The following is a 72089-nucleotide window of genomic DNA, read 5'->3' as shown; positions in this document are numbered from 1 at the left end:
CTGGCACACATCAAACAGCCTTGATCGCTAACATATACGCTGGTATGGAGAGAACAACAGGCCCCTCCACTCACGACTATATGTCCAAGTGGGCGGCGGAATTAAATATAGACATAGATAAAGAAGACTGGGAGGATATATGGGACCCTGCTTCAGGAACTTCCATCTGTACCACGACAAAGGAGAATATCTACAAAATCTTGTTCCATTTGTATCTTACCCCAGTTAGATTGAAGCAAATCTATCCCCTGGCCTCAGATCTATGTTGGAGAGGCTGTTGACAGAGAGGAGACATGGCCCACATTTGGTGGTCATGCCCCAAAATCCAAAAATTTTGGCTTTCTATTCAAACTTTAATCCGAGAGGTAACTAGCCTCACATTAGACCCAGATCCACTGACCTTCCTCCTGGGCAGGCCAATAGAGGAAATTGACCGCCCGGTAGGAAAATTAATCTCCTCCATCCTTACCGCGGCTAGGTGTGCTGTGGCACTCTCCTGGAAAAATATCTCTCCCCCCTCCATTCAGGCGGTTAAGAGAAGAATAGAGTATGTTATGCTTATGGAACGTCTGACGGCGTTTCTCAAATGCAAGACTGCAAGTCATTACAAAATATGGGAACCCTGGGAGGTTCACTGACACCTAAGTGATCCCGATAGGAGACACCATGAGCACCCAGACCACAGCCTGAAGGATTTTAGGGTCAGCGGGGTGGGGAAGGCTCACCCTCTCACCCCCCCCATCTCCACAACCCCTTCCCCCCATACCCTCCCCACCCTCCCTCTCTTTTTCAGACCTCTCGCCCCCCTGGTCACCCGGTGTCCCAGAGGTCGTGCCACCCTTGGCGGTACACCCCCCCCCCCACTCTCCCAACACGGAAAATCAGAAAACCAAAGTGTATTAGGAAAGTGTGATGTGATATATGCCTGTAAATTTGCCTGTTTCCTAATAAAAAAGTTATAAAAAAAAAATACATTCATGCTGCTTCGTTACCGTAGCAGATAGCCGCAAAGGTAAGGAATGATTGTTTATTGATATGGGTGTTTTACTGGTAGTGTAGATGTGCAGGGGGTCTCCGGAGCTGGACCATTGTGGTTTTAGGTCCGGGGACCCCCTGCTTCCCGAGATACAGGCCCCTTTATGAGGTGCCGGTATCCCTCTGCTTTGTTTACATTCCGCGGTCATGTGATCGGGACCTTTAATGCAGAGGGATACCGGCACCTCATAAAGGGGTCTGTATCTCGGGAAGCAGGGGGTCCCCGGATTTGAAACCAATGCGGTTTAGCTCCGGAGACCCCCTGCACATGTACACTAGGAGTAAAAATGTATTTTAAATAATTTTTAATGTGCCGATGTTTGCGCAGAGAGAGCAGCGTATCTCTCTCTGCGGCAAACACATCTCGCCAGGGGATGGCTTCTCGGCAGTTTCTCGCCAGGCAGCCATCTCGCCACCGATTAATAGCCATTTTATCAAATTGTGGTGGCGCATTCATTCGCCAGGATTCGGCCCTTCCTGCAAACAGCGAGGTTAACACGCCAAAAACCTGGCGAATTGTAAACCCTGGCGAATGCAATTTTTCGGACCTTTCTGCATAGGCCCCTTAGTATCATCAGCAAAGATGGAGACTTTGTTCTCGATCCAAACCTCAAGGTCATTAATAAACAAGTTAAAAAGCAGGGGTCCCAGTACCGATCCCTGAGCTACTCCACTCACGACTTTAGCCCAACCTGAAAAAGTTCCATTTATGACAACCCTCTGTTGTCTGTCCTTTTACCAGTTTTCAATCCAGGTGCATATATTATTACTGAGTCCAATTTTCTTTATTTTGTACACCAACCTCTTGTGTGAAACCGTATCAAAAGCCTTTGCTAAATCTAAGTAGACCACATCAACTGCATTAACCTGGTCTAAATGCCTACTTACCTCCTCAAAGAAACAAATAAGGTTAGTTTGGAAAGATCTATCCTTCATAAATCCATGCTGACAATTACTAATAATTTTGTTTTCCATTAGGTATTCCTGAGTATTATCCCGTATTAAACCTTCAAGTAGTTTCCCTACTATTGAAGTCAGGCTTACAGGTCTGTAATTTCCCGGTTGTGATCTAGCTCCCTTTTTAAATATAGGCACCACATCTGCTTAACGCCAATCTTGTGGAAATGGAGTCCTTGAAAATTAAATATAATGGTTTGGCTATTACTGAGCTTAACTCCTTGAGAACTCTTGGATGAATGCAATCGGGGCCAGGGGCCTTATTTACTTTAATGTTTTCAAGTTGCTTATGAACTTCTTCCTCAGTTAACCAATTGTTCATTAATATGGAGGTTGTGGCTTCCTCCTGTGGCACTATTATTGAACTTGATTCTTCCCTGGTAAACACAGAGGCATGAATTTTTTTAACACCTCAGCTTTTTCCTTATCTCCAATAATCTGCCTACACATCTCACACTGAAAGGGTCCTATATTTTCTTTTCTCCTTTTTTTGTTATTAAGGTACCTAAAGAACTTTTTAGGGTTGACCTTACTTTCTATTGCAATCCTTTTTTCAGTATCCTTTTTTGCTAATTTGATTGCCCTTTTGCAATTTTGGTTACATTCCTTATAATTCTGATATGATGTCTCCGCCCCTTCTGACTTAAATAATCTAAACGCCTTCCTCTTCTTGTCCATTTCCTCCCCTACCTGTTTATTTAGCCACATTGGATTTGACTTGTTTCTTTTATACTTATTACCCAAGGGTATACACTGATAAGTGTGCTTTTCTAACAATGTTTTAAAGACTGCCCATTTATCTTCTACATCTTCCCCTGCAAAAACATCATCCTATTGTATTACTACTAGATTATACCTCATTTTATTAAAATCTGCCTTTCTAAAGTTTAAGGTCTTTGTTGAACCCAATAAATCTATTTTTTGATAATTTGTTTCAAATGAGACCATGTTATGATTACTGTTACCCAAATGTTCCAAAACTTGAATATTTGTTATTACTTCTGCATTGTTTGGTATGACAAAATCCAGTATTGCCCCTCTCCTGGTTGGTTCCTCAATAATTTGGGTCATGTAATTGTCTTTAAGCACCCATAAAAACCTGTTTCCTTTTGTTGTAACGCTGATCTCATTGCCCCAGTCTGTCTGGATAATTAAAATCCCCCATTATGCAAACATGACACAGTTTTGATGCCTTCTCCATTTGCAAAAGTTTTTCAGCTTCCTCAATCTCACAGATATTTGGTGGTTTATAGCATATTCCCACAAACATTTTCTTTATATTTTTACCTCCACTGCTAATTTCTATCCACAAAGTCTCTACATTTTCATCATTCTCTTCATAAACATCATCCCTTATAATTGGTTTTAGATCCGGTTTAATATATAAACATACTCCACCTCCCCTTCTATTTGTTCGATCCTTCAGAAAAAGACAATAACTCTAAATTAACTGTCCAGTCATGAGTTTCATCCCACCATGTTTCAGTAATGCCAATGATATCATACTGCTCCCTTGCAGCTATTAATTCAAGCTCCCCCATTTTATCTGTCACGCTTCTTGCATTAGCAAGCATGCATTTAAGCTTTTTTTCAGCCTGTACTATTATCTTATCTGTTCCTTGCTTTCTGCGCCCACTTGGTTTAGTCTTTAGAAGTTTTCTAGTATTATCTGTATCCATTCTACCTCCATACTAGCTTGTTTCCAACTCTATTCCATTTAGTTCATTATCTGTTTCATTCCCCTCCCCCCTCCATCCTAGTTTAAAATATTCTCCAACCTTTTTAGCATTCTCCCCCCTAGCACAGAAGATCCCTCGTCATTGAGGTGCAATCTGTCCCTAGAAAAGGAGTCCCAGTGCTCTAAAAACCCAAACCCCTCCTTCCTGCACCACTTTCTTAGACATGCATTAACCTCCCTGATCTCTGACTGTCTCCCTGAGGTAGCGCATGGCGCTGGTAATATTTCAGAAAATACTACCTTGGAGGTCCTTGCCTTATGCTTTTGGCCTATATCAATTACGGTGTTTGTACCTTTGCAGTGTATGCAGCAACAACATACACTGGGATCCAGGTGGGAGGGAAAGGGTTAATGGTTATTTTGTGTTTATGGCCCTTTGTCCCTTTTCCCGCCTTTGCAGGCTCCATCTTGCAGTTTCTCCATAGGTCGCCATTGGGGCTCCAAATAACCCTATGGAGATTCCGACGATTTGGGCCTGATATCGTAGAAGACCTGCCGGTTGCGCCCGAGAGGGGGAGCGGCGGTTCCCCATTGTAAGTCAATGGAGCCATTCATTTCAATGGAGATTCCTCGAAGCCGACCTCCAAGAACGGGTTGGCAGCCATCCAAACCGCAGACCGCAAAAGCGGAAACATTGTCTTGAAGAGATCTTTGATCACTCCCCGGTCAAGTTCAAATTCAATTGGCGTGGGAAACTTAGGTTCTAGGGCACCCAGGAATAAAATTATTTTGTCCCTAGACCATAGGAACCCCCTCACACGACCCCAACTGGGTCAGAGAGTTAATGACCCCGGTAAAGGGTCACCCTCCTTATAAGGGTCGCACCATAGACTCTAATGGCGGAGGTAAAAGCCGTGAGTAAAAACGGCTAAGTCAAAGTGAGCAGAAACCTGGAACCCATACTGCTGCGGCAGCTTTTATTCTAACAAATCACCGGTTTGTCCCTGGATGGTTCCTGTTATGCGACGCAGTTCACCTGGCGCATGCCGCGTTCACCTTGCGTTCCCAGCCACGGGTCATGCCCGGCTGATGCGTTTATTGATAATGGTTCGGATTTTAATAGGCTGCAATGCTTCGCGTGTCCGCCAGATGGCAGATATTCATGAATTGTAATGCGCCGAACCAGTAATGTGTCGGCTTGCAGGTGTTTCGTTTAAAAAAGATACTGTACCACAGTGTGCCATTGTAACTTGGCCTTGGCCTTGAGACTGAAGGAAGAGGTTGCAAAAATGTATCAATTTAGGCTTTTCATATTAAAGAAAGACAAAGACCAGTTTCAGTTACACTATTCTCCAGAGACCCACCCGCCATGAGTGTTCAAGTGCAGCCCGTTTTCCAAAAACCCGACAGAAGTTACGCGTATTTGATATGGGCCGCGATTAATGCAACAGATGATAAGATGGCAACAGTTGCTCAAATTTATCAGTATTTTATCGAAAACTATGACTTTTACAAATTTTTGCCAACTCCTCATACGTGGAAGCGTGCAGTAAGGAAAAGGTTATGTAGCGATCCCTGTTTTCACCGTATTGAGCCCCAATTTGTTGGAGGGTATTGGTGTGTGTCACCGGATTTTTCTCGTATCTATGATCATGGAGGCGGCAAAAGGCGAAGGGTCGTGTTAAAACCAACTAAGAAGCGACAGTCGCTGCCAAGCAATGCATCAGCACCAGCACCGGCTTCCAATGACGGTCCCACCGTCAGTGACAACCCTGAGCCTGAGTCGGATTTCGCGTGCAGTTTTGATGAAGCTTGCATGTACCTAAGCGATTTCCAGCCTCACCAGCTGACTACAGGTGTACTAGTCCCGCTGCAAACTATCGATGATGAAGAAAGTTGGACTGGCAGTGGACCGGCGCCGGCGCCAGCTGAATGGGGAATTCTATGGTGAGTACTGTATTGTTGCCGTATTATTTTGGTGGGCTGGCTGGGTACTTGTTTAGGGAGCTGACCATTACTGTACATTAAAACTTTTCTTTTTGTTTTTCCTCAGAAAAGAAAACAGCTAATGGGGGGATTTCGATGGATAATATTGTACTGTATGCTGATGTTTTCTGGCCGTACAGTATACTGTGTAATAAACCCGAATAAATAAAACTATGCATTTATTCTACATGTTCATTATCGTATAATTATGTGTCTTCTACAGTATACTGTACAGTGGTATACAGTGAATAACATCTATGGGCAAAACATTTATTTCTAGGTGCCCTAGAACAGAAGTTCCCATGCCAATTGGCCGTTAACTTGACCGAGGCCCTAAGTTGTTCCCACGCCAATTTCGCGAATATAATTTAAAATAACCCGTTCTTTGGGTCTGAGTGGGTTGAAATTCGCCTGGTCCTCATGCGGAAGGACCCTTGCCATAGTAGCAAAATATCAGCCTTGCACGACTCCCGGAACCGAAGATACCAAAAGACAGATTAAAAGCACATTACCAAAGTGGCTTTTTTTTCTGCTCTGCAAGTCAATGGCAGAAACCTGAATTTTAACATTACCCTGACTCCGTTCTGTTGCCACGAGAGGGTCGCAATTTGCCATGCAATTCTGCCGCAACTAGGACTACATGGTGACCGAATCTGAGCCCTCTAGGTTGAACAGAACCGGAGTTGTGGGTTCCAGGTTTCTGCTCATTCTGACTTAGCTGGTTCAAAGCTTTCTCCGTCATTACGCTCAATGATAGGACCCTCCTCGCCGTCGTGACCCTTTCTCGCCGCCATTACTGCTCTGACCCTGTTGGGGTCAATTGAGGGCGTTCCTAACATCTTTGGGCAAAATGAATTTTATTTCTACGTGCCCTAGAACAGAAGTTCCCACGCCAATTGACCTAGTTCCCACGCCAATTGCGCACTCATTGCTCTTTTTTTACAATGTTGCCGATCTTGCAGCTTTGCGGTCAGGCAGTAAAAAAACAGTGCAGCAAGCTTCTACATTTGTTACACTGTCAAAGAAGCAAATGGAAACAATCTGAGGCAATTCAACATGTTCTTTTATTGGTGGAGTCAGTCCAAAAACATTTATTTACAAATACTGTACAATATTGAAACATTTAAAGTGCACAGCAATTCTAAATCAACACACAATAATACATACTGCAGCCTTTATTAAATTCTTCTGGCAGATTTAAATCGGAGAAACATTTACAAAACATTTGTAAAACATGTAGATACATGAAAAATAGACGTTTATACTGTATGAATATTAATTTATAATACAGTTTATATGCAGTATACTGCACCGACACACTTTATTCGAGCAAATACCCAGTATGTACCTGGCAGATACCTGGAATGCGCCGCTCCTCACCTCTGACAAGCCCCGTTGTGTTTGCCTTCCCAGCCTGGGTTCATGCCTGGCTGACGGGCGGCTGATCTGTTAAATGATAATGATTAGGATTTAATAGGCTGCAATGCTTCGCGTGTCTATCAGATGGCATAAATTCATGAATTGTAATGCAGTATATATATATATCCTGTGCAGTATTGCAGCCAGCGGGAATAAAATGCTTCAATCCCTGCCTGGAAAATACCTCAATGCACTCGGGCAGAAAACAGTCACAAACCTCAATACACCCGGGTATACCCGAATTCGTGGGACTAGCCGAGCTCGAATAAAGTGTGTCGCCAGTGTATATATATACTGTATATAAAATCTACTGTTTGTTTTTGGTGTATGGGGCACAGGGAGTTAAAGTGACTTGCTTTTTATGTACTGTATTTGGGGGTTGTCTTTGTGGGTTTATTCATCAAATTATTATGATGAACTGCCTTTTGAAATTACAGTGCTGTTAACTATTTCAGCCACACACCTCCACAGTTTTTAATCCCTCCCTAGCCAAGCGTCAATCGGCTGAGTCACCCTATCCTACCAACCCCCTCTCTCCACTGGGTCGTTAATCTTCTGCATATTGCCATTGTGTTCTTAATCCACCCATAGCCGAGCTACAAAGACTCAGTACGCCTGCGTCTAATCACACCACCCCCCTCCCCCAACCCTTAGAGGCCTGTTTTGTTAATGGTAACGCTTTGGAAAATCCCCTCTCGAATTTGAAATGTAAATCTGATGCACAGCACTGTGAGAATTGAGAGTAAACTGATACTGTATTTCATCAGGGTGTGAAAACATTTGTCAGTCAGTATGGTTTACAGTCACATGTTTTAAATACAATACAGTACATTCTTTAATATCTTTAAAATAAAAATATATAAATATATATAAATATAATTTAAAATAATCCGTTCTGTTGGTCTGAGCGGGATGAAATTCGCCTGCTCCTCCCTGAGCGCCGGTGGCAGATCGCACAAGGTGATGTCGGGCACTGTTTCGATGCGAGCGGGTGTAGGTCTTTTGGGAACGGGTGTGCTTGAGGCGACGGGCGATGGTAGGTTGTCTTGGAGGAAGCTTTCCTCCGGTCGTGGTCGCCGTGTTGTCTCCTGGCGTGGTCTTGACGGGGTTGTCATGTCCTCCTCAACGGCATACATGTACACTACATCTTGTGGTGGAGGGAGTGCGCTTGGTGATGGAAGGGGGTCGTAGGTCCCTTTCATCACATCCATGTCACCCTCCTGCTCCGGCTTCGGGGAAACAGGGGCATTAGCACCGAGCAAATAATGTATGCCCGCAATGTCAGCCTCTATCTTCTCCATCCTTTGATCCATCCGTTGCTCCATTTGTAGCATCCGTTGCTCCACATTTAACATGGTCTCAATAAGCAGATCTATCTTTGCCAGCACAATAGAATTCCCGGGGAGATCCACACTTATCCCATTCAGCATCTGGTCTAACGAGCAGCTTCTTGTGCATGGCATCTGGACATCTGGGGGGATGGGTGCAACGGAGGATGAGATGAGGGTTCCATGGCCAGAAGCGGCATCGAGGGAGAGTGGAGGAGGTGACCTGTGGATACCCGGTAGAGGAGAAGCGGCAGCGTCGTCGAAGAGGGATGGAGAAAGTGACCTTTGGATTTCCAGGCGAGAAGCAGAGTAGTCTAAGCGCAAAGGAGACAGTGACCCATGGATTTCAGAGGCGGCAGCGTCGTTAGATGGAACCGGAGAAGATGGGGCTGGAGAATACGGGCTGAAGTTTTCCGGGACAGCTACAGCAGAGTCGTCGAAGCATATGGGAGGAAGTGGTCTGCGGATTCGATGGGTTGGCTGCCAATCGTTTTGTGTCGAGAGTACATCACCGTATATCTTCTTCACATAATGAGGCTGACGTCTAAGAAAACCCTTAACCTTTGGGGTCAGCAGAAGGTTTTCTTTATTGGCCTTAGCCTGTCGCTTTGCCCTTGGCGTGGAAACGGCAACCGCCTTTCGTTTTTTTAGCATGACAGGCACGGCAGAGGTGAGTGGGTTCTTGCGTCCATAGAACCAGGGTTGCTCCATGGAAGCAGGTGGCACAATGCAGTATCTGGACAAGGGCAAGTTCAGATAAATATCATCGAGTGGTGGGCTATGCAAAGTGTGTGACCTTTTATGCATGGCGACCAGGTACAGGTGTTGAAAGTGAGTGTACTATAATGTGAGTCATTACCGTATAAATACACCATCCATTTTGTGTATTGACTGCACATAGAATACACATCGACTAAACATCGAATATACATTATTGTGTTTGTATTTATTTCTACTCACAGCAATGCCTGTTAAAAAGATTTCAAAGGATCTCAGCATGCGAATTAAGGAGATGTACACGAGCGGACAGCGAATTGCTTCTATCCAATGCTGATTAGCTACTTCTGGCCTCGTTGTGCCATCAAACACCGTGAGCTATCATGCATACGGAAAAAAACGAGACCGGAAAACGGCACCAAGGGTAACAAACGCGTAAGTAAATTTATAAAATTTAACAAAAAAAAAATATAGAAAACTGTACGTACTGTACTGTTCATACAGTACAGTACATCTACAGTACAGTTCTGTATCTACTGTAATACTGTTGTTATTTCTGTTGATTTATATTACAACATAGTTTGTCTATTTATATTTATAGTACAGCAGTATACATTTTTTGTATATTTCAATTTATCTTACAACGGTATATATAGGATGTATATTTATATTAGAACAGTATATTTATTTTGTATATTTATATTTATAGTACAACAGTATATATATTTTGTCTATTTTTATTTATAGTACAGCAGTATACATTTTTTGTATATTTCAATTAATCTTACAACAGTATATATAGGATGTATATTTATATTTATATTACAACCGTATATTTGTTTTGTATATTTATATTTATAGTACAACAGTATATATATTTTGTCTATTTATATTTATAGTACAGCAGTATACATTTTTTGTATATTTCAATTTATCTTACAACGGTATATATAGGATGTATATTTATATTAGAACAGTATATTTATTTTGTATATTTATATTTATAGTACAACAGTATATATATTTTGTCTATTTTTATTTATAGTACAGCAGTATACATTTTTTGTATATTTCAATTAATCTTACAACAGTATATATAGGATGTATATTTATATTTATATTACAACCGTATATTTGTTTTGTATATTTATATTTATAGTACAACAGTATATATATTTTGTCTATTTATATTTATAGTACAGCAGTATACATTTTTTGTATATTTCAATTAATCTTACAACGGTATACTGTATATAGGATGTATATTTATATTACAACCGTATATTTATTTTGTATATTTATATTTATAGTACAACAGTATACATTTTTTGTACATTTATATTTACTGTATATTACAACATTACATTTATATACATTTTATATTGCTGCATATTAATAAAACAAAATAATTTCTTTACATTGTAGGGAGACAACTCTTCTGGTGGACAAAATAAGTGAGGAGAATGATGAGAGGAGTGCATTAAGGGTTAAAAACACTCTGCAGGAAAAGCACAATCTGACTGTATCCGAGAGCAGCATAAAGAAGATGGAACGCAGCATTGGATGGAAATATGGACGTGTGAGGTTAGTACTGGACAGTACAGGAGGTAAAAGTGTTGTTTAGCAAACTGTACTGCACTGTGCCGCTAAACATTTTTATTCCTTGTCATTACAGAGCGTACCCCATGATACGGGACACAAACAAAATCAAAAGAGTGCTCCAGGCCCAGGCATGGATCGACAGCGGGGAGACTTTCCAGGATTGCATCTTCACTGATGAGTCTACTGTGTCGCTGGAGAGATTTGCAAGATTTGCGTTCCACAACAAAGGCCGCATATCTTTGAAGCGGCGGCCAAAACACCTTGTGAAGCTGCATGTGTGGGTTGCCATCTCTAGGCGTGGACCGGGATGCATTGTCATCTTTGAAGGTAAAATGTATCAAATATAATGTCGCCTAATGCACTGTACTTGACTAGTGTTGCCTTACCGTATGCTCTGTACTGTACTATTGTGCAGTTTTTTGAGCACTTTTCTTTTCTTGCTATAGGAATCATGAATAAAGCTTTCTTCCAAGACAACATTGTGCCCGAGATACTGCAATACATCACACGCGAGTTCCCCAATGGTCACCGCTTCTACCAGGACAACGATCCCAAGCACACCGCGTCAACGGCGCATATCCTTGAGCGCGGCATCAACTGGAGGAAGACGCCAGCGGAGTAAGTGCAGTAGACCGTGTCCCAATTAAACCAATTGTCCTTTCTTTCCAATGACAGATCGCCAGACTTCAATCCGATCGAAATGGTCTGGCATCAGCTGAATGACCATATCCGGAAATTGGCGAAACCCTCCAAAAAGGACGAGTTGTTGAAAGGCATACTGAGTGTTTGGAACGATGTACTCACCGTGGAACGCTGCAATAAATATATAGACCATATTGCCACTGTGTTGCCCATTGTTATCGCGCGTAATGGGCAAGCATCAGGAAAGTAGTACTGTGCTGTAGTATTGTAAGTACAGTATGATACAGGTAAATATGCCACAGATTTTTCTTTCCAGATAGTAAGAGTATACAGTAGTTAGTTTTTTCTTTACAGAGAGAGCAGCACCAGCCATCAGGTTACAGTACATAGAATTTACCAGTTGTCAGAGTATACAGTAGTTCCAGTATACAGTAGACTAGTTTGACAGTACTCAAAGCTCCATTTTTTTCTTTCCAGAGAAAGCTGCACCAGCCACCTACAGTAGTTCTGCCATAATACAGTACAGTACGCACATACAGTACAGTACAGTACAGTACAGTAACTGCACTAATTTTTTGTTTTCTTGTCGTTACAGGAAAAAGGGTGGCCTAGGGGGAGATGGGGGCATTGTGTCCAGTCAAATCTGCTTGTACAGTCAAATGTACAGTATATAAACAGCAGTAATGATGTACACAAAACCTCTCCTCTCTCAATGAACTACTGTACTGCAGACAGAATGAGGAAAAGATAATGACGGAAAATATAATATTACTATACAGTATATAGTATATATATTATACAGTACATTACAGTACTGTATATAGTATTAAATAATATTCTTATAAATGTGCATTACTCATGTTTCCTCATGTTTTACAAATGTTTTCCAAATGGTTATCCAATTTCAAGCTGCCAAAAGAACTTAATAAAGACTGCATTATGTATTATTCCTGATTATTTTTATATTTGTATTTTTTGGTTCCTGATAAAATAAAATAAATATTTATTCACTTTCCTGTGAATCATAATCATTGACAGCCACCCCTACAGTGCACCAATGAATAAGAATGTTTTGTAAATGTTTCTCAGACCCACCGAACGGATTATTTTAAATTATATTTATATATTTATATATTTTTATTTTAAAGATATTAAAGAATGTACTGTATTAAATTTAAAACATGTGACTGTAAACCATACTGACTGACAAATGTTTTCACACCCTGATGAAATACAGTATCAGTTTACTCTCAATTCTCACAGTGCTGTGCACATCAGATTTACATTTCAAATTCGAGAGGGGATTTTCCAAAGCGTTACCGTTAACAAAACAGGCCTCTAAGGGTTGGGGGAGGGGGATGGTGTGATTAGACGCAGGCGTACTGAGTCTTTCTAGCTCAGCTATGGGTGGATTAAGAACACAATGGCAATATGCAGAAGATTAACGACCCAGTGGAGAAAGGGGGTTGGTAGGATAGGGTGACTCAGCCGATTGACGCTTGGCTAGGGAGGGATTAAAAACTCTGGAGGTGTGTGGCTGAAATAGTTAACAGCACTGTAATTTCAAAAGGCAGTTCATCATAATAATTTGATGAATAAACCCCCAAAGACAACCATCAAATACAGTACATAAAAAGCAAGTCACTTTAACTCCCTGTGCCCCATGCACCAAAAACAAACAGTAGATTTTATATACAGTATATATATATACTGCATATATACTGTATTATAAATTAATATTCATACAGTAAACGTCCATTTTTCAAGTATCTCCATGTTTTACAAATGTTTTGTAAATGTTTCTCCGGTTTCAATCTGCCAGAAGAATTTAATAAAGGCTGCAGTATGTATTATTGTCTGTTGATTTAGAATTGCTGTGCACTTAAAATGTTTCAACATTGTACAGTATTTGTAAATAAATGTTTTTGGACTGACTCCACCAATAAAAGAACATGTTGAATTGCCTCACATTGTTTCCATTTGCTCATTTGAGAGTGTAACAAATGTAGAGGCTTGCTGCACTGTTTTTTTACTGCCTGACCGCAAAGTTGCAAGATCGGCAACATTGTAAAAAAAGAGCAATGAGCGCGCAATTGGCGTGGGAACTTGGTCAATTGGCGTGGGAACTTCTGTTCTAGGGCAACTAGAAATAACATTCATTTTGCCCCTAGATGTTAGGAACCCACTCACTTGACACCAACAGGGTCCGAGCAGTAATGGCGGCGAGAAAGGGTCACGCCGGCGAGGAGGGTCCTACCATTGAGCGTAATGGCGGAGAAAGCTTTGAACCAGCTAAGTCAGAATGAGCAGAAACCTGGAACCCACAACTCCAGTTCTGTTCAACCTAGAGGGCTCAGATTCGGTCACCATGTAGTCCTAGTTGCGGCAGGATTGCATGGCAAATTGCGACCCTCTCGTTGCAACAGAATGGAGTCAGGGTAATGTTAAAGTTCAGGTTTCTGCCATTGACTTGCATGGCAGAAAAAAAGCCACTTTGGTAATGTGCTTTTAATCTGTCTTTTGGTATTTCCGGTTCCGGGGGTCGTGCAAGGCTGATATTTTGCCACTATGGCAAGGGTCCTTCCGCATGAGAACCAGGCGAATTTCAACCCACTCAGACCCACAGAATGGATTATTTTAAATTATATTTATATATTTTTATTTTAAAGATATTAATGAATGTACTGTATTGTATTTAAAACATGTGACTGTAAACCATACTGACTGACAAATGTTTTCACACCCTGATGAAATACAGTATCAGTTTACTCTCAATTCTCACAGTGCTGTGCACATCAGATTTACATTTCTAATTCGAGAGGGGATTTTCCAAAGCTTTACCGTTAATTAAAAAAGGCCTCTAAGGGTTGGGGGAGGGGGGTGGTGTGATTAGACGCAGGCGTACTGAGTCTTTGTAGCTCGGCTATGTGTGGATTAAGAACACAATGGCAATATGCAGAAGATTAACGACCCAGTGGAGAGAGGGGGTTGGTAGGATAGGGTGACTCAGCCGATTGACGCTTGGCTAGGGAGAGATTAAAAACTCTGGAGGTGTGAGGCTGATATAGTTAACAGCACTGTAATTTCAAAAGGCAGTTCATCATAATAACTTGATGAATAAACCCCCAAAGACAACCATCAAATACAGTACATAAAAAGCAAGTCACTTTAACTCCCTGTGCCCCATGCACCAAAAACAAACAGTAGATTTTATATACAGTATATATATATATATACTGCATATATACTGTATTATAAATTAATATTCATACAGTATAAACGTCCATTTTTCATGTATCTCCATGTTTTACAAATGTTTTGTAAATGTTTCTCCGATTTCAATCTGCCAGAAGAATTTAATAAAGGCTGCAGTATGTATTATTGTGTGTTGATGGTTAGAATTGCTGTGCACTTTAAATGTTTCAACATTGTACAGTATTTGTAAATAAATGGTTTTGTACTGACTCCACCAATAAAAGAACATGTTGAATGGCCTCACATTGTTTCCATTTGCTCCTTTGACAGTGTAACAAATGTAGAGGCTTGCTGCACTGTTTTTTTACTGCCTTACCGCAAAGCCGCAAGGTCGGCAACATTGTAAAAAAAGAGCAATGAGCGCGCAATTGGGGTGGGAACTAGGTCAATTGGCGTGGGAACTAGGTCAATTGGCGTGGGAAATTCTGTTCCAGGGCACCTAGAAATAAAATTCATTTTGCCCCTAGATGTTAGGAACCCCCTCACTTGACCCCAACAGGGTCCGAGCAGTAATGGCGGCGAGAAAGGGTCACGCCGGCGAGGAGGGTCCTACCATTGAGCGTAATGGCGGAGAAAGCTTTTAACCGGCTAAGTCAGAATGAGCAGAAACCTGGAACACACAACTCCGGTTCTGTTCAACCTAGAGGGCTCAGATTCGGTCACCATGTAGTCCTAGTTGCGGCAGGATTGTATGGCAAATTGCGACCCTCTCGTGGCAACAGAACGGAATCAGGGTAATGTTAAAGTTCAGGTTTCTGCCATTGACTTGCATGGCAGAAAAAAGGCCACTTTGGTAATGTGCTTTTAAACTGTCTTTTGGTATCTCCGGTACCGGGGGTCGTGCAAGGCTGATATTTTGCCACTATGGCAAGGGTCCTTCCGCATGAGGACCAGGTAAATTTCAATCCGCTCAGACCCACAGAACGGGTTATTTTAAATTATATTCGTGCAATTTGCGTGGGAACTACTTAGGGCCTCGGTCAAGTTCACGACAAATTGGCGTGGGAACTTCTGTTCTAGGGCACCTAGAAATAAAATTCATTTTGCCCACAGATGTTAGTAATCCCAATTGCAAAATTTGGGTTTCTACCATTGACTTGCATGGCAGAAAAAAACCTTGTGTTCCAAAAGTGCTTTTAAACTGTAATTGTGTAACTCCGGTCTGGTGTGTCGCAGCGAGCTGAAACTGGGCCACCATAGAGAGTCCCCTGCGGCATGAGGGTCTGGCAAGTTTCGTCCCGCTCGGCCCAGCCGAACGGATTATATATATATATATATATATATCAAAACAAAACAGAAATAATAAAGGAGCGCCTAATGCAACAACCTGCCTAACTGTGAATAAGTAGCCAACTGCGTTGATACAACCTATGGGGTGGCTAAAGTGAAATAATATAATTAAAAAACCCTATGTGATTCTAAGATAAAATGTGTAATAACTTTAATACAAAGTGTACATAACAAAATTGTTAAAAAATGCTTCTGGAAAAAAAAAAATTTTATGTTGTAATACAAAAAATATCTAGAATAAAATAAAAAATATAAAAAATATGAAAAAATGAAAATAAAAACTTTTTTCCAAAAAACTTTTAAAAAACCTTAAAAGTCACAGAGTCCTGTTCCAAGTGAATGCATCCAGGTATAGGCAGCCCGTTTATAAGGGATCACAACTCCCTAGGAATACCTATAGGGCGTGGCTAGAGCAGAGCAGACATTTGTCCCACTGAGAGCAGACTGAGAGGAACGCAGCTTGTGGGAGGCTCAGCAAAGCAGATCAGTGGACACATCGTTTGGCTTGATTGGTGGTGCAGCAGCTAGAGGCAGTCAGGAGAGGCCTCGGTTTCCTGGAGGGACTTCCGTTTTGTGCGGGACACCAGACCGGGTGAGCGTCACTTCCGGTAGAAGGAGACCGCGCACGAGAGGACACCATTACAGGCTCGAACGGCACCACTGGCTTATGAGGGCCAATCTCATAACTGCTTTCAAATAACGCTTTACTTGTGAGTGGGCATTTGTCTGGTTTTAAATGTTCCATAAAATTATTGTTAAACTTTAATGCACTAGGTGTGCGCCTGTTTTCTTTTCTTTTTTCTTTCATATATATATATATATATATATATATATATATATATATATATATATATATATATATATAAAGCACTGTACTGTATAAGCGGGGATAAAAGCCCGCGAATGTCCCTGGCCCTGTTTAATGTTAATGCTCAGGGGGGTGACTCATTTTCTACAACAGACCCCCCTGATCAAAGGCTCAGCCACTCTGGTTGTATACATTACGGCGGAGAAACGCAGGGCTTCAGTGGTCTGTAAGTGCTGTAATTCACACTTAAAGACAAAGGATTTCCTGACCAGATACCAGGCTGGTAGACTTTTAGGCGCCCTGACTTTTGTGTGGGGCTAAAGAAATGAGACCCCAAGGGCCAGAGGTGCGCATGTGCCAACTAACTGGGGGCATGATCTAACAATGTTCCCACGTTAGCTGGCAAGGAGGGATTGGGTGCAGATAATTGTCATCCAATGTCTTGCACTCAATGCCAGTGTATAGGACTGGAATCCCATATAAACCAGTGTAAACCCTATACCCGTTGTCTTCGATTTTACCAACTACTTGATGCCTGATTGCTGTATGAATTGCCAATCCTGTACCTGATTGCTTCATTACCCAACCCCTAAGTAAGTGCTATATTTTGTCTGTTATTTGTATCATCTTGTGTGTTCACCTATCTAAGGAATAAACTATCTTTATTATATCTAAGTCATGTTCAATTCAATCCAGATATTTTGTGTATATTATAACCAATCACTAGCTACCGTGACAGACAGTATGGCTCCTAAAGTGTTAAATTAAGACCTAGGTGTCTGGGCTCTATACTAAACTCTTTAGACTTTATTGTATTATACCCAGTTCTCTCAATAAGTTTGGTTCCATTGGATAAGCAACATTTTAATGTTATGTTTTATATGTAATTTTTTCTCTTTCTCCTTTTTTATTGCAGGCGATTAATGTTCAAATTGTAATATTTTACATAAACGCATACATGAGTTAGAAAAACAAATTGAAACATCTAATATCAAATTTGCATGCGCTGCTGATAAAGACAAAAAGAAAAAATATACTCAAGGGGCGTCTTTTATTCCTAGTTTTAGTGCAGACGTAGATGTGACTGACATTAGCAGCACAGAACTTACAAGGAAAAAGTTCCATGACAATGCAGCCACACTGAATTTAAAAATTCATGACCATTTAATAAAGGTATTAAGTGATGTACCTGATTATGAGAATCATCTGGATGCATTTCATAATGCAGACATTTTTTAATCTTATACTGATCGATTTAATTTGACTGAGGAACAGAAAAATAAGATTTACAAACTTTGGTTACCAACTCACGTGAGTCGAAGGTTAAAAATGCCTGTCAGCATGCCTCAAGAGGATGAGAATGATGGTTTTATACAAAGGTCTTGCATTGACATACTTAGTCAATTAATTCAGATTTCCACCGGACAGGCCATTACCGTTGATAATCCAAAGAAAAAACCTGTCCTTCGCTTCAGTGTTCAGCAAGTGCACCAGATGGTGTCAACGTTATCATGTGGGCTGGGTAGGAGGGAGCTATATATGACCACTAGAGTGACCGGAGTGTGTGGAGAAGGTAATAAAGTAATAAAACCCTTACCTTTATCTCCACTCCGGTCTGGGTCCTGCTTGCCTCTGTTCTCCAGCTTCCGCGTGCAGCCTTCAGTAGAATTGCATGGAATGGAAGGGCTCCGGCGCAACTGCGCATGACAGACTCCAAGAGGTCCCGGATGAATTCAATAAACTTTATTGGCACAAGAAAACAATAGGGCTACACCACGATCTCCCCCTCTACGCGTTTCACCCTCTGGAATAGGGCTTCGTCTCGGAGTGGGGAGACGTGGTATTGTCTGAACATTATAATAAAAAGCCTGCGAAAACGGGTGAAGATTATTAACCCCTTCATGGAAAAATTGCACATAGCAACATGACATCATCATGCAAATAATTACAAAATACATATCCTTTAAATAGATGCCTGCACAGTGGGTTATATCTATAATAACCACATATGGCTTATCTTATGGCTAGTCAATTAACATGAAGGTACCTTAAAAAAATGTTTGCAACATTTCAAAGTGGTGCTGTACCCCTGATCCTATTAATCCATTAATAAACATGCAGCCTCACATCATTTGATCTAGGTAAAGCATAAGTTAATGCATATAACACTAGTGTTAAATGGTAAGTAATAAAGAGAAACTGCTAGTTGGAATCATAATATTTATACAGGGGAAATGGCAAGAAAAAGAGGGGGGAAAGGGGGGAAAGGGGGGAAAGGGGAAGTGAGGGGGGGGGGGAAGGGGAAAGGTGGAAGGTGGAAGGGTGGGGGGATGGAGGGGGGAGGGGGAGGGGGCTGGAGGGAGGGGAGGGTTAGGGAAAGAAACCAAGGAAGAAACAGACACGGTGAATACCTAATAGAATATCTTGATCAAATAATTACTCTATAATTTTCAAATTAAAATATGCAGAAAAACACGGCATGACACAAAAACCTTATAAACAAGGAGATACATCTAATGTCATATTATAGGAAACAACGTAAATCCCATTCTATATTGAGTCCATTGGGTTGCAGGGTGTTTAATGCAAAAATCCAATGAGCCTCTCGTTGATACAAGATTTTGATCCGATCTCCTCCGCGAGGAGGTAAAGGAATATGTTCAATGGCTAGACATTGCAAAGAACCTACTGAACCCAATGGACAGGTGTTAAAATGTGAGGATACCGGATGCATCATATCATGATTACGTATAAGTCTCAAGTGCTCTAAGATGCGAATCTTAAGCACTCTGCTAGTAAGACCAACGTATTGTTTCTTACATCCACATTGTAATAGGTAAACCACAAAATATGTCTGACAAGACATAAAGGATTTAATTTTTAAATTACGTGTTTCATCACGGTTGGCAAAATATGTTGATTTTCTCATAAAGGAACAGATCTTACAATGACCGCATTTAAACGAACCATGTAATTTAGGAAATAAGGACAATCTGTTTTTCTTATGGGTATTGGGCTGTAGCATACTTGTTTAATTGTTTTCTTGTGCCAATAAAGTTTATTGAATTCATCCGGGACCTCTTGGAGTCAGTCATGCGCAGTTGCGCCGGAGCCCTTCCATTCCATTACCGTTGATATTTTGGAAAATCTTAAACCCAAAATTACAGAGGATACTTTTGAGTTTATTTTAAAATTCCAGACTGCATAAAAATTACTGTTTTCTGATCAAGATTCTGAAGAAAAAATGATTAGAGCATTTGTAAAAATAAATAAATTTTTAGAACCAGTAACATTAGCAATTGCTTCTGAGAAAGAATTATTAGAATTTGCTGCTCTTTTTATTTATAATATTAGATGGCAGCTTTTGCAGACTTAAAATATCAAAAGTTGTTAATGATAGAAATGCCTTTCATGACACTCAAAAGGTTAACAGCTCTTGGAACAGTCAGAATGACAGGAATGACAACTGCAGAACAGACAAGCCTTTGCGGCTGCAAGGTTTAAAATGTTTTCATTGCGGAGAAGTAGGGCTTTATAGAAGAAACAGTGACAAATTCTTAGATCTACAAAAAAGTTTGCGGAAAGAGAATGTATTTGTTCAGCCCACAGCACCTAAGCAAAGATGGGATGCTCTCCTTGTAAAAAAATTACAGATATCATGGCTAGTTACAGAGACACTAATGATCTCACACACAAACAGGTTTGTAACATAGAAAAGAAGCACAGGAGAGCACCAAGGTAAGGAAAAATTGTAAATGTATTAAACAATAAGGCAATAAAATAACTTACATGTAAGTAAGAATAAATGAGTATCCAGGTCAACGAAATGTTCAACAGATCGGCATCATCATCTCCTGTGCACTTTGGAATGCTCGCTCCCTTTCAAACAAGTTCCTCTCTGTACAAGACTTCTTTCTCTCTCACTCTCTGCTTCTCTTTGCTATAACTGAGACCTGGCTCACTCAGTCTGACTCTGCTCTGGAAGCTGCCCTCTCTTATGGTGGCCTTTCCTTCTCCCACACTCTGCGCACTGATGGCAGGGGTGGAGGTGTGGGGCTCCTGCTCTCCTCTCTCTCTGTCGTTACCGAACCCTTCCTATTCCTCCATCTCTTGCTTTTCCCTCCTTTGAGGCTCACACTGTCCAGATCTTCTCTCCTCTCCCTGTCCATGTGGCGGTCATCTATCGCCCACCTACCTCTACTCATCCCCCTTCTGCCTTTCTCTCTCACTTTGAATCCTGGCTCTCATTCTTCCTCTCCTCAGACTCCCCTGTTCTTCTCCTTGGGGACTTCAATTGCCACATTTATGACCCCTCTCTCCCTTGGGCCTCCCGCTTTCTTTCTCTAATCTCTTCTTTTGGCCTTCAACAGTGGACTGCAGCCAGCACCCACAAGGATGGCCACTACTTAGATCTTGTTTTCACTAAAAACTTCTCTCGCTCTGATTTCTCCATTTCCCTTTTTCTCTCTCTGACCATCACCTCATCTTATTCTCTCTATCTCGCTTCTCCCCTTCTCCACCTCCATCTACCCTCCGGTTCTGCAGAAACCTGCGCTCTATTCACTTACCTGACTTTGAGTCCACTTTACTCTCCTCCCTCTACTCTCACAACTCTGCTACAGACCCTGACAACCTGGTTAGGAACTACAACTCTGCCTTGTCCTCCTCTCTTGATCTACATGCCCCGCTTTCTCTCTGCCGCCCTCGCCCTTCTAATCCTAGACCCTGGCTAAATCCCCACACGCGCATGCTGCGTTCCTCCACTCGTTCCTCTGAACGTCTCTGGAGGAAATCTCATACTCTCGTAGACTTCCTTCACTACAAATTTATGCTATCCTGTTTCAACTCTGCCCTCTCGCAAGCTAAACAAGCCTACTTTTCTTCTCTAATCAACATGCACACGTCTAACCCACGCCGACAGTTCTCTGTCTTTGATACTCTACTCAAACCACCCTCAGCTGCCTCTCCTTCCTCCATCTCCGCTCAGGACTTTGCTGACTATTTTAAGGAAAAGGTGGAATCCAAACGGCAGAACATCCCCTCGGTTTGTTCCTCCCATCCTACACCTCTTCCTAACTCTCTTCCTGCCTTCCTTGACTCTTTTTCCACTGTCTCAGAGGAGGATGTGTCGCTGTTGATCGCCTCTTCTCCCTCTACCACTTGCCCTCTTGACCCCATTCCCTCCCATCTCCTAAAACCTCTTGCTCCTACTATAATCCCTATGCTCACACACATTTTTAACTCCTTCCTCTGCTCTGGAATCTTTCCATCCTCCTTCAAACATGCAACAGTCATACCATTACTCAAAAACAGCAAGCTTGACCCTACCTGTCTTTCTAACTATCGACCTGTCTCCCTCCTGCCTTTTGCCTCTAAACTCCTTGAATGTCTTGTATTCTCTCACTTGCTCCATTTTCTCAACACCTATTCTCTCCTAGACCCTCTACTATCTGGCTTCCGCACTGCTCACTCCACGGAAACAGCCCTCACTAAAATAACTGACGACCTCCATGCTGCCAAAGACAGAGGTCATTACACTCTGCTCATATTACTCGACCTCTCTGCAGCATGTGATACTGTGGATCACCCTCTTCTCCTTCACATTCTCCACACTCTTGGTATTCGGAAAAAAGCTCTATCCTGGATCTCATCCTACGTCTCCTATCGTACTTTCAGTGTCTCTTCTGCTAACACCTCCTCCTCCTCTATTGATCTCTCTATGGGGGTACCTCAGGACTCTGTCATGGGACCTCTTCTCTTTTCTCTGTACACACTCTCTCTAGGTGACCTAATAACATCTTTTGGGTTTAATTATCAACTCTATGCTGACGACACACAAAAATACTTTTCAACACCTGACCTTACACCTGCTGTATAAACCAAATTTTCTGAATGTCTCTCTGCTATATCATCCTGGATGGCCCTCCGTCGCCTTAAACTCAACATGGCTAAAACAGAGCTCCTCATACTTCCTCCCAAACTTGACCCTACTACCTCCTTCCACATTACTGTTGGAACTACGATCATTCACCCAGTAGCCCAAGCACGCTGCCTAGGGGTCACACTCCACTCCTCTCTCACATTCGCCCCTCACTTTCAAAACATTTCTTAAACCTGTCGCTTTTTCCTTCGCAATATAACAAAGATACGCCCTTTCCTCTGTTGCCCGACTGCTAAAACTCTGACTCAGGCCCTCATGCTCTCCCGTCTTGATTACTGTAACCTCCTGCTGTCCGGCTTTCCTGCCTCTCACCTGTCTCCCCTACAATCTATCCTAAACGCTGCTGCCATAATCACTCTACTCTTTCTTAGTTCTGTCTCAGCATCTCCCCTCATGAAATCCCTCTCCTGGCTTCCGATCAAATCCCGCATCTCACACTCCATTCTTCTACTCACTTTTAAAGCTTTACACTCTTCTGCCCCTCCTTAAGTACATCTCAGCCCTAATTTCTTTTTATGCACCATCCAGACTCTTGCGTTCTTCTCAAGAAAGTCTTCTTTCTACCCCCTTTGTATCTAAAGCCCTCTCCAACCTTAAACCTTTTTCACTGACTGCCCCACACCTCTTGAATGCCCTTCCCCTCAGTACCCGACTTGCACCCTCTCTATCCACCTTTAAGGCCCACCTTAAGACACACTTGCTTAAAGAAGCATATGAATAGCACTGTGGATATTCTTAACACATGATACATAAAGCTCGGCCCCCTGCAGATGCACTTACCAGAACTCCCTCCTACTGTCTCTGTACGTTCTCCCTACCTAACAATTAGACTGTAAGCTCCTTGGGGCCGGGACTCCTCTTCCTTAATGTTACTTTTATGTCTGAAGCACTTATTCCCATTACCTGGTATTTATATTATCTGTTAATTATTTGATTACCACATGTATTACTACTGTGAAGCGCTATGTACATTAATGGCGCTATATAAATAAAGACATACAATACAATACAATCATCAGTCAGACAGGGGGACAATTTCTGTTCCGTTTATGTGGAGGTCCCGCATGCTGGGACTTACTATAGCACTTGCTGCAGGAATCGCCTATGCATGTATGCAGGTTGTGGCGTGGTATCCAAAGTTAATGTGCATGTGTGGAAGGAAAGCCCCCTGTAGGCATCTGTGGATGCCGGTTACGATGGAAAATCATGACCGGAAAAGTACACAACGGTATAAACTGGCCCCCAAAGATGGAACAGGGAAGATAGTTGCACAGTCCACGCCACTACCTGCCTACATGCGGAGGCGATTCCTGCAGCAAGTGCTATAGTGAGTCCCAGCGCACGGGATCTCCACATAAACGGAACTGAAATTGTCCCCCTGTCTGACTGATGATGATGCCGATCTGTTGAACATTTCGTTGACCTGGATATTCATTTATTCTTACTTACATGTAAGTTATTTTATTGCTTTATTGTTTAATACATTTACAATTTTTCCTTACCTGGGTGTGCTCCTGTGCTTCTTTTCTTGGTCATTCTGTTCACCGGCGGGTGTCTTCCACCTGAGTTCATTTTTTGGAGTGAGGGGATACACTTCAAGCCATAGGAGCAGCAAGAGGAGGGAGAAGAATTCATTTCTGCAACACTAGGAAGTAAGAGCGCGGACTGAACTTTCTTTGACAGGTTTGTAACATAACTCACAAAGACGAAAGACTTAATTCATCCTGACTAGACTATCTGAAACCATGTCCTCTTGAAGTATTGACCCCAGTAACTTTGGATAAAGAAGGAAGACCTTTTGTAGAAGGAACCTTAGGGGGGTTTGATACAGAGTTTTTAATAGATACCAAGGCACAGTTAAGTGTAACAAAAGAAAAGTTACCAATGTTGTCAGGAACACCTCTTTGTAATATTGTGGATTTAGGCAATAAGGCAATTTGGAAAGATTCTAAAGGCAGAAAGCCTGTGTTAATTAATCCTTCTGAATATGGTAACGAGACAAGTGTTTGTCCAATTGAAATGGTCACAAGTGAGTTTCAATTGCCTGAAATCGGTGATAATTTTTGTCTCAAGCAGATTGTGCACATTTTTCCAAAATTGTGGGCACAGGAAAAAAATGATTGTGGCAGATTTAAAGATAATGATGGAAAATATGAAGGGACAGGATGTTCCATCTCAATTTCAGTACAGATTGCCAGAAGAAGCAATGGGTTCAGTTGCAGATATCATTCCAACACTTAAAAAGATTTCTAAATAACACAAAAAACAGGACAGGATTGTCACGGTAACGTATGACAAGCTATAACAAACACCAAATATCTGGGTTGAACTTAACGAGGTATACAAAAAATACACTAGATGGCGCTCAAACACTCTAATAAAACACAAACCATGCAGTGAAGTAAAGTGACTAATTATATCAAAATATATCAAAATAAAGTGCAATAAGTGATACAAAACAAACAAACACTCAAACCCTTAAGGACTGTTTCAAGGTTTGCAAAGTACAAAGAAGAAGAATCAATGTTAAGAATAGGGTTACAAAGGTATATAAACTGTGTCAACCCTACAGTTGTGCTTCTGATTTCATCTGGGATGTCACCGGATTGCTGGAGAATTACTAGCTGATACTTCTCCATTCCCCCAACCCTAATAAGTGTTACCTTCTTGCCTGTTAATTGTACTATATTGCTGTGTTCACCTATTTTAAGGAATAAATATATTTTATTATATCTAAGCCTCGTTAAGTTCAAAGAAGAAGAATCAGGGGAGCGTCAGTGCCTAAGGAAAAAACGTGATACTCGCATAGTGCAGTAAATTAACATTACACATACACAGGCAGAGCTCTCATAAGAGCACAATAAAGGAGCTAGATATTATTGATCACACAATATCAGAGATACTACTATCTATGGACATCTATGATAGTAAATAATATCCATTCACAAAGGAGCAACAATTAGGAGGTAGAAATCCAAAAGAGAGACACCAATCCAAAACTTAAAATGTAGACATTTATCCAGCATTGATAAAATTGGAGGCTTACAGGATTCCGAATGATAAACAGCAAGTGTGTACGCGTGTAGATTCCAGCCGAGTCGCGTTCTCGGGATCTCTGCACGATGCTGCTTCCTCACACGGTCTCTGACCTGCACTGCTTCAGGGAGCACTTACCGTTTCTTCAACGCGTATAGCAGACGCCACCGGAACTCCACAGCAGACACTCTCCCTCTGGATCTCACAAGAGGGGTTACGCTCTACGCGTTTCGCCGTGCGTAGTGACGGCTTCGTCAGGAGTAACGTTAACCCGTAAAAGAATACTATTTATACCCTTTAATCTATGCTGACCTTTCCTCCTATTGGTCCGCAGATTAATAGATAAATTGGTAATAGACTACATGTGTCCTCCCAAAGTTATCACAACACTGTTATACAATTAACTCTAAAATACACAACAATGTTATACACTTCAATATAACATACAGTATAAATTTTATGATTCTATTAAAAAATAATCCTATTCTAATATGTAAAAAATATTACCGAAGTAATCTCATATACAACTGTAATAATACAAGAATTGTATACAAAATATATTTAAGATGAATAAAATTATGATAAAATCGCTCAAATTCTATCTCTAATATATGTAGAAAACGGCGATTGGTGTATCTCAAAAACAAGGAAAAAAACACAATTAGTGCAAAATATATGCATTTTTTTTTTTTTTATAACTTGTATTTTATTATACATAAATGCATGATATACATAAAAAAAAAGACATCAGGTGCATATTTAGCATATCATATACAATAACAAAAGCATAATAAACTCACGTAGTTTTTCGAGCCCTACTTAACCACGTGAGTGGGAATCGTCATGTGTAAGGTACTGGGGTAAATAATAATATATAAACAAATAAACAAAAAAAAAGGGAGGGGGGGGGAGGAGGTAAAGGAGGGGGTGAGGGGGAAGGTGTATCCAAGGACAAGAATATATCTGGGGAACACCAGGACAGCGTGAGGATTATGTATCAACTAGTGAGGCCTTTCTGTAGAATAAGTGATTGGGCGTAAGGAGTATGAGGCTCTAGGCGTGGGGTTGGTTCTCATGCCCCCAAAGGAGAACGCATTTATTACTATTATAGCTGGTCTCAAGAGAAATACAAAACAAAAATAAAACTTTACATCAGATTTGACTAATTTTTCAAAGTCTTTTTGTATGAGTTGTGAGAATACATCTAGATTATTTCCTTTCACATATTTTGGGTAAAATGGGGTAGTTTGAGGCCAGAATGTACTAACATTGATCTAATAATAGGTGTTTCAGGCAGTTTTGCCACATCTGAGATACTAACAAGTTTGTCAGCAGTCCTTTGTTCCACATCTTTTAATCTAAAAAATCTTTTTATAGTGAGCTTTCTTAGAAACCTCTGTGCATCCACAAATAGGCCAAAATTATTTGGACCTACTGTTGGAGCAAACTTAAGCCCCTTTGAAATTAGTGACTTTTCTGGTTTTGTCAGTGGTTTTGAACTAAGGTTAAAAATATTATTCCCTATTTCTTTCTTTTTTTGAGATATTTCTTTTTCTCTTCCTCTTCCCCGTTTTCGTCGGGTCTTGTTCTTTTCCTTTCTGATGAGGGGTCCCTCTTCATTAGGGGGGCATAATAATAACAATTTCTCTTTTTGAACTTCTCTTTGTTCTTTCCTAGAGTTTGTTACTATTTCTACTTCAGAATCAAAATCGATACTTATTGTCCTCTTAGGTGTTTTATTCACACTAATCTGAACTTTAGCTGGTCTTTTTGATATATTTGGAGACTTTGTTTTTTTATTTCTCCAATTATCTCGTTCAGGACTTTTCCTATTTTTGTTTTGTATTTCTCTTGAGACCAGCTACAGTTCAGATTAGTGTGAATAAAACACCTAAGAGGACAATAAGTATCGATTTTGATTCTGAAGTAGAAATAGTAACAAACTCTAGGAAAGAACAAAGAGAAGTTCAAAAAGAGAAATTGTTCACTAAACATGTCCCTAAAAATGGTAACAAAAAGGATTTTTTAGGGGAGGGGGGGTCCACTTCTTTTCAGGGAGCAAATTATTATGCCCCCCTAATGAAGAGGGACCCCTCATCAGAAAGGAAAAGAACAAGACCCGACGAAAACGGGGAAGAGGAAGAGAAAAAGAAATATCTCAAAAAAAGAAAGAAATAGGGAATAATATTTTTAACCTTAGTTCAAAACCACTGACAGAACCAGAAAAGTCACTAATTTCAAAGGGGCTTAAGTTTGCTCCAACAGTAGGTCCAAATATTTTTGGCCTATTTGTGGATGCACAGAGGTTTCTAAGAAAGCTCACTATAAAAAGATTTTTTAGATTAAAAGATGTGGAACAAAGGACTGCTGACAATCTTGTTAGTATCTGAGATGTGACAAAACTGCCTGAAACATCTGTTATTAGACCAATGTTAGTACATTCTGGCCTCAAACTACCTTCACCATTTTACCCAAAATATGTGAAAGGAAATAATCTAGATGTATTCTCACAACTCATACAAAAAGACTTTGAAAAATTAGTCAAATCTGATGCAAAGTTTGAAAACAACCTAAGCATTTCTGAAAGAAAGGCCCTAAAAACATTACAAGAGGATACAAACGTTGTTATAAAACAAGCTGATAAAGGCGGTGGTGTAGCAATTATAGACAGAACTTACTACATTGCAGAATCTAAAAGGATTCTTGGGGACACAAACACGTACCAACCTTTGAAAAAAGACCCAACAGTAGACTTTCTACAAGAACTTAAAGTCCTGTTAGACAAGGGTAAAATAGAAGAAGTCATAAATAATGAAGAATATAATTTTCTATATAGGGAAAATCCTGTAAGACCTATATTTTATTACCTACCAAAACTCCATAAGAGTACTAGCAATCCACCTGGTAGGCCAATAATAGCAGGTATTGACTCTCTAACGTCCCACTTATCTGCCTATATAGATATATATCTACAAAAGTATGTTACTAAACTCTCCTCTTACCTTAAGGATACAACGGACATTTTGCGCATCTTAGATAATCAAGTATGGGAAGATGGGTGGTATTTGGTAACCTGTGACATCACCTCGCTCTACACATGTATAAATCATAGAGATGGACATGAAGCTGTCGATAGGGCCTTATCAAAAGATCCAGATATGCCCAATGAACAGGCCAACTTCATTTTAGATGGCATAAAGTTCATTCTGGAACATAACTATTTTTTGTTTGAGGGGGTACATTACCTGCAAAAATGTGGTACTGCCATGGGCACGAAATTCGCACCCAGCTATGCAAACCTCCTTATGGGAGCATGGGAGGAAGACCATATTTGGTCCATTGCAGAGCTGGGTGTGAATTTGTGCCTATGGCGCAGGTACATAGATGATATTGTGTTTATTTGGAAAGGTAATGAGGAAAGCCTTAAACAGTTTATCGTCTATATCAATGACAATTTGCTTAACCTAAAATTTAATTGTGAATATAGTCAAGAAAGAGTTAATTTCTTGGACTTGACTATTTTCATTGAAGAAGGGACAATTAAAACAGAAACCTTCTTCAAAGGTGTAGATATTAATAATTACATATCCACCACAAGTTGTCACCACCCCAAATGGTTACAAAATATCCCATACGGACAGATAATGCGCATTAAAAGAAATTGTACCAATGTCAGCACCTTTCAAAAACAATCTGCTTTTTTACAAAAAAGGTTTAAAGAAAAAGACTATAATGATGTGACCATACAAGATGCCATTAACAAAGCCGATGACTTAGATAGAAATGACTTGCTGTATAATAAAAAGAAGGTCAAATCAAGTAATACTTTTAAGTATTCATTTCTAACAGATTATAATAGGCAATTAGATAAGATTACAAAAATAATCAAGAAACACTGGCACATTATAAAGAATGACCCTATGCTAGGAGAGATTGTTCCTGAGAATCCAAATGTGATCTTTAGAAGAGCAAAATCATTGAAGGATAAATTAGCCCCCAGTGCCCTATCCAAAAAGATCAGTGAGGGGAATAGATGGCTAACTAGATCCAAAGGTTTTTTTGGCTGTACCACATGCACTGCGTGTAAACATAGGCCCGAGGATAAATACAGCTTTGTTTCCAACACCTCAGGGCAAAGATTTCACATTAAACAATTTCTAACGTGTAAATCTAACTATGTGGTATATCTTATCTCCTGTCCATGTGGATTACAATACGTAGGCCAAACTACAAGAACTGTAAATACACGCATACTTGAGCATATTGGAAATGTGCGGAGAGGTGTTACTACATACTACCTGTCCAACCATTTTTTGCAAAAGCATAATGGGGATACATCAGGGCTCAAATTTACAGTGATAGAACAAGTGTTAGCACATTGGAGAGGTGGAGACAGACAAGCTGCTCTCAAGAAAAGAGAAAGCTTCTGGATCTTCACCTTACAAACACTTGTACCACTAGGTCTTAACGTGGATTTTGAGCTGAGTGCTTTTTTATAAAAACTGTTTATAAGAACTGTGATTATGGTTAAAATGCATATATTTTGCACTAATTGTGTTTTTTTCCTTGTTTTTGAGATACACCAATCGCCGTTTTTTTCTACATATATTAGAGATAGAATTTGAGCGATTTTATTATAATTTTATTCATCTTAACTATATTTTGTATACAATTCTTGTATTATTACAGTTGTATATAAGATTACTTCGGTAATATTTTTTACATACTGTATTAGAATAGGATTATTTTTTAATAGAATCACAAAAGTTATATTTTATATTGAAGTGTATAACATTGTTGTGTATTTTAGAGTTAATTGTATAACAGTGTTGTGATAACTTTGGGAGGACACATGTAGTCTATTACCAATTTATCTATTAATCTGCGGACCAATAGGAGGAAAGGTCAGCATAGATTAAAGGGTATAAATAGTATTCTTTTACGGGTTAACGTTACTCCTGACGAAGCCGTCACTACGCATGGCGAAACGCGTAGAGCGTAACCCCTCTTGTGAGATCCAGAGGGAGAGTGTCTGCTGTGGAGTTCCGGTGGCGTCTGCTATACGCGTTGAAGAAACCGTAAGTGCTCCCTGAAGCAGTGCAGGTGAGAGACCGTGTGAGGAAGCAGCATCGTGCAGAGATCCCGAGAACGCGACTCGGCTGGAATCTACACGCGTACACACTTGCTGTTTATCATTCGGAATCCTGTAAGCCTCCAATTTTATCAATGCTGGATAAATGTCTACATTTTAAGTTTTGGATTGGTGTCTCTCTTTTGGATTTCTACCTCCTAATTGTTGCTCCTTTGTGAATGGATATTATTTACTATCATAGATGTCCATAGATAGTAGTATCTCTGATATTGTGTGATCAATAATATCTAGCTCCTTTATTGTGCTCTTATGAGAGCTCTGCCTGTGTATGTGTAATGTTAATTTACTGCACTATGCGAGTATCACGTTTTTTCCTTAGGCACTGACGCTCCCCTGATTCTTCTTCTTTGAACTTAACGAGGCTTAGATATAATAAAATATATTTATTCCTTAAAATAGGTAAACACAGCAATATAGTACAATTAACAGGCAAGAAGGTAACACTTATTAGGGTTGGGGGAATGGAGAAGTATCAGCTAGCAATTCTCCAGCAATCCGGTGACATCCCAGAGGAAATCAGAAGCACAACTGCAGGGTTGACACAGTTTATATACCTTTGTAAACCTATTCTTAACATTGAATACAGACTATTGGTGAACAATTATCTGTATCCAATCCCTAACGTGGAGACACAGTTTAACCCATGCCCCCCAGCTAATTAGCCCATGCGTACTGGGACTCTGCGGGTCTTATTTCTGTAGCCCCATAATTAAATCAGGGTCGACGACCAGTCTACCAAATGAAGTATCTGGCAGGACCTTCATTGTTTGTAGGAGTAGATATAACACTTACAAACCACTCCAGTTTGATGCTTCTCCGCCCTCAGGTAAACAATTAGAGTGGCAGAGTCTTTTAATCAGGACTTGGTTCCTAGTATAAACAATCAGGGTAGTTAACTTTTGATCACAGGGCTTATGCTAAATCATCCAGCTGCCCTTCCTGACCTATTAGCATAGCAGATGGAGTCTGCATTTTCAGAGCAGATCCAAAATACCATATAAACTTTAATATCTGCACATATTATTAAGTTCCATTCTGGTGGGCCCAGTGTGTCAAAATTTGCCAATTTTTAATGCCTACAGTGACGCTACATATAGGTCAAATTTCAACTCTCTGCGACCTCCAGAACCGGAGATACAGAAATGCACTTTTAAACATTAAAATACAGGATTATAATGAAACATGGGAACAGGGGAACATACATTTTCCTGACATGACAAGGTGTAAGCCACATTCCTGGACCACAGTCCATTTAAACCCTTGCCTCCCTGTTGAGGTCAGGGGGTGGCCATATGGGGTGCAACCCCTTCAATACCAGGCCAACCCCCTTTTCCCTCTACAAGGATTTTCTCACTGAAGGAAATGCTATAGTTGATTCCTTGGCTAAGGAAGAGGTTTTAACAGAAGAGAATGTAGTGCTTACAGAGACTAGTATCAGGGCCACAGTTAGACACAAAGATACTCAATTCCTTTCCTTTACAGAGAAACAGGCAAAGGATACGTCCTTTGTTATTTCCCGGGTTGATTTAAAGCCCACTTGTGTCCATGAGGAAAAGGCCATAAATCATGACCAGAATGGGGAACTATGTCTCATAGTCCCAAAACACCTAAAGGTATTTAGTACTTGTTACAATCATGAAAGTTTGGGTCACGTAGGACAAGAAACACTTTTGGCAATTTTAAAAGGAAATCCAAGGCTCAAAAAACACAAACTATCTTTCCAATGTATTGCACCAGCAAATGGCCCATGGTCCATATTGCAAATTGATCACAATGGTTCCTCACCCTCAGGGAAGAATGGGTTAAAATATGCTTGGATTACGGGAGCTGTCTTTTTAAATGGGTTGAGAGCATTCTGGTCAAGCAAAATGATGCAATTACTACAGCACGAGTTTTTTGGAACCATGTTTCTTCCAGATGGGGTTTTCCACGCATTCTTGAGTCAGATAGGGGTTCTCATTTCACAGGTTTAGTTATGAAAGTTTACATGTGAAATTTTAGGGATTAAATAAAGATTTAAAGTATAATCCATAATAAATTGGTAGAATTGGATTTAAAATTTGGGAATTAAAATAGGACTTCTGTATTTTTAAATTTTTAAAAGGGGGGGGATGACAATTATGATAAAAAAAATTAGGATAAAAGGTCTTTGGTAAACAAATTGAGAAGGATCTAATGATATAATTGACATTATAATTAACATTGTTAAAGGTTATGTTTGTGATTTATGTACTTAATATGTAGACAGTAAGTGTATGGTCCAGATGGACTAAGGTTAAATATATTTACCAATATAATGAAACTTCTCTATTTTTACTGGTCATATGTAATTGTGTGATGAATAAAGAATACGATTAGAGGATCAGAATCAAGAAGAATGAGGAAAATCAACAAGAGTCATCACTGATGGGACTGAATATTTTTTAATTTTTTAGGAAAAACAACAGAATTACTATTTTTATTATATTTATTACTACTGGGACTATTGAAAGAAATAATCAATACTGAAAAAGTACTGCTGCGGCCACTTTTATTCTAAAACATCATCGCTTTTTTCCTGGCTTTTTTCTCGAATGCGACGAACTTCACCGGGTGCATGCCGCATTCATGTTGCGTTCCCAGCCGCGGGTCATGCGCGGTTGACGCGCGGTTGATGCGTTTATTGAGAATGGTTCTGATTTAATAGGTTACACTTCTTTGCGTGTCCGCCAGATGGCAGCTATTCATGAATTGTAATGCGCATGCGCTTCAGTAATGTGTCGACTTGCAGGTGTTTTGTTTAAAAAAGATATCACAGTGTGATATTGTAACTTGGCCTTGAGACTGAAGGAAGAGGTTGCAAAAATGTATCAATTTAGGCTTTTCATATTAAAGAAAGACAAAGACCAGTTTCTGTTACAGTATTCTCCAGAGACCCGCTGCCATGAATGTTCAAGTGCAGCCCATTTTCCAAAAACCGACAGAAGTTACGCGTATTTGATATGGGCCGCGATTAATGCAACAGATGATAAGATGGCAACAGTTGTCCAAATTTATTAGTATTTTATCGAAAACTATGACTTTTACAAATTTTCACCAGCTCCTCATGTGTGGAAGCGTGCAATAAGGAAAAGGTTATGTAGAGATCCATGTTTTTATCGTATTGAGCCACAATTTATTGGAGGGTATTGGTGTGTATCACCAGCTTTTTCCTGTATCTATGATCATGCAGACGGCAAAAGGCGAAAGGTCATGTTAAAACCAAATAAGAAATGACAGTCGCTGCCAAGCAATGCGCCAGCACCAGCACCGGCTTCCAATAACGGTCCCTCCGTCAGTGACAACCCTTGCTGTCTGTCCAGCAAGCCTGAGCTGGATTTCGCGTGCAGTTTCGATCAAGCTTGCATGTACTTCAGAGATTTCCATCCTCATCGGCTGACTGATGTAGTAGTCCCGCTTCCACCTATCAACGTGTATGATCAAGAACACTGGACTGGCAGTGTCCTGGCGCCGGCTCCAGCTGAATGGGAAATTCTACAGTGAGTATTGTTGCCGTATTATTTTCTGTGTTTTTTTTATTTTGACAATACAGTATCAATATTGGTGCGATTCAATAGTCAAGCGATTCTCCTGTAAGCAATATCATTGGCTGAGCAGCTTCTACAGTAGTGCAGATACTGAACAATTGGTGGAACGCTAGGCACATGCGCATTGGAGCCTTCTTGAAATGCATATGCGTGTCATCGCATCGACGGTAGGCACGTGCGCATGTGAACAGGAGACGCCCCTCGAGAAAATTATTGGTGGGACTGGCTGGGAACTTCTTTAGGGGATTGACCATTACAGTAAAACTTTTCTTTTTTTTTTTTCCTCAGAAAAGAAAACGGCTAATGGAGGGATTTCGATGGATAATATCGCTTTATGTAACAATGCCTGCACATTGCTGAATCGGATTTTAAAAACCACGTACCGGAGTCTACAGTTTAGTGGCTGCAGTTATTGATTAGGAAAGAATACTGTACCTGAAACAGTATGCTGATGTTTTCCGACCGTACAGTATACAATACTTTTTTATAAACAGTATACTGTGTAATAAACCCCAAAAAATAAAAAGTATGCATCTACACTGGCGACACACTTTATTCGAGCTTGGCTAGTCCCACGAATTCAGGTATACCCGGGTGTATTGAGGTTTGTGACTGTTTTCTGCCCGAGTGCATTGAGTTATTTTCCAGGCAGGGATTGAAGCATTTTATTCCCGCTGGCTGCAATACTGCACAGTATATATATATATACTGCATTACAATTCATGAATTTATGCCATCTGGTAGACACGCGAAGCATTGCAGCCTATTAAATCCTAATCATTATCATTTAACAGATCAGCCGCCCATCAGCCAGGCATGAACCCAGGCTGGGAAGGCAAATGCAATGGGGCTTGTCAGAGGTGAGGAGTGGCGCATTCCAGGTATCTGCCAGATACATACCGGGTATTTGCTCGAATAAAGTGTGTCGGTGCAGTATTCTACATGTACATACAGTATGTGTCTTCAATACTGTGCTAGTACATACAGTACAGTACAGTATGTGTCTTCTATTTTTTTTAATACTCTTGTACTGAGCATGACTACAGTATACAGTAAAGTATGCCTGGACAGTAGTGTACATTCTAGAAACACTGTATTTTGTTACAGTATCAAAGGAGCCAATGGAACAATTTAAAACAAATCAACATGTTCTTTGGTGGAGTAAGTATAAAAACATTTATTTACAAATACTGTACAATGTAAAAACATTTTAAGTGCACGGCAATTCAAAACATCAACAGGTGTATGGTTTACTGCTACAGTAGTGACAACATTTATGTATAGAAAGTAAAAACATTTACAGTCAGTCAGTATGGTTTACAGTCACATGTTATAAAAACAAATTCTTTATTCATAAAATATACAAAATGCAACATCTCCTTTATAAAAGAAAAGCAAGTCAAAACATATACTGTACAGTGGGATGGTGTGCAAAACAGTCTGCACCACTACAGTCCTCAAGGGCAGCAAACAGGCCCGGTTTTCAGGGTAACCTTTGAAAACCGGGCCTGTTTGCGGGCCTCAGGGACTGGACTTGTGCAGGTCTTGTGTACAGTAAATACAAACTTTTTTTATTAATACAAATTAAAACACACAACATCTCCTTTATTTAAATACAGCAATTACAGTTCTGCACAACAGTATGGTCTTATCTTTCTTTATTCAGAAAATATACAAAATGGAAAAACTCCTTTACACAAGAACAGCAAGTCAAAACATTTGCAGTGGGATGGTGTGCAGAACAGTCAGGCCTGCATCACTACAGTCCTCGACGGCAGCAAACAGGCACCGGTTTTCAGGGTAACCTTTGAAAACAGGGCCTGTTTGCGACCCTCCGGGACTGGAACAAAACATTTACCAAACATTTTCAACAATGGAACACTCAGTCAAATGCGCACCCCACCAATTGTCCTTCCATGGCCGATCCCTTGCATGGCGCAAAACGCCATTAATGCAGTCTCGAACAGGATTCATTACAGGATCTGTAATTGAATAAAAGCGCCGCAATTCCTCCAGAATTGTCTTTCTTAAATTGTCTGGAAGCGCCTTTTTTAGGCGATTTCCTTCATAGTTTACTCTGAAGGCCCAGTCGCAGTACAACGAGTAGGGCACATGGTGCTTAAAAAGTAACAAGGCATACTTGTGGGGTGCACCAGCATTCATCACCCTATACTTCTCCCTGAGCGCCGGTGGCAGATCAAGCAGGTTGATGTTAGGCACTGTATCGATGCGAGCGAATGTAGGTCTTCTAGGAGCGGGTGTGCTTGAGGCGACAGGTGAGGGTAGGTTGTCAGGGAGGAAGCTTTCCTCCTGTCTTGGTCGCCGTGTTGTCTCCTGGTGAGGTCTTGACGGGATTGTCATGTCCTCCTCAACGGCATACATGTACACTACATCTTCTGGTTGAGGGGGTGCGCTTGGTGATGGAAGAGTGCCTATGCTCCCATTTATCACTTTCATGCCACCCTCCTGCTCCGGTGTCGGGGAAACAGGGGCATGAACACTGAGCAAATAATGTATACCCGCTATGTTAGCCTCTATCTTCTCCATCCGTCGATCCATCCGTTGATCCATATGTAGCATCCGTTGCTCCATATTTAGCATGGTCTCCAGAAGCAGATCTATCTTTGTCAGCATAATGGAGTCCACGGGGATATCCACACTTATTCCATTCAGCATCCGCTCTAACGAGCTGCTTCTTGTGCATGGCGTGTGGACATCTGGGTGGATGGGTGCAACGGAGGATGAGATGGGGATTCCATGGAGAGAAGCGGCAGCGTCGTCAAAGAAGGGTGGAGAAGGCGACCTGTGGATATCCGGTAGAGGAGAAGCGGCAGCGTTGTCGAAGAGGGATGAAGAAAGTGACCTCTGGATTTCCGGGCGAGAAGCAGAGTCGTCTAAGCGCATAGGAGAAAGTGACCCGGGGATTTCAGAGCACCAGCGGCAGCATCGTCGAATAGAACTGGAGAAGATGGCCTGTGGGTTTACGGGAGGGCAGCGGCAGCGTCGAGGATGAGGAGTGGAGAAGACGGGCTGAATATTTCCGGGACAGCGGCGGCAGAGTCATCGAAGCGTATGGGAAAAATGGTCTGCGTGTTCGATGGGTTGGCTGCCATTTGTTTTGCGTTGAGAGTACATCACCGTATTTCTTCTTGACATAATAAGGCTGACGTCTATTAAAACCCTTAGCCTTTGGGGTCAGCAGAAGGTTTTCTTTATTGGCCTTAGCCTGTCGCTTTGGCCTTGGCGTGGAAACGGCAACCGACTTTTGCTTTTTCTGCATGACAGGCACGGCAGAGGCGAGTGTGTTCCTGCATCCGTAGAATCGGGGTTGATCCATGGAAGCAGATGGCACAATGCAGTATCTGGACAAGGGCAAGTTCAGATAAAGAACATCGAGTGGTGGGCTATGCAAAGTGTGTAACCTTTTATGCATGGCGACGAGGTATAGGTGTTGAAAGTGGGCATACTCAAATGTGAGTCATTACCGTATAAATACACCATCCATTTTGTGGATTCACTGCACATTGAATACACATCGACTAAACATTGAATATACATTCTTGTGTTTGTATTTCTTTCTACTCGCAGCAATGCCCATTAAAAAGATTTCCAAGGAGCTCAGCATGCGAATTAAGGAGATGTACACGAGCGGACACCGAATTGCTGCTATCCAACGCTGGTTAGCTACTTCTGGCATCATTGTGTCAGCAACTACCGTGAGCTATTATGCACACGGAAAAAACAGAGAACGCAAAAGGGCACCAAGGGTAACTAACGCGTAAGTATATTTATACAACTTAAATTTACATTTTTTTTTATAAAAAATATTGTACTCTAGATCTAGAGCACTGTATCTAATATTTTTGTTATTTCTGTATATTTATATCACAACAGTATACAGTATATATTTTGTATATTTATATGTATATTACAACAGTATACATATTTTTTAAATTTATATTACACCAGTATATATATTTTTAAGATTTATATTACACCAGTATATATATTTTTTAGATTTATATTTAGGACCAATATGTCAGGCCAGAATCTGCACTCATGTTAAGCTTCCATTTTGTCTGGTCATAACTAGTAAAGATTCTGTAGTCAGCCTTTTGCTGAAATATAATTCCTAAAAGCACACAGTTTCTGCTAAATTACATTTCTTTTCTTCCTGCTAAGGATATTGCTAAGATACTTTTGTGTTGTCAATTTCCTGATGTTTTAGTTAAAATATAATAGAATGGTTCTCTGCAAGAAGCAAAATAGTGTAATATAGTTGCTAAAGATTCAAGGTCTCTTTTGATAACAGACAATGAATAAGCTATGTATTCAGACAATTGCTTGTATTGGGAAAAGACACGTCCCAAAAGTCACGCCACTAATATGTCCTGCCCCTAGATCACGCCTCTAATCAAAGCTACGCCCAAGACACGCCTATGATACGCCTATGTTACGCCTATGTTACGCCTCTAACCAATATCTTTTTTTTTTCTGTATAAAAGTCATTACCCTATGAGTAATAAATTGAGACAAAGGATTTGAAACCTGGCATGCGTTACGTTTCATTTCGTCCATCTTCCAGGCCTGATAAAGTTCATCAAAGATCGAAGATAACAGTTGCAGGGCGTGAAAGCTTCCTGGGAAGTCTGCTGCAAACGGTGCAGATGGTGTAGTATCCAGTCACAAGGCTTCAGTGTACATGGCAGAGGAAAGGTTTCTCTCGGTTCTGAAGCATAGGTGAGGAAATTTGGTCTTCCTTCAGTTTTGGTGTCCAGAAGTGGGAAATTCACAAAGATGGTGAGTATATATGTACATTTTTATATATGATGCTTCACCCCCTCTGGGAATTTAAAAAGACCTAAATTATGCTGGTTAGAGTTTAGATAGTTTATGAATTGTGACTGAAGATTGGGTTAGAGTCCCTTTAAACAAAAAACACATTTTTAAATTTTGTGCACGACTGGACTGTTATCTCTAATCTAGCTGAACGACCATTGTATATTGTGTAAGTATAAATATTGCAATTATTTGTCATAATTTAGCTGTTTTTCTTTAAGCTACTAATGGGTGCTTACATGAGTAAGAATGATTTAAAACCAGAGACATAACATGAAACACAGACAAAGCTCAGTGCACATCCAGAAAAACTTATATACGGTACAGTGCCTAAATATACATGTATAAATAACTCATAAATAAAATGGTCTTTTAGTTTAACATTTTGGCCAAATTGTTGTAAGCCCTTGGAGCTTGTAGGTGTTCTGTATGTTTCATGAGTAAGAATGACTCTGGACAGAAGCCTAGGAATGTACAAGTTTTTAAATGCAAGTGTAAATCTGGTCGGACTCCTGAGGAATTTGTTGCTCAGACAGCTAGTCATTATTATTGTGACCCGTTTGTCGAATATGCAGAAGGTTGTTCTCGGCATGAAAATAAGGCAATGTATTTACAAGGCAGAGGGCAGAATAGACGGAGATCTTATGCTGGTCCCAGAAATCAATCAGGGAGAATAGCTCAGAATAATGGTGTCTGTTTTAATTGTGGTGGTTTTGGTCATTGGCAGAGAGTGTGCCACTATCAGTCAGAAGCAGGGAAGTGCTGCTTTGCCCATGGGGGCTCAGACTGAAAGTCTCTGTAAAAAACAAAACAAAAAAAAAACACTGCTACCTTATGTACTGTAAAAGATTTTGTTTGTAACCCTGATGAATTTTTTCCTGAATGATTTCTTGTGTGAAAGTCATGCTGATTATCATCTGTACAAAAAATATGAATATTAGTTGCTCATGATGAAATCTAAATTTTAAAAGGTTTTAAAAAGGTGTACACCGAATATAGAGAGAAATACCTCACAACAAAAGGGAAGTAATATTCAGCGCTGTCCCTGGTTATAGTTGGAAAGGTTTATTCGTCCTGGCCAGGCAGATACTTTTTAAACCGGACAAATTTCTTTTCGTTTGTGGTATTTCTATCTTAATAAAAGGAGGGGCACAGCCTCTCTCTTAGAGTTTAAAGAATGCAAAGCATTCACATTAAAATTAACTAGCTCTGTGCTTAAGCAGTTTATTCATGAGAACAAGTTAATGTAGAACTGTCTTCTTTTCTGTAAAGATGGGGGAGTGTACCTGAGACAGGTACAAAAGGTCCCTTATATTGGCGCACAGCAGACCCTTATGATATACTATGGTCAGGGGTGAATGAATATGTACAAAGCACAAAAAAATAAAAAAAGTTTATTAAATATCTTTAAAATGTTGTGTGGTGTAATTCACTTAGATAAAAATAGACTGGATAAGTCTATACTACTACTGGGTATCCCTAGTCAGTGCCAGTGTGGGGTAGTGATCTCATGCCAGATGGCTCAAAATAGGAGGTGTTTGAGACAGAGTGTGAGAGATCACTGCATGCAAATGTTTACTGATACTCAGCCAAATCTTGATAGTGTGTGTAGCAAGTCTAGGTTGTATAGTAGCTGCCTGCACTGATGTAATGCGCTGATTTGTAAAGGCTAAAATCCAAAGCTAAACAGCACGAAGGTAACTACCTATGCCTGGGCTGAGCATATAGTTCCCAGCCGTGCTGTGTCGTGTGGTGAGAGAATCCTACTGCGCGTGTGTCACGTGGATATTGTCGGAAGAATCGTGAGGGCAGATGAGATTCATGCGTATGTGAGGCAAGGTAGGTAAATTACAATTGCTATACCCTGCTTTGAGTATAGGTATCTCTAGGGTTCATAAGAGATGTGCAGCTGTATGGTAAATGCTGTATACCTCCAGGACTGAAGGACAGATAGCCTAGCACTGTTGTGCTTATAGGTAAGAGACTCTCTTACTGCGCATGTGTAGCAATGTTCCGGTGCAACTAAGGTAATGCCTTGCGCTGATAGGGCAGGGTAGGTGGAATGAACCTGTATGGATTACCTATAGCCCTAGGATATTTCAAGAAGGGGCACAAGACTAGTGCTACTATGTTAGCAGATGCCTAGTCAGAGTGATAAGTGTCAGAGTAGCTGCTGTATACTTGTCCCTATGGCATATACATTTACTGCCATACCATGTAGGGGATGTAGTTATAGATGCTTATATGTGAAAGCAGAGCTTGTTTGGTTCAAGAGCAAATCTAGACCATGAAAGCATAGCTACTTGCTCTGCACATTAGAAAAATTTGGCATTGAAAACGGGACAGGTTTTTCCTATATTTAGTAATTGTAGAGCCGCCCTGTATATCAGATGGAAGGTCCAGCTGGTGTATGTATCATGATTCTGTTAGGTCAAATCACCATATTAAGATGTAATCTTATTCAGGTATGCGTGCACCCTGTCTCAGCTGCAGTGCACTCCCTTGGCAGCACGCTACTCCATCTAGGGGTTTGAGCGAGGTCTCTCTCCATAGTACTTCTTTTCTGTAAAGCAGTAAGATAACACATTTCAATTTTATTTCTACAGGATTAAGATATATTTGGGGCTGTTTTTGTTTAAAATGCTGGTAAGAGCTCTCATAGAACTGTTTGAATTAATATATTGTATTATATATGTATATAACGCCATTAATGTACATATCACTTCAAAAGGAGGGTGTCCGTGGTGTGAGCGGAGTGTGATGATATCTGTATTTAGCAGCATGGAGATCAGTTATTTTAGCGAGAATTGTCTCCGTTAAATAAGCAGTGTAGAAGCCATACAAGACAGGTAGGGTCAAGCTTGCTGTTTTTTTAGTCATTGTATAACTGTTGCATGTTTGAAGATATTTTGTTTAATTTAAGAGAGGGCATAGTTAAAACGGGATAGCAATTGAATTGATGGAAGTTTGCAGGAATATGAGATTTCGTTCAGAAGGCATTCAGAGGAATGAGTGAAAGAATGTTGCATGCTCTTGTAGGCATAGACGGTGTTTATAAGTAATTTAAAATATTCCCGTTATTTAATTTTTGAAAGACCATACAAAATGCAGTTTTAGGACAGCGGGGAAAGCTTCATATTTAACATTAAACTAATGTTACAATCCCCTGCGTGAGGATTAATCCAGCAGTTAATATGAATTAGACAGCGAAACCCGTTATCTGTACTTTGAGGTTTCTGGCTGTTTTCCCAGAAAAAAAAAAAGCGCTTTGAAAATTATTATTTTTTTCTTTTTAAAGTCAGAGTGTCTTTTAAAGTTAATGCTGGCCGTGTGCTCAGCACTTTGCAAAGAGTTCAACATTATTTGTCTATTTTAAAATGAAATCTTTTGTTCAGGATTTTTTCTTATATTGTAAATGCCACATTTGTTAAAAGACCTACTGCAGGCTTTTTCTTTTAACACAAGCAGTAAATATTTTTATAGTCACTACACATACAAATCTATTTACAAGTTTAATTTTGCTATAATTCAAAGCAACCTGTTTTCATAATTTTTTTTTTGTATTTTTGTATTTTTTTTTTATTTTTTTTTTTGTTCACATATATAGATAATATATGAACAAAAGAGGGGAGATACATACATAGGTTATTGAAGGTCTCTCTGAAATCCCTATAGAGGGATTTGATATGAACTTGATATGTTGTAAATGATATACAATGCACAGCAGGTTCAGAATTTATTATAGCAATGTTAACTCCAAGGGCTGACAGGCCCCTGGTAAATAATAATAATACCTTTGCAGATGTCACAGCAAAGCAGGTAGCAAGCCGTCCCTATGTTGAGGGATATATCATATCTGCCAAATTTATAATTTTATAACCATTTATTCGTTTTTGGGTATGTCCTGGACAGAGTTAAAGGACAGGGGATATATAATTGCATAAGTGAACAGGGTATATATATTATATACAAGGCATTTCACATTTTTAGCAGAATAGTTACAGTGGAGTGTTTGAGGTGAAAGCCAGGAGTGACTGTGGGTGTGGGACAATAGCCATGAGTGCAGGCTGTTGGGATGCTTGATTTGTGGGGCGAGTTTTAAGGTTAGTTAGTATTAAATGACTAAAAGGTTGACACCATTTGCATCAGAGAAAATGGCAGATGGCAGTTAGGTATGAATGAGAGTAAGTGTGTATTGGGAGAAGAGAGATTGATTTGTAGTTTGAGACAGTGTTTTTGTCCCCATTTTTGAAGATTGGGACAACTCTAGCAGTTTTCCAGGTCTTAGGGATATGGCCTGCAGACAGGATAGAGTTGATTATGGAAGCAATTGGTTTGGCACAGGCTGAGGTACCAAGTTTTAGGAACTTGGATTGTAGCAAAGTCAAGTCCATATTGGTTGCTTAGTTTAAAATTTGAGGAGCGTTAATAGGGAATATCTCTGTTTAATATTGTGGATGCTAATAATAGTAGTAACCATATTAATACAAGAATTTATTTCTAGGTATAAATTCTCTCCCTATGAGACACTTATGGGATGAGTTATGACCATAAGTAGTTCAAAGTAACGAATTAAGGACCATGTTATTGGTAATAAACAATTAATAAGTATTGTATGCAACTAATATATATTTTTGAGTCTTTCTAGGCACAGGTTAAAGCTGAAAGTGCACCTACGCAAGACGGGTTAATGGTCAAGCATTTTCTACGCAAGCACGCTCTTCATCCCAGAGGAAAAGGCCATTTAAATACTACTCATCACCAGCATTGCAGTAAAAAATTCTTATCATCATGGATACACATCACGCACGTCAAAATAGTGCCAGCCTAAGCACAAACAGCTAATAAAGACAAAGACATGGCACCTGCAAATAAGTGTTTTGATGGACACAATACTCTCTGACCACTAGTCATCAAGGGAGAAAGGTCATAGGCAAAAATGTCCAGGCCTCAACACACAAACTTTGACCTTTTCATTTGTACAGGTTTTTATTATTTTTCAGTTACAAATGTATGCTCCATTATGTTTGTGTAAGTGGCATCCCATAAGGATGACAAAATAGTATAAGGTATTATTTGTTTAACTCTGTTTATTTTGTTTGGATTTATAGGTTAATAGAATCTCCCTGCAGAATGATATCCCGGTGGGAGAATGGTTTATCAGTCAAACACACGGTTATGTTAATTGCTCACACGTAGAGTTAGAAACAGAAGAGATGCACCCAATACACAAGTGCTAAAAAGTAGTCTATGGGAAGAATACGTTTCAGGGAATTTATTCCCAAATGCAGGAGTTGGGTTACTGTATGACAGGTTTACAGGGATATCCTCAATCATACAACCACAGACATTTACTCACTTAACCAAGAATAGGTTTAGTTTAAATTAATAACTCCGCAGAATAAAATAGCTCTAGACTATATTTTAGCCTCAAAAGGAGGGGCATGTATGCGCCCTAGTTAAAGCGCAATGTTGTGTATTTATCCAGGATTTAGGGACCATGGGGAATTGGTGGTTGGATTGATTTGCTTTGAGCGAAGCTAGAGAATGTTTTTGTATGTGTGTGTTTGTCCTACTCATTGCTCTCTATGTATTAAGTACAGCAAAACTCTGATCCTGAAGTGTGTTGCAACCCCCACCGACGCTATGCCTCTCTGCGTTGATGATGTCGCCAGTCCCCCAGAAGAAGAGACTGAAGAAGAAATCAACTGGGCTGATATAATGGCCGGAAAAGAAAGGAATGAAGTTATGCACAACTTGGACATCTTGGTCCATCAGGACTATGAAATGGTTAACTGTTCTGTTCTTTAAATAGACTGTCTCTTAAGGATATGGGGGGACTGAGAAGACTGGGTATGAGGAAGGTGGGAGGTCACAAAGGGACGTGAGTCAACCACAAGGAAAGGATCACAAGTCAGCCATTTTGACCATAGCAGCCATCTTGGTCCATTTTGCCATTCTGAGTAAATGCAGTATGAAAGATGTGTGCAAGAAGAATGTTTGTGCAGTTGCTCTTAGCAGAGATTAGCCCCCACCAATTCTCACAAATAGCTGACCCTTAGATTATGTGACATATTGAGATGTAAGTCATTTTCTAATCTATAGAAATATTTAATGATATATGTATATCTCTCTATTGGTTGTGTGGCATGTGGGCCACTAAGATTGTACCCTGCAATCACACTGCCCTTTGTTATCTGGGTTTCATTCTTCCCACTTTCTATTTATCTGACACGTTACCCCAAGGGAAGCTGAGAAATCGAAAAGATCTGACCAGGACCATTAGTCCAACCCGCATTGCAGCTGGGGTTTTTATACCTAGTTTAGGTGTTCTGGATCTCTATTCTAAATTAAGTGATGTTATGGTAAATATTGATGATGCTCTTAATCAGACAAGTGATGCTATTATCCGTCTGACTAATGAACAAGAGCAGATACAAACAGTATTATTACAGAATAGAATGGCTCTTGATTATCTGCTAGCCTCACAAGGAGGTGTTTGTAAACTTGAAGAACAGAAGTGCTGTGCCTATATTGAAGATGAGTCTGGCGCTATTCTCAAAGATATAGATAAGTTACAGGAAATTCAGGCAAGGATGCGTAAAGAATCCTCAGGCCTTAGCTTAAATTGGATGTCAGGACTCACTAGTTGGATCGGAGAGTTGGGTATGAAAATTCTCTATGGTTTTGTTGTAGTAATTAGTATAATCACAGCAATTTTTGTTATTTTTCACTGTGCTAAGTATGCAATGCTTTCATTTGTCTCAAGGAAACCTTCAGTTTCATCTCACGCCATGTATGCAACTAATAATTCATATGTGGCCATGAACAGAGTCTATGATACTATTGGTCCCCATAAGGCCATAGTCATAGAAAAGTGTACCTAGTAAGGGTATTTGTTCTTTTAGAGAACAAAAAGGAGGGGATTGTTAGGACCAATATGTCAGGCCAGAATCTGCACTCATGTTAAGATTCCATTTTGTCTGGTCATAACTAGTTAAGATTCTGTAGTCAGCCTTTTGCTGAAATATAATTCCTAAAAGTACACAGTTTCTGCTAAATTACATTTCTTTTCTTCCTGCTAAGGATATTGCTAAGATACTTTTGTGTTGTCAATTTCCTGATGTTTTAGTTAAAATATAATAGAATGGTTCTCTGCAAGAAGCAAAACAGTGTAATATAGTTGCTAAAGATTCAAGGTCTCTTTTGATAACAGACAATGAATAAGCTATGTATTCAGACAATTGCTTGTATTGGGAAAAGACACGTCCCAAAAGTCACGCCACTAATATGTCCTGCCCCTAGATCACGCCTCTAATCAAAGCTACGCCCAAGACACGCCTATGTTACGCCTATGTTACGCCTCTAACCAATATCTTTTTTTTTTCTGTATAAAAGTCATTACCCTATGAGTAATAAATTGAGACAAAGGATTTGAAACCTGGCATGCGTTACGTTTCATTTCGTTCATCTTCCAGGCCTGATAAATTTTATCAAAGATCGAAGATAACAGTTGCAGGGCATGAAAGCTTCCTGGGAAGTCTGCTGCAAATGGTGCAGATGGTGTAGTATCCAGTCACAAGGCTTCAGTGTACCTGGCAGAGGAAAGGTTCCTCTCGGTTCTGAAGCATAGGTGAGGAAATTAGGTCTTCCTTCAACCAGTATATATATATTTTAGATTTATATTTATATTACAACAGTATATATATTTTGTATATTTATATTACAACAGTATATATATTTTTTAGATTTATTTATATTACAACAGTATATATATATTTTATATTGCTGTATATTAATAGTTTGTTTTTCTTTACATTGTAGGGAGACAACTCTTCTGGTGGACAAAATAAGTGAGGAGAATGATGAGAAGAGTGCATTAATGGTCAAATACACACTGCAGGAAAATCACTATCTCACTGTATCCGAGACCAGCATAAAGAAGATGAGACGCAGCATTGGATGGAAATATGGACGTGTGAGGTTAGTACTGGACAGTACAGGAGGTAAAAGTGTTGTTTAGGAAACTGTACTGTACCGCTAAAATTATTTATTCCTTGTCATTACAGAGTGTACCACATGATACAGGACGTAAACAAAATAAAAAGAGTGGTCGAGGCCCAGGCATGGATCGACAGTGGAGAAACTTTCCAGGATTGCATCTTCACTGATGAGTTTACTGTGTCACTGGAGAGATTTGCAAGCTTTGCATTCCACAAAAAAGGCCGCATATCTTTGAAGCCGCGGCCAAACCACCCCGTGAAGCTGCATGTGTAGGGTGCCCTCTCTAGGCGTGGACCAGGATGCATTGTGTCATCTTTGAAGGTAAAATATATCAAATATAATGTCGCCTTATGCACTGTACTGTTATAGTGTAGCCTTACTGTATGCACTGTACTGTACTATTGTGCAGTTTTTTGAGCACTTTTCTTTTTTTGTTATAGGAATAATGAATAAAGCTTTCTTCTGAGACAAAATTGTGCCAGAGATAGTGGAATACATCACACGCGAGTTCCCGGATGGTCACCGTTTCTACCAGGACAACGATCCGAAGCACACCGCGTCAACAGCACATATCCTTGAGTGCGGTATCAACTGGGTGAAGACGCCAGTGGAGTAAGTGCGGTAACCGTGTCTCATTTTTTCCCCACAGTTTTTAAAATGTACTGTATCACTTAAACTAATTGTCCTATTTTTCCAATGACAGATCGCCAGACTTCAATCCGATCGAAATGGTCTGGCATCAGCTGAAGGACCATATCCGGAAAGTGGTGAAACCCTCCAAAAAGGACGAGTTGACGAAAGGCATAATGAGTTTTTGGAACGATGTACACACCGTGGAACGCTGCAATAAATATATAGACCATATTGCGACTTTGTTGCCCATTGTGATCGCGCGTAATGGGCAAGCATCAGGAAAGTAGTACTGTACTGTAGTATTGTAAGTACAGTATGATGCAGGTAAGTATCGCACAGTACATAGAGTACATATATACAGTAGCTCCAGTATAGACTAGTTTGACAGTATGCACCTACAGTACACTAACTGCTCAATTTTAGAGAGAGCAGCACCAGCCATCTGGTTACATACTGTAGTATTTAAGAGTAGTCAGAGTATACAATAGTTCCAGTAGTTCCAGTAAAGACTAGTTTGTCAGTACTAAATGCCTACTAATTGCTCAATTTTTTTCTTTCCAGAGAAAGCAGCACCAGCCATCTACAGTAGTACTACACATCACACAATGCCATAATACAGTACGCACATAACTGCACTATTTTTTTGTTTTCTTGTCGTTTCAGGAAAAAAGGATGGCATGGGGGGAGGTGGGGTGTTGTGTGCAGTCTAAACTGTTATATAAACAGCAGTAATGATGTACACAAAACCTCTCATCTCTCAATGAACTACTGTACTGTACACAGAATGAGGAACAAGATAAAGACGGAAAAAATAATATTATATATATCATCGGCTATGGGTTGATGAGCCCAAATATAGGAATGTTCATTGTTTTTTATACAGAGCTGCCTATTTTTCTGTATGCAGGAGGTATTAGACTAATTATCTGCACCTGATCTATTAATGATTCTCTTAATCATTCTTTGATTAGACAAATAGGGTTCGAGGGTGTATATAAACGTGAGTTACACACCCAGAATCCATCCCCTGATGAAAACAGCTTATGCTGTTAAAACGCGTAGGAACAAGTGTGCTGTGAGTCCTGTTAAGCATCTCTTTTGAATTCTGGCTGGAATCCTCCTGCTCGATACCAGTGGACTTCGTGTGGTGTCATCTGATTGTTCCGCCGCACACAGTGCCCCCGGTAGGAACCTGGATCATCGGCTGGTGTGTTCCCGGGGGAAGGAAGCTGTGGTGAGCCCAACATCGTCAGTTTCTGCAGGCAGAAGCACACGAGGGCTGTACTTTGATGCGGTGGAGTCACGGAGCGGAGCAGAGGAACAGCAACGCCTACAGAACCATGGAGCATGAGTATTAACTCATAAAATGCTTTTTTATTCTCTTTGTTTGTGAGTTCAATTTGAACATTTTTATTGGGAAATTAAATACTTTTTGCACAGTAATGCACTAGGATTGGGCGCTTTTTTTTTTCATTATCTATGCCGGTGGAGAGGGAGGTCGTTGTACCCTTTTAAAGAAGCTGCCTTCATCCGGACAGTGCTTCTGTGTAACTCTTTTCCACATTGGATTTCATATGGGACTTCAGAGGACTCATTTTAAAGTTTGTAATTTGATCAAGGGTCCACAGCACATCTTTTTTATTATCAATTCATGTATTTTCTGATTGCACAGTAAGAATTTATTTTCTGTATATGGGTTTTAAATCCATATATATACATTTTATATTGTTATTATTTATTTTATACAATTATTGCATTTCCTATCACACTATACCCAAGCGCAGTCCTTTTTTTTCTGTATATATCTGTGATATATATATACATTAAATATATTATTAAATAATATTCTTATAAATGTGCATTATTCATGTTTATCCATGTTTTACAAATGTTTTCTAAATGTTTATCCAATTTTAATCTGCCAGAAGAACTTAATAAAGACTGCATTATGTATTATTCATGATTATTTTTATATTTGTATTTTTTGGTTCCTGATAAAATAAAATAAATATTTATTTACATTCCTGCTAATCATAATCATTGACAACACCCCCCCCCCCCCCCACACACACACACACACACACATATCTACAGTACACCAATGAATAAGAATGAATGACAAAACACCATGAATCAGTTAATGGTTTTTTTAACTCTCAATTCTCAAAATGCTGTGGAAATCAGATTTACATTTCAAATTCGAGAAGGGATTTTCCAAAGCGTTACCGTAAACTAATCCTCAAAGGGTTGGGGGGGTTGGGTGAGTCATGCGTTAGCTCCCGTAAAAGGATTACAGTACAAGCAGGAGCAGTGAGGTGATTGACGCTCGGCTAGGGACGGCTAAAAAACACAATGACTAGCTTCAGAAAATTAATGACTCTGTGGAGGGTGGGGAGTTGGGTGAGTCATGCACAGTAAGCAGCTAGCTCCCATCTCAAAGAGGATTACATTCAGAAAATTAATGACTCTGTGGAGGTGTCTGTCGATAAGAGTTTGTGTGTGCGTCGGGGAGGGATGAAGGATTAGTAGTGCAGCAGTTCAAAGAAATTACATAGAGTAGAGTACAGTAATTTCAAAAGGCAGTTCAACATAATAATTTGATCCCTACACCCCCAAATAAAGTACATAAAAAGCACACAAATCAACCATGTGCAGTCAAACGCACAGGGTCACAGTCAAAAGCTACAGCACAGATTGAATATCGTAATATCAAGATTGTTTTTGCAGGCTTGTGGATAAAATAACAGTTAAAAATTATAATTAAAAAAAAAATTTTGGGCACTCAAGCAAGCAGTGGTGGGTGAAGTTGCAGGCGCATGAGCAGTAATCAACTAGCTCCCATCCGAAAGAGGATTACACACAGGCGCATAGAGAAGTGATGCTCTGTGCAAATCAAATTCGAGAAGGGATTTTTCAAAGCGTTACCGTAAACAAAGCCTCAATGGGTTGGGGGTTGGGTGAGTCATGTGCAGTAAGCAGCTAGCACCCATCTCAAAGAGGATTGAACGCAGGCGCAGTGAGGCATTGCAGCTCGGCTATGGACGGACTAAGAACACAATGTCAAGATTCAGAAAATGAATGACTCCGTGGAATTTCAAATCCTTGAGCTAGCCTTGTGTGTGTTCTTGGGTGAGGGGGCTACAGGGTACAGCTGCATGAAGTTCAAAGATAATGACATACTGTACTATAATTTCAGTACGTACAGTAAAAAGCATATAAATCAGTCAAACGCACAGGGTCGCAGTCAAAAGCTACAGCACAGATTGAATATCGTAATACAGTATCAAGATGGTTTTTGCAGGGTTGTGGAGAAAAAATAAATAAAAAAAATTAGAAGACAAAACAATTTTTTTTTTTTTTTGGTCACTTACTCAATCAAGTAAGCAAGCAGTGGTGGGAAAAGTTACAGGTGCATGCATAGTAATCACCTGCTGTCAAGCAGGAATGTGATTGAAACCAGACACACGTTCAAAGGAATGGTGTGGGAGAGATGCACTGCATTGAAATACCCTGCAGTGCAGTTAATTATCCTGAGCGAGGGGAGAGCGCTGTATATGCCGAAATGTGACACTGTAAAAGTACAGTACACGCCTTTGCTAGAAGAAATTTTATTGGTTTTAAATTATACAGATTTATGGGTGTAATGTACAGTATGTACAAGTATTATTATTTTTGCTTTAAATGTCCATATTAGGAAAATAAATAATTTTATTTCCTATAACAGTACTAGAAATAGTGGTAGAAATATTCAGTTATTATTTTATAGTCTCCAATATCCAGATTTTATTTTTTACACAATTATAACAAGACTTAACGGATAGATTTTTTTTACGCTTGTTTACATTTTTATTCTAAAATAATTTGTTTATTACTGTACACCAGGTCAAGATTATTTATCGGTCATGCTTACTTTGTATTGAAACAGTAAAAACCTTTAGTGGTTGAAGAATTAAATTGTATTGGAAGAAATCCAATAGGAATATATTTACACATTCTTGAGAGATGTAAATAAGATTCCATTACAATTTAATATATCTCAAATAAATGAGTTCTCTTGGGAGAAATGCACTGAAGAAATTAAAACAGATGAAGGTTTATTTCAGATGTACTAAAAGCAATTACATGCAGAAATTTTTTTTCAACATGAACAAGGTAAACTAAAAGAGATAGAACATGATGGGTAATTACAGGCTTAATGGGCAAAGTTTTTAAAGAAATCTGTTATAATGTATCAGTATTGGGAAATATTTCCTTTATCTTCATCATTGTACGTTGTTATAAATGATGTATTGTTTTTCAACTATTGGTAATATGTATTGTCAAGTGAAGGAAACTTTTTTCTGCCAATGAGCTGGAGGCTGACTAGATATACACACTCTGCACCCTGCAACAGACTCCCCGGGAAGCTTTATCACGCACTAGTACTGCTATCTCCAATCTGATAAACGTACAGGCCCAGGAAAATGAAAGAACCGACACACAGACAGTCTTTCAATCCTTCCGCCTCAGTTTATTAAGCATAGGGTAAAGATTTTTATACAGAAAAGAAAAAGGTTTGGTTAGAGGTGTAACGTAGGTGTAACCTTGGTGTGGCTTGGGCGTGGCTTTGGTTAGAGGCATGATTTAGGGGCAGGACATATTAGTGGCATGGTTTTGGGACGTAATTCTCCAAATACAGGCACTGTCTGAATACATAGCTTATTCAATGTCTATTATAAAAAAAAAACTTGAATTTCTCTAGCAACTAAGTTATATGAAACTGCCTCTCTAAGAGAACCAGTCTATTGTTTATTAAAACAGCAGAAATGAAAAGTTCAGTCCGCGCTCTGGCTCTTTAAACCTGGAATGTTGATTCCTCTCTGTTCTTTTGCTGCTCTCGTGTTTTGAGGTGTCTCCCCCACCTCCAAAAGTGGATTCCACCAGAAGACTCCGACGGCGATACCAAATGTCAGCAAAAGAGAAAAAACACAAAAGCGCACCAGGATGAGAGATGTAATATGTATTACCACAAATTAAAAATAGTAATAACTTACATGTATATAATCTTTAATAATCCCCGATTCTAACGTTGACTACAGTAGTAGGGTATCACATAGGATATGCAAGGGCAATCTCAGTCCTGGGAGATCAGTCCCACGCGCTGGGGCTGTCTCCGTTGTGCCTCCTATCATCCACGTGTGTCAGCGTGGTGGGAAGTATAGCGCGCATGCGCAGGAACCGGAGCCCTCTGTTGGTGTCCTTAGGGTGCCTGTCCGTTTTAAATCACGTAGGAACGATCGGAAACGGACACAAACAATACACTTGAATGTGTACTGGTAGTTGTTGATAGAACCGCCAGCCACAATAGTCGCGACGCGTTTCGTCTACCAAAGTAAACTTCTTCAAGCAATATCTGGGACACCTGTTTAGGGGTCCTTTATAGGTCTAATGCTGTACGTCATTGGTTGAAACTCATTGACTGCACGGCCAATCAGGATTGTTTGTTAGTAGGTGCGGGCTAAATTAAAAATACTCCCCTCTTGTATATGTCCTCAATGCTAAGATACACTAGAGAGACATAATATACTTATAGATTAATAAATAATCAATATATATATGTGGAGAGGTAAACAAATAAGCCTTAAAGGGTAGCAAAAAACAGGTGTCCCATATAGTCAAGTGTAATAAAACATACATAATATAATAACAGCTTAAATAACAAAGTGCATACACATTCTATAAATAAACCATATTAATAACATATAAAACATATTAATAACATATAAAACATATAAAACATGAGGAGTAGCAGGGGGAAAAAAAGGGTGGGGAAAGAATGGGGGGGGAGGAAAGGGAGAAGGGAGGGGAGATGGGTGGGAAAGGGAGGGGAGAGGGGGGAGGGGAGGGAGGTTTTTTGGGGAACGCGGGGGACGGGGGCCCGCGGTAGAGGGGAAAAAAGGATGGAACGAGAATAAAAGGAAAACAGATAAAATATCAAATAAAATGTCAAAGGGAAACAGAACCTTATATTAGACCATTAATTGTTTCAAAATACAGTATAAGTATGATCACCTCAAAAAAGGGGGTTAGCTCCACATAGTCATTTAGACCCCCCGGGTATTTAGTTTGGAGGGTGAAAATCCAGAACTGCTCCCTTTTTGCAATCTGTAGATCTATGTTACCAGCCCGTATATTTGTTGTTACATGTTCGATGCCCATACACTGGCGACACACTTTATTCGAGCTTGGCTAGTCCCACGAATTCGGGTATACCCGGGTGTATTGAGGTTTGTGACTGTTTTCTGCCCGAGTACATTGAGTTATTTTCCAAGCAGGGATTGAAGCATTTTATTCCCGCTGGCTGCAATACTGCACAGTATATATATATAAACTGCATTACAATTCATGAATTTATGCCATCTGGTAGACACGCGAAGCATTGCAGCCTATTAAATCCTAATCATTATCATTTAACAGATCAGCCACCCATCAGCCAGGCATGAACCCAGGCTGGGAAGGCAAATGCAACGGGGCTTGTCAGAGGTTAGTAGTGGCTTATTCCAGGTATCTGCCAGGTACATACCGGGTATTTGCTCGAATAAAGTGTGTCGGTGCAGTATATTTAACCCCTATAGTACTACATTGATGAACATCCTTGAAATGTGACAACAAGTGTGTTAGTGGTTTGTTTGAGGCCAATAATTTTGGGATATTAACAATATTCCTGAGGTGCTCCATCACTCGTATTTTAAGCTGACGTTTACTGTAGTACGGCCCACATATTGTAATCCACATCCACATTGCAAGATATAAATAACATATGTGGTTAAGCAATCGATGTAGTTCTTGATTTAATATCTAAAATCTGTCACTTTAGATTTGAAGTGATCTTGTGTTAACATTCTTGGACAGATTTTACACCTATTGCATTTGTGGATACCTTTTATACCCAACAACTCCCTAAGATCTTTCTTTTTGATGGGATTACTACCTTTAAGGAGACTTGGGGCCAAGATAGTTTTCAAATTCTTGGATTTCGTGAACACAATCGGTGGTCTTTTAGGTAAAGTTTTTGCCAAGATGGGATCCATCTGCAAAATGTACCAGTATTTATTCAAAATATGTTTGATCTTCCTGTGAGAACTATTAAATTTAGTTACAAAATATGGTGTTTATCTCTCATTTCTTTTTTTATCTTTAAGGTCTGTTTCGCTTAGTTCTAAAATGGGCAATGTGATGATAGAATCATTGGTAACTGAATTTTCCGATGGTTGAATAGATGTATTCCCATTGAAAACATGTCTTTTTTTACCGTTACACTTGCTGTTTTGTGATTGAATCAATTTTTTCCTATTAATGTTCAGTGCTCTTTTATAGGCTCTGTCAATGATAGTAATATCATAGCCCTTTTGAGAAAAACGTTCAAAGAGTATTTGTGATTGTACCTTGAACGTTTCTATATCAGCACAGTTGCGCCTAATGCGCAAAAACTGGCTGTATGGGATATTGTTAATGCATCTCCTTTCATGTCCGCTCTCTGGATGTAGAAAGGAGTTCACATTAGTGTTTTTAAAATGTGTTTTAGTATACAGCTCGTTATTGTTAATATAAATTTCCAAGTCCAAGAAAATAATTTTAGTTTGACTTAGATCACTGGTAAAAATGAGATTGAACTGGTTATCATTCAACCTCGCAACGAAGCTATCAAACGAAGTGTCATCACCGTCCCAAATAACAATCACATCATCGATGTATCTGCGCCACATGATCAACTGTGGCGCAGATACATCAATGCCCCATATATAAGACGATTCCCACCATCCCATATATAAATTTGCGAAAGATGGTGCAAAATGTGTCCCCATAGCAGTGCCACACAGTTGCAAATAAAACTCGTGTTCAAAAAGAAAATAGTTGTGTTTCAAAATAAATTCAATTGAATTATGAATAAATCTACGTTGGAGAAAAGGTAAAGTGCCATGTAGTGCCAAAAAGTGATCAATAGCATCTAACCCCCCCTTTGTGCGGAATAGAAGTGTAAAGTGATTGAACATCAAGAGTGGCTAGATGATAAGAAGATTTCCAAGTGAAATCTACAAGAATGGTGAGGAGAGAAGTGGTGTCAAGTAAATGTGATGGTAATAATGGTACTAAAGGTTGAAGAAAAGAATCTACATAAGAAGAAAGGTTGACAGTAAGAGAGTTAATACCTGAAATAATAGGTCGCCCAGGTGGATTAGTAAGTGATTTGTGAATCTTGGGCAAATGATACATAATAGGGATGGTGGGAGCCGTGCAGCATAAAAATTCAAACTCTTGTTTGGTAAGAACGCTAGATTTAAAAGCGGATTCCAAAAGAGCATTAAGTTCTAGTTCGAATACAGCTGTGGGGTCTTTGGGTAATTTACAGTAGGACAGCGGATCAGACAATAATCTGACAGCTTCTTTGCAATAATCTACTCTGTCTTGAAGTATGATACCTCACCCTTATCTGCTTCACGTATAACTATATTTGGATTTAGTTGTAATGTTTTTAACGTATGTCTTTCCTGTACAGTTAGGTTTGAGTTCTTATTCATTTGTAATTTTTTCGATTGTCCCAGAGTTTGAAATTCCCTTTCAACCAATTTGTTGAATATATCAATGTGGTATCCCCTAGAGTGATATGGATGAAAAACAGAATTAGGTTTGAATAATGAATGTTGTATAGATATATCATCCTTAGTGTTGATAGTGCCCTCATCCATTAGTGACATCATGTCCACTAGTTGTGTCTGTTCACTTGTGGACAGTGTATTTACAATTGGATTAATGATATTAGGGGTAAGTGGGTAACCCCTTTGATCTGAAATAAAATGTCTACTAAGAGTTAATTTGCGGTTTAATTTTTGCAGATCTATGTAAAGATCGAAATTATTAACTCTACGTGTAGGGGCAAATGAGAGTCCTTTACCTAAAACATTCATTAATGTATGATCTATACGGAAATTAGATAAATTAAAGATACCCTTTGATTTCAATGTTGGGTCATCTGGGTAAGTCTGAGAGGGGAGGGTTGTTTTTCTACCCCTTGTTCTAATTCCCCTATGTCCTCTCCTGAATCCTGTCTTTTCCTTGTAGTTTTTTTGGGGGGTCCCAGTAGAGGCGGATGGTTGGAGTCCCAAGTGGATATTGATTTTCTCATTTTCTCCAACCTGTTTAAAAAATCCTCATTCTCCATTTCCTCTTTCTGGTCCTTCAATACCTCATATTTATTTTGCAACGGGATAGCATGAGTTATATGTTCATGTTTTTCCCTAATGTTAGCATGTTTTTTAGGGGCACTAGTGTCTCTCCTATTATGCGGAGTATGTGGTTTATTACTATATCTCCTATTTTGTTTAGCATAATGGGGGTTCAATTGCTGTGGTCTATGTGTATAATTGACGGGTCAATTATACACATAGACCACAGCAATTGAACCCCCATTATAACTCATGCTATCCCCGTATAGATCATACATTAATGAATGTTTTAGGTAAAGGACTCTCATTTGCCCCTACACGTAGAGTTAACAATTTCGATCTTTACATAGATCTGCAAAAATTTAACCGCAAATTAACTCTTAGTAGACATTTTATTTCAGATCAAAGGGGTTACCCACTTACCCCTAATATCATTAATCCAATTGTAAATACACTGTCCACAAGTGAACAGACACAACTAGTGGACATGATGTCACTAATGGATGAGGGCACTACCAACACTAAGGATGATATATCTATACAACATTCATTATTCAAACCTAATTCTGTTTTTCATCCATATCACTCTAGGGGATACCACATTGATATATTCAACAAATTGGTTGAAAGGGAATTTCAAACTCTGGGACAATCGAAAAAATTACAAATGAATAAGAACTCAAACCTAACTGTACAGGAAAGACATACGTTAAAAACATTACAACTAAATCCAAATATAGTTATACGTGAAGCAGATAAGGGTGGAGGTATCATACTTCAAGATAGAGTAGATTATTGCAAAGGAGCTGTCAGATTATTGTCTGATCCGCTGTCCTACTGTAAATTACCCAAAGACCCCACAGCTGTATTCGAACTAGAACTTAATGCTCTTTTGGAATCCGCTTTTAAATCTAGCGTTCTTACCAAACAAGAGTTTGAATTTTTATGCTGCACGGCTCCCACCATCCCTATTATGTATCATTTGCCCAAGATTCACAAATCACTTACTAATCCACCTGGGCGACCTATTATTTCAGGTATTAACTCTCTTACTGTCAACCTTTCTTCTTATGTAGATTCTTTTCTTCAACCTTTAGTACCATTATTACCATCACATTTACTTGACACCACTTCTCTCCTCACCATTCTTGCAGATTTCACTTGGAAATCTTCTTATCATCTAGCCACTCTTGATGTTCAATCACTTTACACTTCTATTCCGCACAAAGGGGGTTTAGATGCTATTGATCACTTTTTGGCACTACACGGCACTTTACCTTTTCTCCAACGTAGATTTATTCATAATTCAATTGAATTTATTTTGAAACACAACTATTTTCTTTTTGAACACGAGTTTTATTTACAACTGTGTGGCACTGCTATGGGGACACATTTTGCACCATCTTTCGCAAATTTATACATGGGATGGTGGGAATCGTCTTATATATGGGGCATTGATGTATCTGCGCCACAGTTGATCATGTGGCGCAGATACATCGATGATGTGATTGTTATTTGGGACGGTGATGACACTTCGTTTGATAGCTTCGTTGCGAGGTTGAATGATAACCAGTTCAATCTCATTTTTACCAGTGAACTAAGTCAAACTAAAATTATTTTCTTGGACTTGGAAATTTATATTAACAATAACGAGCTGTATACTAAAACACATTTTAAAAACACTAATGTGAACTCCTTTCTACATCCAGAGAGCGGACATGAAAGGAGATGCATTAACAATATCCCATACAGCCAGTTTTTGCGCATTAGGCGCAACTGTGCTGATATAGAAACGTTCAAGGTACAATCACAAATACTCTTTGAATGTTTTTCTCAAAAGGGCTATGATATTACTATCATTGACAGAGCCTATAAAAGAGCACTGAACATTAATAGGAAAAAATTGATTCAATCACAAAACAGCAAGTGTAACGGTAAAAAAAGACATGTTTTCAATGGGAATACATCTATTCAACCATCGGAAAATTCAGTTACCAATGATTCTATCATCACATTGCCCATTTTAGAACTAAGCGAAACAGACCTTAAAGATAAAAAAAGAAATGAGAGATAAACACCATATTTTGTAACTAAATTTAATAGTTCTCACAGGAAGATCAAACATATTTTGAATAAATACTGGTACATTTTGCAGATGGATCCCATCTTGGCAAAAACTTTACCTAAAAGACCACCGATTGTGTTCACGAAATCCAAGAATTTGAAAACTATCTTGGCCCCAAGTCTCCTTAAAGGTAGTAATCCCATCAAAAAGAAAGATCTTAGGGAGTTGTTGGGTATAAAAGGTAACCACAAATGCAATAGGTATAAAATCTGTCCAAGAATGTTAACACAAGATCACTTCAAATCTAAAGTGACAGATTTTAGATATGAAATCAAGAACTACATCGATTGCTTAACCACATATGTTATTTATATCTTGCAATGTGGATGTGGATTACAATATGTGGGCCATACTAAACGTCAGCTTAAAATACGAGTGATGGAGCACCTCAGGAATATTGTTAATATCCCAAAATTATTGGCCTCAAACAAACCACTAACACACTTGTTGTCACATTTCAAGGATGTTCATCAATGTAGTACTATAGGGGTTAAATATATGGGCATTGAACATGTAACAGCAAATGTACGGGCTGGTAACATAGATCTACAGATTGCAAAAAGGGAGCAGTTCTGGATTTTCACCCTCCAAACTAAATACCCGGGGGGTCTAAATGACTATGTGGAGCTAACCCCCTTTTTGAGGTGATCACACTTATACTGTATTTTGAAACAATCAATGGTCTAATATAAGGTTCTGTTTCCCTTTGACATTTTATTTGATATTTTATCTGTTTTCCTTTTATTCTCGTTCCATCCTTTTTTCCCCTCTACCGCGGGCCCCCGTCCCCCGCGTTCCCCAAAAAACCTCCCTCCCCTCCCCCCTCTCCCCTCCCTTTCCCACCCATCTCCCCTCCCTTCTCCCTTTCCTCCCCCCCCCCATTCTTTCCCCACCCTTTTTTTCCCCCTGCTACTCCTCATGTTTTATATGTTTTATATGTTATTAATATGTTTTATATGTTATTAATATGGTTTATTTATAGAATGTGTATGCACTTTGTTATTTAAGCTGTTATTATATTATGTATGTTTTATTACACTTGACTATATGGGACACCTGTTTTTTGCTACCCTTTAAGGCTTATTTGTTTACCTCTCCACATATATATATATTGATTATTTATTAATCTATAAGTATATTATGTCTCTCTAGTGTATCTTAGCATTGAGGACATATACAAGAGGGGAGTATTTTTAATTTAGCCCGCACCTACTAACAAACAATCCTGATTGGCCGTGCAGTCAATGAGTTTCAACCAATGACGTACAGCATTAGACCTATAAAGGACCCCTAAACAGGTGTCCCAGATATTGCTTGAAGAAGTTTACTTTGGTAGACGAAACGCGTCGCGACTATTGTGGCTGGCGGTTCTATCAACAACTACCAGTACACATTCAAGTGTATTGTTTGTGTCCGTTTCCGATCGTTCCTACGTGATTTAAAACGGACAGGCACCCTAAGGACACCAACAGAGGGCTCCGGTTCCTGCGCATGCGCGCTATACTTCCCACCACGCTGACACACGTGGATGATAGGAGGCACAACGGAGACAGCCCCAGCGCGCGGGACTGATCTCCCAGGACTGAGATTGCCCTTGCATATCCTATGTGATACCCTACTACTGTAGTCAACGTTAGAATCGGGGATTATTAAAGATTATATACATGTAAGTTATTACTATTTTTAATTTGTGGTAATACATATTACATCTCTCATCTTGGTGCGCTTTTGTGTTTTTTCTCTTTTGCTAAAACAGCAGGAAGTTGACAACATAAAAAGTATCTTAGCAAGATCCTGAGCAGGGAGGAAATTGTAATTTTTGCAACAGCTGAATACATTAGAAATTATATTTCAGCAAAAGGCTGACAATAGAATCTTAACAGGTTATGAACAGACAAAATGGATGGTTTAAAACAAATGCAGTTTCTGGCTTTACCAACTGTCTCTAACAATTCCCTCCTTATTGTTCTCTAAAGCACAATACCCTTACTTGGTATTCTTCTCTATGACTAGAGCCTTGTAGTTACCAATAGTGTCATATATATATAACATTAAACATTTCAGCAGATAAGGAAAATGGCTTATGTCTCAATACGTCACATCATTTAAGGGTCAGCTATTTGTGAGAATTGGTGGGGGCTAATTTCTGCTAGGAGTGACTGCACAAACATCCTTCTTGCACGCACCTTTCATACTGCATGTACTCAGAATGGCAAAACGGACAAAATGCCTGCTATGGTCAAAATGGTTGACTTGTGATCCTTTCCTTGTGGTTGACTTGTGGCCCTTGGTGACCTCCCACCTTCCTCATATCCAGTCTTATCAGTCCCCCAATATCCTTAAGAGACAGTCTATTTAAAGAACAGAACAGTTAACCATTTCATAGTCTTGCTGGACCAAGATGTCCAAATTGTGCGTAACTTCATTCCTTTCCTTTCCGGCCATTATATCAGCCCAGTTGATTTTTTTCTTCGGTCTCTTCTTCTGGGGGACTGGCGACATCATCACCACAAAGAGGCATAGCGTTGGTGGAGGTTGCAACGCACTTCTGGATCAGAGTTTTGCTGTACTTAACACATACATAGAGAGTAATGAGTAGGACAGACACACATACAAAATCATTCGCTAGCTTCGCTCAAAGCAAATAAATCCAACCACCAAGTCCCAATGGTTCCTGAATCCTGAATAAATACATAACATTGCGCTTTAACTAGGGTACATACATACACTACCGACACACTTTATTGCAGTGCGGCCGGTTCCGCAAGCCGGGAGATTTCCCGGCTTGCTAGTGGCTGCCCCTCGGCGTGCCGCGGGTCACCGACACGCGGTCACGCGTCATCGGGAGCCTGCGCCCCCTGCACGCGCGTCCAGGGCTCCCCGAGGGAGCCCTGGTGTCCCGCGATGTGGGGGACGGCGGCAGGGGGTTCCGGGGGACCCGGCAGACCCGGCAGCGGGAGGATGGATCGATCGATCGGAGGGCGCTCCTCCGCTGCTTCGGCGCGTGCCCGGCACCCTCCGGCGCGCGCCAGGCTACTGCTGCGGCCGAGAACGGGCAAATGCTCGAATAAACTCGGCCGCAGCAGTAGCTCTCCCTTTGAGGCTAAAATATAGTCTAGATCTATTCCATTCTGTAGGGCCATTAGTATAAACTAAACCTATTCTTGGTTAAATGAGTAAATGGTTGTGGTTGTATGATTGAGGATATCTAACCTTTCATACAGTAACCCAACTCCTACATTTGGGAATAAGTTCCCCAAAACTTGTTCTTCCCATAGACTACTTTTTTAGCACTTGTGTATTGGGTGTCTCTCTTCTGTTTCCAACTCTACCTGTGAGCAATTAACATAACCGTATGTTTGACTGATAAAACATTCTCTCCCGGGATATCATTCTGCAGGGAGATTCTATTAATCTATAAATCCAAACAAAATAAACAGAGTTAAACAAATAATACCTTAAACTATTTTTGTCATCCTTATGGGACGCCACTTACACAAACATAATGGAGCATACATTGTAACTGAAAAATAATAAAAACCTGTAAAAATAGTAAAAATTCAAAGTTTGTGTGTTGAGGCCTGGACTTTTGCCTGTGACCTTTCTCCCTTGATGATTAGTGGTCAGGGAGTCATATGCCCATCAAAACACTAATTTGCCTGCGCTGTGTCTTTGTCTTTATTAGCTGTTTGTGCCGAGGCTGGCACTATTTTGACATGCGTGATGTGTATCCATAATGATAATTAAGCAAACTTATACTGCAATGCTGGTGATGAGTAGTATTTAAATGGCCTTTTCATCTGGGATGAAGAGCGTGCTTGCGTAGAAAATGCTAGACCATTAATCCGTCTCGCGTAGATGCACTTTCAACTTTGACGTGTGCCTAGAGAGACTCAAAAAATATATTAGTTGCATGCAATACTTATTAATTGTTTTATTACCAATAACATGTTCCTTAATTTGTTCCTTTGAACTACTGATAGTCATAAGTCATCCCATAAGTGTCTCATAGGGAGATAATTTATACCTAGAAATAAATTCTTGTATTAATATGGTTACTATTGTCTTAGATCCGCATATAAACAGAGGTATTCCCTATTAACGCTACTCAAATTTCAAACTAAGCAACCAATGTGGACTTGACTTCGGTACAATCCAAGTTCCTAAGACTTGGTACCTCAGCCTGTGCCAAACCAATTGCTTCCTTAATTAACTCTATCCTGTATGCAGGCCATATCCCTAAAACCTTGAAAACTGCCAGAGTTGTAAAAATCTTCAAAAAATGGGGACAAAAACACTGTCTCAAACTACAGATCAATCTCTCTTCTCCAATACACACTTGCTCTCATTCCTACCTAACTGCCATCTGCCATCTCCTCTGATGCAAATGGTGTCAACCTTTTAGTCATTTAATACTAACTAACCTTAAAACTCACCCCACAAATCAAGCATCCCAACAGCCTGCACTCATGGCTATTGTCCCACACCCACAGTCACTCCTGGCTTTCACCTCAAACACTCCACTGTAACTATTCTGCTTAAAATGTGAAATGCATTGTATATAATGTACACCCTGCTCACTTATGCAACTGCACTTGCAACAATGCATCACCTATCCTTTAACTCTATGTCCAGGACACACCCAAAAACGAATAAATGGTTACAAAATTATAAAGTTGGCAGATATGATATATCCCTCAACATAGGGACGGCTTGCTACCTACTTTGCTATGACATCTGCAAAGGTATTTTTTTTTACCAAGAGCCTGTAAGCCCTGTTAGTATGGCAGCAACCTTTATTACTGCAAGAGCCCTTGGAGTTAACATTGCTTCAAATAAATTCTAAACCTGCTGTGCATTGTGTATTATTTACAAACAAATCATGTTCTGGTTCCTCTATAGGGATATCAAAGAGTCCTTCAATAACCTATGTATCTCCCCTCCTTTGTTCATATATTATCTATATTCTATGTGAACAAAGATATAAACATAGTTATGAAAACAGGTTGCTTGATATATAGCAAAATTAAACTGGTAAATAGATTTGTATGTGTAGCACTTATAAAAAATATTTACTGCATGTGTTAAAAGAAAAAACCTGCAGGCGCATGCGCAGCGGCGGGAAGAATGGTAGCTTGAATTCCGAGCTCCGCTTCCACCGGCATAAATAAATAAATAATCCGCAACAGCGACGCGACCCCGCGACTTTGAAATACTGCACTTTCCCCTCGAACAACCAGAGATGGCTTTAGGCCGTACATCCCGGAATAAAAGCCAGCCGGTGTCCACATATTTTCGAAAGACAGACCCCCCCCAGACAAACCCTCGAGCCCAAGGCGGCCTGCCAATATGGACTCAGACGCAGACCCGCTCGCTGATGAAGCAGGGGACGAGGAGACGGTCAAACGGAAGGACCTCAGAGAATTCTGGTCCCAGATGAAGCAATTCTACAGAACTGAGCTGTGGGCACTAAGGAAGGATTTAGATGCCCTGGGGGAACGCACTGCCTCAATTGAAAGTAAGACAGACGATACAATGGCTATCCTAACTCTCACACAAAACGAGGTAACTAGCCTGCGGGAGAAGGTCAGAGCCCTTGAAGAGAAGGCAGAAGACAGAAAACCGCGATAGGCGCAGTAACATCCGCGTGAGGGGGGTCCCAGAAGAGGTTACTGATCCAGAAGAATTCGCCACAAAATGGCTTGAGCATCTATTCCCTGAAAAATCAGACAGAGAGCTGCTCATGGACAGATGCCATAGAGCTCTCAGAGGAAGGCCACAGAAAGGTGACCCCCCCAGGGATATTGTGATTCGCCTACACCATTACCGCTTAAAAGAGGAAATATGCAGGATTGCCAGGGACTCTAAAACACTGGAATTTGATAATATCACCTTCCAGGTTTATCAGGACTTGGGCCCTGCCACCCTAACGCGGAGACGGGCCTTCGCTCAAGTAACAAAAATACTACGGGATCACAGAATCCGTTACCGGTGGCTATTCCCCTGTGCCATCCTGGTACTGCGGAATGGGGTGGCCCACACATTGAGGTCACCAGAAGATGGTGCGGGGTTCATGATTAAAGTGGGGGCCAAGGAGATACCCTCAAGTCCCCCACAGAGATCTCCACGCCACACAACCATCCCTATGCCCACCTGTATTCATTTGTAATTTTTTCGATTGTCCCAGAGTTTGAAATTCCCTTTCAACCAATTTGTTGAATATATCAATGTGGTATCCCCTAGAGTGATATGGATGAAAAACAGAATTAGGTTTGAATAATGAATGTTGTATAGATATATCATCCTTAGTGTTGGTAGTGCCCTCATCCATTAGTGACATCATGTCCACTAGTTGTGTCTGTTCACTTGTGGACAGTGTATTTACAATTGGATTAATGATATTAGGGGTAAGTGGGTAACCCCTTTGATCTGAAATAAAATGTCTACTAAGAGTTAATTTGCGGTTTAATTTTTGCAGATCTATGTAAAGATCGAAATTATTAACTCTACGTGTAGGGGCAAATGAGAGTCCTTTACCTAAAACATTCATTAATGTATGATCTATACGGAAATTAGATAAATTAAAGATACCCTTTGATTTCAATGTTGGGTCATCTGGGTAAGTCTGAGAGGGGAGGGTTGTTTTTCTACCCCTTGTTCTAATTCCCCTATGTCCTCTCCTGAATCCTGTCTTTTCCTTGTAGTTTTTTTGGGGGGTCCCAGTAGAGGCGGATGGTTGGAGTTCCAAGTGGATATTGATTTTCTCATTTTCTCCAACCTGTTTAAAAAATCCTCATTCTCCATTTCCTCTTTCTGGTCCTTCAATACCTCATATTTATTTTGCAACGGGATAGCATGAGTTATATGTTCATGTTTTTCCCTAATGTTAGCATGTTTTTTAGGGGCACTAGTGTCTCTCCTATTATGCGGAGTGTGTGGTTTATTACTATATCTCCTATTTTGTTTAGCATAATGGGGGTTCAATTGCTGTGGTCTATGTGTATAATTGACGGGTCAATTATACACATAGACCACAGCAATTGAACCCCCATTATAACTCATGCTATCCCCGTATAGATCATACATTAATGAATGTTTTAGGTAAAGGACTCTCATTTGCCCCTACACGTAGAGTTAACAATTTCGATCTTTACATAGATCTGCAAAAATTTAACCGCAAATTAACTCTTAGTAGACATTTTATTTCAGATCAAAGGGGTTACCCACTTACCCCTAATATCATTAATCCAATTGTAAATACACTGTCCACAAGTGAACAGACACAACTAGTGGACATGATGTCACTAATGGATGAGGGCACTACCAACACTAAGGATGATATATCTATACAACATTCATTATTCAAACCTAATTCTGTTTTTCATCCATATCACTCTAGGGGATACCACATTGATATATTCAACAAATTGGTTGAAAGGGAATTTCAAACTCTGGGACAATCGAAAAAATTACAAATGAATAAGAACTCAAACCTAACTGTACAGGAAAGACATACGTTAAAAACATTACAACTAAATCCAAATATAGTTATACGTGAAGCAGATAAGGGTGGAGGTATCATACTTCAAGATAGAGTAGATTATTGCAAAGGAGCTGTCAGATTATTGTCTGATCCGCTGTCCTACTGTAAATTACCCAAAGACCCCACAGCTGTATTCGAACTAGAACTTAATGCTCTTTTGGAATCCGCTTTTAAATCTAGCGTTCTTACCAAACAAGAGTTTGAATTTTTATGCTGCACGGCTCCCACCATCCCTATTATGTATCATTTGCCCAAGATTCACAAATCACTTACTAATCCACCTGGGCGACCTATTATTTCAGGTATTAACTCTCTTACTGTCAACCTTTCTTCTTATGTAGATTCTTTTCTTCAACCTTTAGTACCATTATTACCATCACATTTACTTGACACCACTTCTCTCCTCACCATTCTTGCAGATTTCACTTGGAAATCTTCTTATCATCTAGCCACTCTTGATGTTCAATCACTTTACACTTCTATTCCGCACAAAGGGGGTTTAGATGCTATTGATCACTTTTTGGCACTACACGGCACTTTACCTTTTCTCCAACGTAGATTTATTCATAATTCAATTGAATTTATTTTGAAACACAACTATTTTCTTTTTGAACACGAGTTTTATTTACAACTGTGTGGCACTGCTATGGGGACACATTTTGCACCATCTTTCGCAAATTTATACATGGGATGGTGGGAATCGTCTTATATATGGGGCATTGATGTATCTGCGCCACAGTTGATCATGTGGCGCAGATACATCGATGATGTGATTGTTATTTGGGACGGTGATGACACTTCGTTTGATAGCTTCGTTGCGAGGTTGAATGATAACCAGTTCAATCTCATTTTTACCAGTGAACTAAGTCAAACTAAAATTATTTTCTTGGACTTGGAAATTTATATTAACAATAACGAGCTGTATACTAAAACACATTTTAAAAACACTAATGTGAACTCCTTTCTACATCCAGAGAGCGGACATGAAAGGAGATGCATTAACAATATCCCATACAGCCAGTTTTTGCGCATTAGGCGCAACTGTGCTGATATAGAAACGTTCAAGGTACAATCACAAATACTCTTTGAATGTTTTTCTCAAAAGGGCTATGATATTACTATCATTGACAGAGCCTATAAAAGAGCACTGAACATTAATAGGAAAAAATTGATTCAATCACAAAACAGCAAGTGTAACGGTAAAAAAAGACATGTTTTCAATGGGAATACATCTATTCAACCATCGGAAAATTCAGTTACCAATGATTCTATCATCACATTGCCCATTTTAGAACTAAGCGAAACAGACCTTAAAGATAAAAAAAGAAATGAGAGACAAACACCATATTTTGTAACTAAATTTAATAGTTCTCACAGGAAGATCAAACATATTTTGAATAAATACTGGTACATTTTGCAGATGGATCCCATCTTGGCAAAAACTTTACCTAAAAGACCACCGATTGTGTTCACGAAATCCAAGAATTTGAAAACTATCTTGGCCCCAAGTCTCCTTAAAGGTAGTAATCCCATCAAAAAGAAAGATCTTAGGGAGTTGTTGGGTATAAAAGGTAACCACAAATGCAATAGGTATAAAATCTGTCCAAGAATGTTAACACAAGATCACTTCAAATCTAAAGTGACAGATTTTAGATATGAAATCAAGAACTACATCGATTGCTTAACCACATATGTTATTTATATCTTGCAATGTGGATGTGGATTACAATATGTGGGCCATACTAAACGTCAGCTTAAAATACGAGTGATGGAGCACCTCAGGAATATTGTTAATATCCCAAAATTATTGGCCTCAAACAAACCACTAACACACTTGTTGTCACATTTCAAGGATGTTCATCAATGTAGTACTATAGGGGTTAAATATATGGGCATTGAACATGTAACAACAAATGTACGGGCTGGTAACATAGATCTACAGATTGCAAAAAGGGAGCAGTTCTGGATTTTCACCCTCCAAACTAAATACCCGGGGGGTCTAAATGACTATGTGGAGCTAACCCCCTTTTTGAGGTGATCACACTTATACTGTATTTTGAAACAATCAATGGTCTAATATAAGGTTCTGTTTCCCTTTGACATTTTATTTGATATTTTATCTGTTTTCCTTTTATTCTCGTTCCATCCTTTTTTCCCCTCTACCGCGGGCCCCCGTCCCCCGCGTTCCCCAAAAAACCTCCCTCCCCTCCCCCCTCTCCCCTCCCTTTCCCACCCATCTCCCCTCCCTTCTCCCTTTCCTCCCCCCCCCATTCTTTCCCCACCCTTTTTTTCCCCCTGCTACTCCTCATGTTTTATATGTTTTATATGTTATTAATATGTTTTATATGTTATTAATATGGTTTATTTATAGAATGTGTATGCACTTTGTTATTTAAGCTGTTATTATATTATGTATGTTTTATTACACTTGACTATATGGGACACCTGTTTTTTGCTACCCTTTAAGGCTTATTTGTTTACCTCTCCACATATATATATATTGATTATTTATTAATCTATAAGTATATTATGTCTCTCTAGTGTATCTTAGCATTGAGGACATATACAAGAGGGGAGTATTTTTAATTTAGCCCGCACCTACTAACAAACAATCCTGATTGGCCGTGCAGTCAATGAGTTTCAACCAATGACGTACAGCATTAGACCTATAAAGGACCCCTAAACAGGTGTCCCAGATATTGCTTGAAGAAGTTTACTTTGGTAGACGAAACGCGTCGCGACTATTGTGGCTGGCGGTTCTATCAACAACTACCAGTACACATTCAAGTGTATTGTTTGTGTCCGTTTCCGATCGTTCCTACGTGATTTAAAACGGACAGGCACCCTAAGGACACCAACAGAGGGCTCCGGTTCCTGCGCATGCGCGCTATACTTCCCACCACGCTGACACACGTGGATGATAGGAGGCACAACGGAGACAGCCCCAGCGCGCGGGACTGATCTCCCAGGACTGAGATTGCCCTTGCATATCCTATGTGATACCCTACTACTGTAGTCAACGTTAGAATCGGGGATTATTAAAGATTATATACATGTAAGTTATTACTATTTTTAATTTGTGGTAATACATATTACATCTCTCATCTTGGTGCGCTTTTGTGTTTTTTCTCTTTTGCTAAAACAGCAGGAAGTTGACAACATAAAAAGTATCTTAGCAAGATCCTGAGCAGGGAGGAAATTGTAATTTTTGCAACAGCTGAATACATTAGAAATTATATTTCAGCAAAAGGCTGACAATAGAATCTTAACAGGTTATGAACAGACAAAATGGATGGTTTAAAACAAATGCAGTTTCTGGCTTTACCAACTGTCTCTAACAATTCCCTCCTTATTGTTCTCTAAAGCACAATACCCTTACTTGGTATTCTTCTCTATGACTAGAGCCTTGTAGTTACCAATAGTGTTATATATATATAACATTAAACATTTCAGCAGATAAGGAAAATGGCTTATGTCTCAATACGTCACATCATTTAAGGGTCAGCTATTTGTGAGAATTGGTGGGGGCTAATTTCTGCTAGGAGTGACTGCACAAACATCCTTCTTGCACGCACCTTTCATACTGCATGTACTCAGAATGGCAAAACGGACAAAATGCCTGCTATGGTCAAAATGGTTGACATGTGATCCTTTCCTTGTGGTTGACTTGTGGCCCTTGGTGACCTCCCACCTTCCTCATATCCAGTCTTATCAGTCCCCCAATATCCTTAAGAGACAGTCTATTTAAAGAACAGAACAGTTAACCATTTCATAGTCTTGCTGGACCAAGATGTCCAAATTGTGCGTAACTTCATTCCTTTCCTTTCCGGCCATTATATCAGCCCAGTTGATTTTTTTCTTCGGTCTCTTCTTCTGGGGGACTGGCGACATCATCACCACAAAGAGGCATAGCGTTGGTGGAGGTTGCAACGCACTTCTGGATCAGAGTTTTGCTGTACTTAACACATACATAGAGAGTAATGAGTAGGACAGACACACATACAAAATCATTCGCTAGCTTCGCTCAAAGCAAATAAATCCAACCACCAAGTCCCAATGGTTCCTGAATCCTGAATAAATACATAACATTGCGCTTTAACTAGGGTACATACATACACTACCGACACACTTTATTGCAGTGCGGCCGGTTCCGCAAGCCGGGAGATTTCCCGGCTTGCTAGTGGCTGCCCCTCGGCGTGCCGCGGGTCACCGACACGCGGTCACGCGTCATCGGGAGCCTGCGCCCCCTGCACGCGCGTCCAGGGCTCCCCGAGGGAGCCCTGGTGTCCCGCGATGTGGGGGACGGCGGCAGGGGGTTCCGGGGGACCCGGCAGACCCGGCAGCGGGAGGATGGATCGATCGATCGGAGGGCGCTCCTCCGCTGCTTCGGCGCGTGCCCGGCACCCTCCGGCGCGCGCCAGGCTACTGCTGCGGCCGAGAACGGGCAAATGCTCGAATAAACTCGGCCGCAGCAGTAGCTCTCCCTTTGAGGCTAAAATATAGTCTAGATCTATTCCATTCTGTAGGGCCATTAGTATAAACTAAACCTATTCTTGGTTAAATGAGTAAATGGTTGTGGTTGTATGATTGAGGATATCTAACCTTTCATACAGTAACCCAACTCCTACATTTGGGAATAAGTTCCCCAAAACTTGTTCTTCCCATAGACTACTTTTTTAGCACTTGTGTATTGGGTGTCTCTCTTCTGTTTCCAACTCTACCTGTGAGCAATTAACATAACCGTATGTTTGACTGATAAAACATTCTCTCCCGGGATATCATTCTGCAGGGAGATTCTATTAATCTATAAATCCAAACAAAATAAACAGAGTTAAACAAATAATACCTTAAACTATTTTTGTCATCCTTATGGGACGCCACTTACACAAACATAATGGAGCATACATTGTAACTGAAAAATAATAAAAACCTGTAAAAATAGTAAAAATTCAAAGTTTGTGTGTTGAGGCCTGGACTTTTGCCTGTGACCTTTCTCCCTTGATGATTAGTGGTCAGGGAGTCATATGCCCATCAAAACACTAATTTGCCTGCGCTGTGTCTTTGTCTTTATTAGCTGTTTGTGCCGAGGCTGGCACTATTTTGACATGCGTGATGTGTATCCATGATGATAATTAAGCAAACTTATACTGCAATGCTGGTGATGAGTAGTATTTAAATGGCCTTTTCATCTGGGATGAAGAGCGTGCTTGCGTAGAAAATGCTAGACCATTAATCCGTCTCGCGTAGATGCACTTTCAACTTTGACGTGTGCCTAGAGAGACTCAAAAAATATATTAGTTGCATGCAATACTTATTAATTGTTTTATTAC

The sequence above is a fragment of the Ascaphus truei genome, chromosome 18, assembly GCF_040206685.1.
Source record: "Ascaphus truei isolate aAscTru1 chromosome 18, aAscTru1.hap1, whole genome shotgun sequence".
Taxonomy (NCBI): Eukaryota; Metazoa; Chordata; class Amphibia; order Anura; family Ascaphidae; genus Ascaphus; species Ascaphus truei.
This window is presented reverse-complemented; position numbering follows the sequence as displayed.